The sequence below is a fragment of the Mauremys mutica genome, chromosome 5 (assembly GCF_020497125.1).
Source record: "Mauremys mutica isolate MM-2020 ecotype Southern chromosome 5, ASM2049712v1, whole genome shotgun sequence".
Taxonomy (NCBI): Eukaryota; Metazoa; Chordata; order Testudines; family Geoemydidae; genus Mauremys; species Mauremys mutica.
The window spans coordinates 78,610,804-78,682,892 of record NC_059076.1 but is presented as its reverse complement, the minus strand read 5'-3'; the positions used below and the strand labels follow the sequence as shown (position 1 = coordinate 78,682,892).

Sequence of the window (72,089 nt, the reverse complement as noted above, 5' to 3'; positions counted from 1 at the left end):
TCTTGTGACAATTTTTATTATTTCTATAGTTTATAGTACTCATTGCTTTTCAGTTAGGTTTCTGTAGTGTTTCATACTCGTAAGAATGAAATCCTTTTCAAAACGGAGACTGAAAGTTAAACTTTGATCTTGTATAAAAATCCTAGATGCATAAATGTTCAGTGTTGGATGTTCAAATCTATAGAATTGCTTAATGGGACAGTGATCATGAACTACTAATAGGAAAGATTAACTTAAAGTTAATGAAAAAGATGGGTGCAAATGGAGTCAGATTCAATCTTGATAAGTTCAGGGATAGCTGTGTGAGGGAAGCATGCAAGGTGACACTTGGAGAGTGTTTCAGGCCTTTAATTTGTGGTGATGAAGAAATATCACGAAAGACCAGAAGGGAAATATTCAAGGAAGTGATGCAAAACATAGTGGAGGAAATTATTGGGAAGCATAAGCAACCAAGGAAAAGCAGGGCAAACCAACACTACAGGAAAAAGTGTAAACAAACTAAGACTGCTGAGATAGCTTAAGAAGTAAAAGCATTATGCTGAAGAAATCACAAAGACTAGATGAGCAAAAGTTTTGGAAAGGAAAGGCTCAACTTTTTTTTTTGTTTTTTTAAAAAGATGTCAGAAAATTATATACCAAAAGATTAAGTTATGTGGAAACAATATCAGGTCAATGATTCAAGTGGTAAAGTATAGAAGGAACATGTTGACAAAGTGTTGAACCTTGTATTTGTCCAAATGCAAGCATTTTAGACATGGTAGATAAATAGGGCAGCTCGCAAGGCAGAATGGGTACATGCACTGAACCACCATCAAAAGAGACTGAAAGAGCAGTGAAGCAGTTTAAAAAATAGGAAAGCTGCAGGAACAGACATTGTAACAGCGGAGCTGCTAAACAACAGTAGACCAACCTCTATCAAAGTATTATAAAATATATATATAAGAAGGTATGGGAGCAAGAGGAGGTACCAGATGACTGGCTCAAGGCAATAGTTGTACCAATCTTGAAGAAAGGAAATCCCGCTGATCTAAATAATTATAGAGGCATAAGCTTTTTGTCAGTACTGGGAAAAATCATGATGAAGGTAATTAACAGATTAAGGCCAGTTTTAAAGGAAGTCGTAGGCAAGGAACAGTGCAGCTTTAGAGCAAGCTGAAGTTGCATTGGTCAGATATTTACACTCTGATGGTTGATTTGGGGGTGGGGTAGGGGTCAAGAGAAAACAAGAATGGAGAGTAAAGATGTTGGCTGTTTCCATAATGCTTCCCTCCAAACTGAATCAAATTCATGAAGCCAATGAAAAGTAGCAAAATCATATGGCGCTCCAGATAAGATAACTGCAATTACAAAAGCTATGTAGACTCCTGCAGTGCTTGTAAGAAGTGGTGGAAAATTAAGCAACTGTTTCAAGTCTAAGTTAACACAGAAAGAAACTATTTGAATGCTCATCCCTGGGTAGATGGAGTACCAGAGCAGAGGGCTACTCTTTCCATGGGGAAGAGGCTCGCAGGTACACAGGCCCAGATTCTCAAAGGTAAATTTAGCTTACTAAATTCCATTAAAATAAATGGAACTTGGGAGCCTAAGTACCTTTTTGAGAATCTGGGCTACAGTCTATTTTAGGCGACGGGTCCAGCCCATAATGGTGGTGGCATTTCAGTTGAGGTGTAACTACTACACATCTCAAAGAGCTAGTGTAGTTAGTGGACCTATATTGTGTCTGATCCAGAATTCACCAATGCTGTCTACTCTTAGCCAGAATCACTGGTTTTTGAAGTATTGTAGGTGAAAAGGAAATACAAGTTGCTGTCAAATCAGACCTCTCTAAACTACAGTAAAGACAATATTTGCTGAGGGTCAGAGACTGTGTCTGCTGTGGGCTGGAGGAAAGTGGTGAGGGGCTAGAGAGAGAGGGAGATTTGTAGCTGTCATGATGTATTTTTTTTTCCTTAGCGGAGGTAGATTCACTAACCTCGACTATAAGGAACAAATGTCTTTTAAATGTGTTTATCTATTTACTTCCTCTCTTGTAATCTTTGAATGAATACTTTCTTTGCATTGTTAATGTGATTTAAATATGGTGAGCTAAGAACACCACAAATCTTTCACTAGTACTGGGGGACGCTATCAATAAAATGTATTAAGTAAAAAAGCCTTTCACATCTCCAATTCAGGAAGAAGGTAACAGAGGAAAAATAGCTTGACTTAATTGCGCCTTTGTCAGAGCAGGGCTTTAGGACCAGCTGGTAGTTCTTCTGCTCCCTTCTCTGCTTCACCCTCTTTCCACCCCCCCCCCACCCCGGAAATTGTCCTGGAACAAGGTTGGCAAATATTGGGTCTATAAAAGGCCACAAGCAGGTTCATCCTTTCAACTGAGCTGTATTGTCTCTCCCTTTAATCTCCTCTACGTAAACTATATATTTCATACGCAAAGGAGAAAGAAATATTTCCCTTAAGAATGGTATGTTTTACATGCATATAATTCTCATGTTTCCTGCAGGGTTGGGGAAGGAGAATAAGCCTGCTGTCTAGAACTGGATTTTCCACTAATTGTGAGAGACCAAACCCATGCTAATAAGTTTTAATGTGACTTTATATCACAGGCACCAGCTTCCTTCTTTCTCCGGGGGTGCTCAACCCCAGCTCTACCCCACCTCTTCCCACCCAGATCCATCCTGTATCTGGAGTGCACCCCAACCCAGCTTCTCTCACTCCCCCCAACACCTGCAACACACCATGGTACAGCTGATCGTGGTGGACGGGAGGTGCTGGGGGGAGGGGAAGGAGCTGGCTGCCGGTGGGTGCTAAGCACCCCCTAAGTTGTTTTTCCATGAGTGCTCCAGTATCTAGGCTACTTTCAAAAACGGGGCAAGGACACTAGGTATACCTGGAGATTTTTAGGTGTTGCGGCTGTGGCCAAGGGTTTATGCACCAAATGGATTTTCAAAAGAGGTGAGGCTAAACCTACCATTTAGGCACCTGAACATTGAGTATGGTCAGGTTCTGCCTAACTCCTTAAATACTCATTAAATACAAGTGTGGTCACAATCAGTTTCCATTGGTTGCTAAGGCTATAGTACACTACAAAACAGGCAGCAGGGGGGAAGGAACCCTGAGGACAGTGAGCTATTTGAGGCCTTGGCATTACCATTCCCAGTGAAGAATTTCACCTTTAGCTGCAAGTTCCTCATCAAAAATTCTTCAGTCAGTTGGTTTACGCTGTCAGTAAACAGAGATTATACTCACTCACCTAAACTGTCATTCAAAGATTTTTCTCTATCAAAGCCTGCTTGATGGTGGTCACTGAAACATTGTCATGAACCCTGTGATTATTATTTTGATCAAAGCAACTTAGTTGTGCTTGATTAATAGAACCCTCACAGGAACTGATCTCTGATGATAAGAAATCTCTATCAGAAAAGCTGTCAATGCTGCATTCTCCATTCTTGTTAAGAGAGTTTCCCTGAAGGTAGTTACGGCAAAAATGGATGTATGTAAAATATGCCTTTTAATAGATTTAATGTGGTATGTGTAAAAATACCAAATGATATAAAAATAAGTGAAGAATCTCATGAAAGCAATTAAAAATAAGGTAATCTACCACATGCAATGCACCACAGGATTTACAGTGGATTAATATGTATATAAAGGTCAAAAGACCTTCAGTGGAGAATTTGAAAAGAAAAGAAAATTGCATGTCTTTTAGAGCTGTACTACTGCAAAGGAATGACAGTCTTCTAAAGTCAGGGTACACTGACTTAAGCAGAACAATGAAAATACAAACATGTCATGTCTAATTTTAAAAATTCAAAGTTCTTCCTATGTGCTTATCTGAACCACCAACACCTATCTGAGCACCTTTCTGAGCAGTATCTGAGCACCTCATAACCTTCTAGGTTTTACATTCTTAGTTTCTTTTTGACTTATGGTAATTGTGTTTAAAATATCACACATGGATAAACTTTTAAAAATGAATTTTTTCTGAAAGCTGAATGAGCCTATGTTTCCAACTACTGTTTATCCACAAGACATAGAAGTAAACAATTTGGGGGAGGGGGATTTAGGAACTTTTACCTTCCTGCATGATTCTTTTCACAAGAAAATTAAGTTGTGGTAGCACATGACCATGAGATGTCATGTTAACTGCACATGACTTATTCCTGTCTATTCTGATGGCAAAGTCATATTAAGTAACAATATTAAAAAAAACCAAACTCCTCGAGGTTATGTTCTACCCCAACCTAATTTTCTAGTGAAGACAAGCCTATTCATACAAAAGTGCAGTGCTTGATACAAGTGCTCCTATGGTGAAGAGCTGCACTGTCTTGACTAAGTGATTTTGAAAAAGAGAAGAGGGAAATTTAGGCAGGTGGAGAATAGAAGGGAAAAGATACTGTTTACACATGAATATGCTGTAATGAACGATGATGAGAAAAATACAAGATGTGCATTATATTTTTCTAGATCCTTTAAAGTTTGCCTAAGTGTGGCTGTGTTCCATCCTATTTCCAGTAGGCTTCAGTTCTCTCTCTGAACTCTATACTTTCTTTTGAAGTATTTCAAGTAACATGAACATGACTTAAAAACAGCCTTGCAATAACACAACCCATATGAGTGTGGATGTCAAACTTCTGTTCATGGAGATATTTAAAATAGTTCAATAAACAATTGGTTTCTCATTCAGTTCTTTCAGCTTCCTTTCCTATTGAGCATACAGCATTTTAAAATCACTTTTACACTGTTCATAGACTAAGCACAGAACATGCGTAAGGAGTTTTTTATGGTTCTGATCAGAGTAAATTATACCTTTGCATTCAAGACCGTTTCAGCTGGAAGTACTCTAAGAAGTTGAAACCCACCACCTTTACCTTCAAAATTCCACTTGAAATAATAAGTTTTTCAGTGTCTATAGAATGACTAAAGCATAAGGTTAAAGTAATAAGTCACTTAAATTGCAAGGTTGTATTTTACAGCTTACGTTGCTTGAATATTTATTGTAAAGCACAGTGAGCAATCATTTCCATTTGTATGTGTGAGATCATGTAAAAGTAAGTTTTAATATGCAAGAGCAGAAGATTTAGTCCTGTCTTATTCAAAAAACTGTTTGAATTTACATCATAGTTTTCCTAATTCAGTTCTTTTAAAATAACTTAATGACATTATTTGATGGTGGAAAAGTACTCATTATGTACAAGGCACAGTGAACTGAATTACTGTATATGCAAGGTGGTTTTCTTGTTCATCTCTTTTTTCTCCAGTTGTACCTGGCAACTTCCTATGCAGGAAATACAGCACCATCTGTTAGGGAGCAGGAGGCAAATCATAGATGGTGTATAACTTGTAGTTTGCCTCCTTCCTCCCAGTTCTTTACCTTAGGCTCAGTTAAAGCAGACTTTCCATGAGGTATTACAGCCTTGGGTTCTTTTTTCCACACAGCTTCCTTGTATCCTCATCTTACCACTGAGCATAGCACTCCCTCCATTTCATCGTCTAGACAACAAAAGCTCTTCATCTTCAGTGCTCTGGCCAACTCTTGAAGATGAAGACAACGTAGCTGTAGTCTCCTTACCCACCGAAGCCTTGCTTTGCCAGGTAGTGACTTCAAATATTTGCCTAGGGAGATGGAGTCTTCTAAAAGACCTTCTCAAACTCAACCTCCCTTATCTCCCATCTACCCACCGTCTAAAAAAACCTCAACAGACCTTCAGGTAAGTTACTTCCTTTGCACATGCATTCTGGATGTGAATGTTAAGGAGTGGGCCCAGGTCGATTGCAGATCTCATGACTCTAGGAGCTTTGATACAAAAACGCTGGGGAAGAGGTGCCCTCTCCTGAGATTTGAAGTTAGGCACTAAGAGATTGCTTTTCTGCTTTGTACTTGAATCCCAGAATATTGAAGAAAATCACATAGAACAGAGTGGAAATATTCTTACAAACTTTAATCCTTCCTAGTGATTGCCTTAAACACAGCATCTCTGCCAAGAAGTGGGAAGCAAAGATCTGTCGACGATAGGTAGTATATAAATTCATCTATCCTTTCCTTCCCAGTTAGAAAATGTTTAAAACAATTGTAGGTGCCCACTAAGTGACTGTATGCTGCCTTCTTATGACCAAGATAAGATATTTTAAACTAGAATTATAGTGTAGTCTTCTCGAAGTATGGCCACATCTATAACTTGGTAGGCTGAGATATCCATTTCCTATTTCAAAGACAGTTTCCTAGTTTAGCCCTGTCTTTTTACTGCAGATTTAGAGCTCTTTGTCAGTGTTCCATTTTTCAGATTTATACTCAAACCTTCCTGTAGGGTGTTACTTACTAATAATAAACACTGGTGGATTACAACAGAAGAGGGTCATAGTTAAAACAAGGGAATATTATTTACCATGAATTTTGCATCCTCTTCTCCCATTTTCCCATCTCTTTGGTTTCCCTGCTTAAGAAGTGCCACTAGCCTTACCTATCACTTTCCTTCTACAGTTCTGTTTCTTGCTCTGAAATTGTTCTAAAATGGGGCAAATTGGGGCTAGTGTTCCACCTGTGACTGACTGATCTTTGCCTCTTGCTTTGAGATAGATGAAGGTGTGTTAAGGTTCACATGAGGAGAATGGGAGAAGAGAAGACTACAATACACAATTACTAGTGAGTAATCACTCTTAGTAAATAAGCATAACAGGATGTCATTGTAGGATATTACACTATACATCAGGTTAAATTGTAAGCCACCAGAGGTTGAGAATATATAACATGTTTTATTATTATGAAATCAAGCTAACCTTTGAATGAATCCTTCACTTATGGAAAAATATGTAATTGTAGAAGGCTAACTAAAAACAGGGAAGAGGAAAACAAACACTATAATCTTACATTCTTAAACACAACTTTTGTCTTGTTTTTAATCTAGTTTAATATTTAGAACTATGTTTGAGTCTAAGTCTTATTGGTTTATCTTTCTGAACCTGTTTTTCTGTCCTATGTACCAAGCATTGAGTTGTGCATGTCTGTCACTAGCTTCTTTGGAAACTGCTTTTAACTTTGGTTTTCAATTAAAATGATTACATTGGAAGTTTAGTTACTACTTTTTCAATTTAAAATTAAATGAAAGCACACTTAACATCAATGTTTTTGCCGGGGTTCACTATGGTAAGTGACACTACTTTGAGGTATACTTTTTACATAGAGATATCATGGTATGGGAAAATTATTGCAGTGCAGTAAGTGTAAAAGTTAAGCACAACTACCACATGTATTTGCATTTCTCTTCTGAATTTATAATTGAAGGCCAAAATATTATGTAGTTCTTCACTTTGGAAATACCTGTTATGTATATAGAGAACTCCTAGTGGCATGGTGTAACATTTACATCAGCATGAATAGCAGATGGTTGCATTACTCAGTAATTGCAAAGCCATTAATCACTTATGTGGGTTATCTCACATTATGGTAAATAAAATCTGCCACTATACACATTTAAATACTTTGTCAAATGTATGACAGAAATGTCAAATACAAAAATAAGCTAAGTGTATTCCTTCGCTTCTGACCCTCTGTAGTAGCAATGGTCCCAACTGTAAGGAACCAAGGGAGAACAAAATTAACTAAATTTAAATAAAGCCACTAAAAACTTTTCTTTAGCTAAATGTCATGACACTAAAGTCCAATATCTCAGAATTTACAGTATTTGCTTCTAGCCCAGGATGGACCAATGGATGTGGTGCCTGTCTTTAACACTGCAAGTCTGCTAGCTATCAACCATAACTCTGGCACTGGATTAGGACTGACTGTTTCCTGAACCAGTGGATTTCTGGTGGAAGAAATGCTATATTGGTAGGAAAGGAAACATTTTAAATGGCCACTGTCTGAATGATACTGGAATTCTAGAATAGATACCAATGGAGATGGCTTAATGGACAAAGTGCATGTGGGGCAATTAAATGAGCATGATTGTCATGTTCTAAGGCCTGGATTATGTGAGAAAACAGACTCCATCATCATATTTCGCAGTTTAATCTCAGAATAAATGCTCTTTAATACATGGATATCATTTATCAAAAGTGTGCCAAGTAGAGATCTGGTTTCTTGATTAAAATAACTCTCAGATACATGTTTGAATCTGGAGGAGACATCTTGCTACTTCATATTTTTCTTGTCTCCGTCTTTTTTCCCATGAATCTTATCTATCTGGATTCTGTCAGCTTTTGGGTGCATTCTGATTTTCTTCTTCTGAATTCTTCAGAGTGAAGACATTCTCCAAGGTAAAGAGTTCTCTTTGTTTGGTACATATCTCTGCTGTCATTTTTCTTAATATCAGACTTCACGTTTTTTCCAAAGTCCAAAAATCTTGGTCATCCTTAATGTTGAACACTTTTCCACCTCAATCCTATGTAGACGTCTGTTACCATCTCTAGCACATTCCTCGATTCTTCCTCTGCTGCAGTTCTTTTCTATGCCTTAATCATATTCCTTATCAAGTAGTGCAAGTCTCTTACCAATTTGTATTTGTGAAGCAAAGAAGCTTGCAAAATGCTGCAGTCAGATGTCACTCAAAGAGCAGGGCCATATCACTTCCACCGTCGTTGGTTTGTTAACCATATCCAAATATAACTAAGAACAATCCTCTTGTTTTTTAAAACTTTCCCTCACTCTTAGACTTTCATTTTGCACCTCCGATCTTGGCTTTTTGTCTCTTTCCTTGTCTCTCAATAGCTGGGGCCTTACTTTCAATTGTACACCCAGCTATCTGTACCAAGGTGTCATTCATCTTAAGCCTTCCTACTAAAAACAGATACTAAATTTCTGGCTCACACCCACAACCCTAAGAGCTAGAAAATGGCTACGTTATTTGAACCTGCTTTCAAAATTATAAAATCTGGGGTCCAAGGAGTCTTGCACATCATGGAGAAGTGACTAGTGGCTGCCAAGAGACTAGGTCCTCTTGCAGCAAAGTAAAACCAAAGCACCAGTTACATTTAGATATCTATACATTTCCAAGTTCCACCAACTCATAACTTTGCAGAGGTAGAACTGAACACGGAGCTTGTTTGCCCATGGAATTTTAAATTATGTTTTTTCTTTAAGTGTGAGGATCTATTCTTACCCATTTATTTCCTTGAATGTCTGCTCTTATCACCTTCTGTTACAAGTACAGTATAAGAAAAACTCATCCATCTCCTTCTGCCTTTGATTGGATTTTTATACATTTTGTTATGCTGCCTGCTACAAAAAATTGGTTATACTGTATTTCTACAATGGTCTGACTGGATTTTTAGATTATATCCTGAATGTTGAAGTGAAAAAAATGGAAATAAGCTTTGAGGTATTAGAGGAATGAAAGGGAAGGCAGGTACAATATGCTGAACATTGATTGCTGGCATCAAGAGCACAGGCCAAATGTCGGTTTAAATGCATAAAAGTGTAGGTGAGTACAGGTGAGATCCAGAATGGAAGGCAAAATGGTGATGACTATAACCCACCTAGAAGCCTATTAGCTACCATTATACAGTAATTCTTGTTTGGGATAGTGTTTTGGAGGTTATAGGAGAGGTCATAAGCAAAAATATGGCAGCAGTCAATTGCTTTTGGGTTTTTTTTAGAGCAAAGTAAATATATTTCCAGCAGCGGAAAATATTAAAATTGCTTTTGATTTAGTGTTGTTGGGTTTATGGTTTTTAATCTCTTGCTTCCTACAGAACAAGTTACACACAGGTTTTATTTAAAACACCTCTAATTGTAAGGCAAGTGACTGACATAAAATCTACGAAATCAAAATCCTTACCCCAGGCAGAGTTTTCATCTGAAAAAAGGGAGATGGGTCAGAGACTCCATGAAGTGAAACAAGGACTTAGCTCTCACTTTTGATTTTAATTGAAAGGTGCTTGGATGCTATGAGGATGGACAGCTAACAGATAGATAGATTAAAAGCATGCCCTCTTTCAAGGGTCTTAAGCCTGGTCTTGAAACTGCACCTACAATTTTTCTCATACTAGGGTTTACATGGTGAGTTTTCATGTACATTTTTTATAGCTCCAGGAAAACATTATGAGCAACTTGCATTTTGCATGCAAAGGCATTTTTTAAAAAATATATAGCTCAAACTTGAATCTCTCTGCAGTAGAATGGGAAAAAATCTTGTCACAATTATGCCTTAATAGTTTCTTAAATTTTGAATATATACTGTGGGTATCTTATGAATTGCCTCTTTCCTCTAGTGAATTATGAACTTAAAGGCCACTGACTAACCTTGATCCAGCTGTGGAATGCCTATTAACATCAAATGGGAGTTATGTGTATGGACTGAGAACAGTACTTGGCCCTTAGAAAATAAATGGTAATAAAATCAATCCAAATAAGAGGATAAAGGTCTGAGACTAAAGTATAAAATGTGTCGACTATAACCAGTATGTCATACACTGGAAAACAAGTATTCCTTTCAAAGCCAAAGATTTACTCCCTTGTAAATTCAACATGAAATAATAGAGAACGTGCTAACATAAAATGAATTGGGTATGACATTAGTATTTTCTGGATTTAAATATTCTACTTCTCATTTCCAATATGACCTTGCTCTTATCCTCAAACAATTTTACCCAACATCTTAGCAAAGTTCACAGTGCTTTACAAGGAAATCTGTGTGGTTATTAAAATGTGAAATAGTACTATTTCCTGAACAAGGCTGAATGGCTGGCCTTTAAGAGTAACACTGCTAGTCAGATGATTTGAAAAATTAGTTACACTTCTGTTTACAGTATTACTGCACTAAACGATCACATCCATTGAAAAGAAAATGTTTATTTAAAGAGGGGCTTGTATAATGGGTTAGTAGTTATAACAACTTGATATACCAGTTTTAGCATACTCCATTTTTCCTATCTGTGTACAGATACAGGTTGAAACAGAGTCTGCAGGGACTCCTAGTAAAGATGGCTACCCCTTCTCATTGTTTTCAGTGGGACTTAAGTCACAAGCTACCCTGGGAAAGATGACTCCCCTTTCACTCAAGGCTTTGCTATCATAGTCGGCTACCTTCAAACCAGCATGTAACATAAGCCATCAGAATTTCTGACAAAGTACTGAAATCTAAAAAAAACCTGTTTTGTTTCATGTTTTGCCATGACTGACACAGTAATAGGTTTCATAGTGAAAACCTGTTTAAGAATTACAATAAACCAGGTTACAAACCAGAAACACACTAATGCAAACGTAAGAATCCCCCAAACGAGCTGTCAACAGGGTATGAACCCTACAAGACCTTACTTTAGTGGTTTCAGAGAGCATTGCCAAGCATGTAGACCAGAGATCAGCAACCTTTGGCACGTGGCCTGTCATCTGCTGGCGGGCCAGGATGGTTTGTTTACCTGCAGCATTCACAGGTTCGGCTGATTGCAGCTCCCACTGGCCACGGTTTGCCATTCCAGGCCAATGGGGGCTGCGGGAAGCGGCGGCCAGCACATCCCTCGGCCCATGCTGCTTCCTGCAGCCCCCATTGGCCTGGAATGGCGTACCGTGGCCAGTGGGAGCTGCGATCAGCCAAACCTGCAGATGCTGCAGGTAAGCAAACCATCCCTGCCCGCCAGCGGATTTCCGTGATGGACCGCATGCTAAAGGTTGCCGAGCGCTGATGTAGACAAATGCTTTTTAAGAGGATGATATTGGGGTGTACTATATTATGCACCTACATTTAATTCCTAGCTCTGCAATCTACTAGATACCCTGTTTGTTAAAAAGTGGTGCATCATACTTGACTGCCTCCTGAGGTGGGGCCTTTAAGTATTGTTGAGTAATAAGGGTGTGAAACACACGAGTATGAACAGCACTGGTAAAAGAGTAGGTGGGATTAGAACTCATGGCCTTGTACTAGTTGCCCCTTCCTCACACTACAACCATCTTCAATCCCTCTGCTTGCCATAATACATACTTAGGAGGGTGTTGGGGGTGGAGAACACCGTACCTGCCCCATTACCCCATCAAACCTTCCTGTGCTTGCCATTTTAAAAACCCAGGAAATTCCATGAACCAAAACTTTGTTTAAAAAGGGATTCAGATTATTTATCCCAAGATACACCTTGCCCCCACCACACACCCTAAAGGCAAGGAAATAACTGCCCAAATCCCAAAAAAGCTTATTTCCACCAAAAAGCACAGCTCTGGAAAATTTAGTTATGAACCTCAACTATTCACTTAAAGTGTAAACAGCTTAAGTGTGTGGTATTTTTATGGGGCAAGCATGAGGTTGTAATTAAGGACTGGGGTTAAACTCGCAGAGATTAATGTGTTGTGTGTAAAATTTCCTTATCAATGAGGGGAACAGTAGGAAGTTCCTTGGGATGATAGAGAATTGTCAGTAGGAACATGCTGTGTGAACATTAGAATAAGGTCAAGAGGTGTCTCATACCTTATTTAATTGCTTTCAAGGGTTTATGGAGGCAGTGGGGAAGTCATTCCTAAGTGAAGCTTCTGTATATGGAATTAATGAAAAATAGGTATCTCAGTAGCATCCTTTTTACTGAATCCATTTAGTTTGCATCTCTAATAACCTATTTTCTTCAGTTGCTCCCTATTCCTGAGAGCTTTGGCTATTTGCTCTTCAAAATACCTATAATACATTTTACCAGTCCATTTTTTTCTTTTTGATTGGCTTTATTTGAACTAAATTTCCATTTTCTTCAGATAACTGTTTAGCTCAAACAACAGTGTTGTATCAGAAATCACTTTCATTCATAAAACTTTTAAAATTTCTTGCTAACTTGCTTGGAATTACCTGTTTTACTGAGCCTTTTCTAGTAAAATCAAATGTTATATAAAATCTCCCTTTTATGTGAAGTCATCTTTTTCCTTTATGCCACTTTTCCTGGTGAGGTTCACAGGGGCAGCATGGAAAGTAGGGAGTACCAGACCTTCTTTTCCTCCACAACAGGTTCCAGCTTTTCTGGGGGATTCCCCAGTGTTCCCAGGTCAGCTGGGAAATATAATCCCTCCAACATGTCCTGGGTCTGCCTCGGGGCCACCGCCCAGTGGAACATGCCTGGTATAATTCCAGCGGAAGCTTCCCAGGGTGCATCATTATCAGGTGCCCAAACCACCTCAACTGGCTCCTCTTGATCTGGAGGAGTAGCAGCTCTACTCCGAGTATCTCCCAAATACCTCAGCCTCTCACCCTATATCAAAGAGTAAGCCCAGCATCCCACGGCAAAACCTCATTTCCGCCACTTGTACCCAAAGCTCATGACCATAAGTGAGGATATGGATGGAGAGTGACCTGTAAATAGAAAGCTTTGTCTGAGAACTCAGCTCCCACTTCAGTACTATGGATCGATACAGCAGCCGCATCACTGCCACTGCCGCCCCAATCTTATGCTCCCACTTGCCATCACTTGTGAACAAGACCCCTAGATTCTTGAGCTCATCCACTAAGGGCAGCTGCTCCCCCATCAACTGGAGAGAACAGTTCACTTTCTTCTGGGAGAGGACCATGACCTCTGATTTGGAGGTGCTGATTCTCATCTCAGCCGCTTCACACTCAGCAGTGAAACATTTGAGTGCGCATCGGAGATTGCAGTCTGAAAAAGCAAGGACATAATCATCTGCAAACAGCAGAGATGTCACCTCCAAGTCCCCACACCAAATGTTTTCCACAGTTTGTCTGCACCTTGATATCCTGACCATGAAAATCATGAATAGGAGTGGGGACAACACACACCCTTGACGGAGTTCAATGCCTACCTTGAATGAACTTTACGCCAAGAATACGAACACAACTCTCATTCAGAGAATAGAGGGACCGGATAGCATGCAAAAGCAGCACCAGCAACTCATACTCCTGCAGCATTTCCCACAAGACATCTCAGGGAATGCAGTCATGTGTCTTCTCCAGGTCTACAAAACAAAGGTAGACTGGATTAGCAAACTCCCATGACCCCTCAAGTATATGCGAGAGAGCAAAGAGCTAGTCCTTTATTCCACAGCTGGGATGGAATTCACTGTTCCTCCTGAATCTGAGGTTCAACTAATGGGCATAACCTCCTCTCCAGCAACCTGGGGCTGAGTGTGATCCCCCTATAGTTGGAACACATAGTTGGTCTCCTTTCTTAAAGATTGGGACCACCATCCCAGTTTGCCAGTCCAGAGATACTGCACCTGTCTTCCACGCAACATTGAAAAAGTGCGTTAACCATGACACCCCAACATTGTCCAGGGTTTTCAACATCTCCGGGCGAATCTTGTCCACCCCTGCTGCTTGACCATTAGGAAAGCACTTTACTGCTGTATCAACCTCAGCATCAGAAATAGATCCAATTTCACTGGAGGTTTCCGGTGCTGCCTCCTGGAAGAGGAGCATGTCCATCAGGTTGAATTCCTCAAAGTGCTCCTTCCACCTCTCGATGATCTCAGTCAAGATCAGCATTTCACCACCCTTACTGAGTACAGCCTGTGAAATGTCCCACCAACCCCTCCTAAAGTGACAAATGACTTGCTAGAACACCTTTGAGGCCATCTGGTAGTCATTCTCCAGGGTATCTCCAAACGCCTCCCAAGCCTGGGCTTTCGCTTCGACTGCTTCAGCCGCAGCCCTCTTAGTCAGTCGGTACTTCTCAACTGAATCAAGAGTCTGGTTCACGAGCATTGCTCGGAAGGCCTCCTTTGACTTGAGAGCTTTCTTCACCACTTGAGTCCACCAACAGGTTCTAGTGTTGCCACCATGACAGGGACCAATCGCCTTCAGGTCACAGCTATACAATGATTGAGGCCCTGAACATAGTCCACTCAGACTCTATGTCCAAGACCCCACCCGGAATGCAGAAGTTCTTCCGCACAAGGTCTTCCACCAGACATTCCCATGTGCCCCATACTGATCATTTGGGCTTCCCGTGTCTGTCCGCCCAGTGTCCCATGCGTCAAATCCAACTCACCACCAAGTGGTGATCAGTTGCCAGTTCTGCCCCTCTTCACCCGAGTGTCCAGAACATATGGCCTTAGGTCTGACAAGATGACTATGAAGTCGATCCTCAGCCCAAGGTGCTCTGGTACCAAGTACATTTATGAGCAACCTTGTGTTCTAAGATGGTATCCGTTATGGACAATCCATGACTAGCACAGAAGTCCAATAACAACTCACCTCTCGGGTCCAGACCAGGGAGGCCATTCCACCCAGTCACTCCCCTCCAGGTATCTCCATTGTTCCCCACATGAGTGTTGAAGTCCCCCAGTAGAACCACATAGTTGGTTGGTGTGAAGTCTCAGATTTAAAACAAAACTTGAGTTTGTGCAGCTGTTCACAAGCTACTTATCTGCAGTCACTTCTGATTACTTAATAGGCCATCCTAGGACATTCTTTTGATGCTACGTTTGAGTCTATGCATTAGGCTTTAATGTGCTAATATGTTTAATTGTTATACTCACTGCGGGCTACTAATAAGAAAGTCCTGGAAATATGCTTTCAGCAGAGCTTGCTTTTTTATGATAATAAAAAAAATTAACTGCAAGCTTTGATACAAGATGTACCATTTTAAAAGAATGCAGTTTTTTAATGCAGTAACTTATTTCTAATATATTTAAATTATTCAGGCTTTGTGAAAATTCATTATTAAAGAGATGAGCCATAACCATGAAAAATATTTAGTTTAACATATTTCTTACTCCAATTTCTAAATTGCTTTGTGCAATTTATAGCGAGAGACTTTTTTCAAATATTGCCTAAATAGCAGTAACAGTGTATGTGTATTAAATGCCTAATCCAAAACCTACTGAAATAATTAGGAGTCTATTCATTGACTCCACTGGGTGTTGGATCAGATCCTAACAGCAGACATTTTAAAGAGTAGAAGCCCTTTTCTGATCTGCTGATGTTAAGCATGGCGTATATCATGCTCTCAGTTTACGCAGGACTGACCACTTGTTTCAATGGGGAATTCTGATTAAAAAGAAATTTAATATTTGATTGCTTTCTATAGCTCACTGCTCTTTGATCAGATTGTTAGCCTTTCAAGTCTGATATATTTTTCTATATGGATTCCCAAGTTGCTGGAATAGGGCACAAAAAAAAATCTGCAATAAAAGGTACAAACAGCTATTAATCCTTTAACCTAAAAATAGTGAGATGCATTTGTTTCAGTTTGTATAGCATAGCATTTAACATCTTGTTTGGCTTTAACAACTGGCTAAAAAGAATTCAAGAGTTTCCAAATTTTGCCCTGGTAAAAATTCAAGAATTCATCATTTTTTGAAATGTCAAAATTTGAAAAGTTTCATCCATCTCTAGTTTCAAGGCTGATCCTGTTAGCAAGATATACAGTGCCAAAAGTTAGTGGGTTTTTTTTAAGGAGTTTAATATAATCTAGTGTTAAGCTACTATTTTAAAAATATCTGAAAAAATGTTTATTTTGAATTTAGTCATTTCCTTTAAATGTTTACAACTCAAGCATTGCAGAATTATGCCTGTGCAGGAGAACCAAGAAAGTGACAAATTACTTGTTTTCATTTTGCACTTCAGTCAGGTTGCACAAATTAACAACAAAAGTTGAACAAAATTTAAAGGCTTTAGTTTTTACAATCTGAGGTGTTGTAAGAGGTAAGAGAGACTCTGTAAAATGTGTGTTCCATTCTATGCATCTGAAGAAGTGAGCTTTAGCTCACGAAAGCTCATGCTACAATAAATTTGTTAGTCTTTAAGGTGCCACAAGTACTCCTGTTTTTTTTCTGTAAAATGAAGGCATTGTCCCTGGAGTAGTCTGTCACCTATATAAACCTTGTACTCATTGTGTTCTTATTTTCTATATAATTTAATATTTTCATTGTATTATAAAGATGCATTAATGCTTTGTGGAACAAAAGGTCACAGGGTTTTATAACTGAGGCTTTAGTTACATTTTAGTTTGCTTACTACTTTGAGCAGATTATATTTTAGTGAGGAAGTGTAAGGTTTTTTTATTCTTTTTCCCCCCTCCATTTCTTTCTCTATTCCATGATCATGAACAACAGCCACACAAACATGACATATGCGAACATAAATTTCCAGAAGCTGTTAAGAATAAATAGCACTGTTGCTTAACGGATTTACACTGATTGTGAATCACAACAGAATTAGGGTCTTTAGTACTGTTATACAATAGCACACTAGTAACATCCTTTCAGGTGGTCTATTAAGTGGCACTAGAGTCATTAAGACAGATTAAAATATGCATTAGAGAGATTTGTAAAATTATAAAACAAATGTTAGTGTCTTCTATTACAAGGCTAGCCAACAATAGTGAACTCATTAAGTATGATAAGATTTGAGTGTACAAATACATTGAGCCTCATAACAAACCAATAAACATGGATCTGTAGAAATAAATTTTTTTTAAAAAAGTGATTTTTTTCTTAAATTTTATTGAACACCAAATTTTCACCTTCCATTATGTGAGAAGTTATATTAAAATCCAATTATTTAAAATATATTGAGAGGTTACATTTTTCAGAAATCACATAACAATAAATATTTGAACACCTGCAATGCTGAAGAACTAACACAATGCCTACATAAGGAAGACAGACAGACTCCAATCAAAATCAGAAATATTGCACTGACAGAATATTACAATACATCTTAAACTGCAAGTGACAGCTACATCTTAATGACAGATACATTATTCCCCCTTCAGACTAGATCTTCTCCCAGGAAACTAGCATGCTAATGATATGTTACCATTATTTAATTTTCAGAATGCCAGATACATTAACTGCTAATTCTGAAAGATGCTACAATTAGATAAAACAGCTACGACAAGGAATGAACAAAAAATAACATTTTCTCTAACTCCTCCCTCACATTTTTCCTTTCCAAACACAATCTAGGCAATTTTTTTATTGTGAAATGTCACCTGAGAATGAATCTCCTAAAATAATAATCTTTACTATAGTACACATAGTATGAAAAGTCCAATGTCACCATAGATGAAAATCTCAACATCCTGGAATAATCTTCATTCCTGGTCCATTTTCTGCCCACTTGAAGAAATCACACTGTTTATCCTTCCCAAAAGGACACACAAAAAAATTCTTTCCATTATTAGGCCCAATCTTCAACACTGTCCTCATAATGCAGCGTTTCCCATGATTGCAGAATGGAAACTGTAAGTCTGCCCACTGTAAAGAGAAATTATTAATTTACCATGGGTGTTACTGTGTCTAATGGTCAAATTCCTTTTTATGAACCAATGACAAAAATTCAGACCTACAGGATAAGCCCTCCCACTTGATTCAGCCATGCAAGTGGCAATCAAAAAAAAGCTCCCCTTAAAACTGCTTGTTTCATTTCTTAGAGTCAGGTGTTTGACTTCCATAGCTATAACTGAAGTTACAGTAAATAAATTATATACATATAACTTCAACTTGGTATTAAAATGCATCTTTCTTCTGAATGATGAGTGTTGCAAATGAATTATTGTGTTAGAAGTTCTTCTCAGTGGCCTGATAGTCCCATGTGTAGATCAATAGGTCTAAGTTGCAATTTCCTCATTTTACTAAGAATAATGAAGGGAAGCAAGTGCTGTTACTAATTAGACTCATGTGGCATTTGAGGGGGAATCTTTCTTGGTCACATGGTCCTAAAGCCACTGACTTGAATGCACCAGTCCCCCCCCCCCAACCCTCACCCCACATACAAACTGCAGTAGAACAATGGGCCTAAATTCACCACAGTCTGGGAGGTGGTACACACATTTTCTTTACCCAAGTGATAGCCTCAAATAACTGAGCATGTGAACTGGGAGTTATATACCTACCCTGCTAAGGCACTTTTGAAAATCCCTTTAGGTAACTATCTGCACCTCACCTAAATACTTTTGAAATTCTGGCCCTTAGGAGCCTAAGTCACGTTGAAAGTTAGTGGGACTTGAGTACTTTTGAAATTTTATCTAAGATAAAATTTCATTTTCCTATAGTGCTCAGATATAGAAGATTGCAAATATGCATACACAGTCATACTCTGATTCTTCACTACTACTACTACAACAATGGAATTTTTTTAAATATTTCAGTTACTACTGAACTGCGTACAGGCAAGGTTTACACTCCAAGCTAGGGGTGTGATTCCCCTGCTCTCATTGAGCCATCACATGTATAAATAGCAGTGTAGCTGTGATGGTATGGGTGGTGGCTGCGGAGATATGGCTTAACCAGACCGAGCATATACCCTCTGCTGCCACCGCGGCTACACTGCTATTTATACTTGCATTAACTTGATGAGAGCCAGCACGAGTATATGTATGCGAGCAAGAGAAACACACCTAGCAGATAGCATAGATGTAGCCAAAGTGGGATCTCCCTCAAGACATTACTTTTGAATAATAGTAATTTTAAAGCCTACAACAATCCAACCTTCCTCAGGTACAAAACAAAACAAAATAGGCCAGAATCGCATCCATTTTCCATGGTATTTTTTTCCTATTTAATAAATAGGAAATGATATGAACTTGTGAACATTAGATATTAAGCTGACAATTCATACTTTCTAAAACATTAAAAATATTTGAGGAAAGAAAAGGACATAGTTAAAGCAAAAAAGGGGTTTTGACTGATGAATAATAGTTTTATTTGTTTCACTGGAAAGCTTAAAACTAAGGCCTGAGGTCTTGTACTTACTTCAAAATAGTCACACTGAGTCCCTCTGGGTAGAGAACAAGTATAAAATTGTCTGCCCTTGTTTTCTCCCTCCTTTCTCACAACTCTGAGACTGCAGAGGCGGTTGTGTTTACTGCAGCGAGGACTGACCGCATTTAAGGTACAAATACCATCTGTCATGTTAACTCGATGCTCACTGTAATGACAGGTTACAAAATAACTCCTGCATAATATTACAGGGATTAGCACCACCAACCCCCCCCCCCACACACACACACACTTCTGCTTGTAGGACAGGATTATCAATAATGTACCTTTCCTTATATCTAAAATGGATGAATTTCACTGATATTGAATGCTAAATTTAAACTTCTAAAAAAAAAAAAAAGTAGTAAATTCCAGTATACATCTAGAAGCTGTCTTACCTCAGGGCTTTTACATATACCTCTACCCCAATATAATGCGACCCAATATAACACGAGTTTGGATATAACACGGTAAAGCAGTGCTCTGGGGTGGGGAGGGGGCGCGAGGCTGTCCACACCGGTGGATCAAAGCAAGTTCGATATAATGCGGTTTCACCTATAACACGGTAATATTTTTTGGCTCCCAAGGACAGCGTTATATCGAGATAGAGGGGTACATATCAGTTTTCCCACTATGGATCAGATGTTATCTAGTTTAAGACATCCTGAATTTCAGCAGCAAGAGAGGTTACAGTTACAATCTTCTCAGTCTCTCATGCCATGGAAAACCATCACAAATAGCTTAGACAAGGATTTTTACCTACTTGTTCACTTTAGAGAATTTTCCACCCTCTTTGATCAAATCTACTGTAATGATCTCAATCATATTCCAACAAGGAACTGTCTAGATGACTGATAGCTGGTAGGGAAGTTTTGTTCTCCCCTACTGTTATTAAGAATAGTTGGAGATTGTATCTGGATTCAACACAGAAGGACATATTTCTTGGTTACCTACAGTTTAAATTAGATGAGTTTTCTTTAAAAGTATTTTAGAGAAAAAAAGGAATCTGTTTTTAACAGGTATAGGTTACATGTCATGTTTGCGGAGTGGAACGGTCTTCCACTAGTGATGTAAACTGGGGTGAAAATGTAAGAGATTCATTCATCTCTACCTTAAAGAGCAAAAATCTGACCAGGAAATTTTAGGCATTTTATGCACAAGTTATCTGCGTAACCTTGTGTTCCCATTACTGTTACAATGCCTCCCTTCTCTCCCTTGACCACCTCAGTTGCTTCCAACCTGTTGCATTTTGTCCTATCAGGGTCTGTGTTTGTTCACAGCTCAGCCCACCATGTTTATTTTTAAATGGGTACATGTGGGGAATGTCTACAAACATTCACTTTCCAACAGAGGTTCATGTTGGAACCTCTGGTTTGGAAGACTAGTGAAGATCGTTGGTGAGCCTAATGGTCTCTTTGGATACAATCACAGTAGTACAGAAGAACCTCTGACCTAACCCTATTTAAAATATGATTGTTGGCCAATTACTTTGCAATATTAAGGTAATGGGAATATACATATTTAAGCAAAAGGCAGAATTTACCTTTGGTGTTTGGTCTATAACTCATTGTCATTTGCTCAATTTTTTAAACGAGCTCTCAAGAAAAATTTCTTCTCTCCCCCTTTAGGAGGTGATAAGCCCTATGTACTAAGTGCACATGTACTTGCAAATAGGAGAAGTGTGAGGCTAACAAATTCATTAACTTGTTTTCCCATTTTAAAAAAATACTCAAAGATAACCAAGGAAGGAGGAAACACCACCTGGCAAACAAATACGTTAAAAGGCGCTCTATCAACTTGACTTTTCATAATAAATTTTCTGCCTTCTGATGGTGTGTTATAGATCTTTCAGCAAGGTAAAGTGAAAGGCTAGTGCAGAAGATCATGGGACTGATCCTCAGCTGGGGTAAATCAGCATAGCTCCACTGACTCATCCATACTGATTTACCAGAGCTGAGATCAGATAATCATCAGGCTGCAATGAAACTGACCAGATGCTAAAAGCTTGATTATTTTTCCAGTGGGAATCTGGGTTGCTCTGCACCTCTGAAGTCTGGACATAAGTGCTGTCAAATGCACAAAGTAAACAAACTGGAAGAGAAATATTTTTGCCATTCACTCATTTCCATTTTAGTAATCTTAGATATTTCCCTTAACTAGAGTAGGTCACAAATTTTCAAACAAGTGTGATTTTCAAATTGACTGCATCCTTTGAAGCTGTTCTGAAAGGTTTTTATTATATGCTGTCCAGGAAAAATTAAACTAAATATGTATGACAGAACAGGCCAATGTTTAACTTGTGAAATTTGAAGCAGGGTTTATGACCTTGTAGAACCATTTTTTTTGGCAAGTGAATGCAATATAAAATAATATAATATATTTAATATAATAATTTTGTCCATTCCCAAGGTAGCGGCAGCAGCAACAGCAGCCAAAAAATAAAATGAAAAGAAGAGGTCTTCAGAAGTAGTGTTTTTTGTTTTTTTTCCACAGGAATAAGTCACCTCTGGCAGGGATCCAAAGATGGAATAACTCCATGGAAAGAAGAACTATCACTCCAACCTTCTCTTAAATTTGGTAGTGAATTTTAACAAAGGAGCTCAAAAGGCCCCTCCATGCCCATCACTGGATGGATTTCTCTAACTAGTTAGAACTCAGAATCTGGCTTTTAAATGTGCAAAATATAATGAAATAACTGCTGTGGCCTGATAATCTTTGCTATAAAATTAGTTCTCGTTTTAAAACAAAACATTTCCTAAAAGATTAAAAAAACCTAAAACGATCAAAGTAATACTGGAACCATTATACTTTTTTAATCATCCAGAATGAATGAAATCCTGCACCCCAAGGCAATTAAAGATATTTTCATTTTAGACAAAAGTCAAGGTCCAAGGCCCAGTGAATGTTTGCACTGAATAATATAATTACAATCCAATTAACCACAGAGACCAGAGATTACCAGGGAAAAATTGCACTGGTGGCTAGTTTTGTGATTGGTTCCAGTGTTTCTAGAGTAGCTCATTTTCAGTTGCTGGTCAGGATATATTACTGCGACTAGTCAAAGGAAAATGAAACAAACCAAACCAAAGGAATTTGAAATTTATACAATTCATTGAGTGAAAGTGCCACTGGGAAGTATGTATTTTATTGGATGAATATGTTCTGACTGTGCCCAATAGAATGCTCATGCTAATCAGAATGAGGCTGCATTGAAGATATGTTCCTTAAACTGACGGTCTAGCAGCACTATGTAGTGTACCTAACCTGAAAATTAGAAAGAATACGATTAAAAAAAAAGTCACAGTGTTTGTAAGCTACATTCATTTTTACCTGTGTGGGTCCTTTTATATAATATCCAAGTGCCAAAAACACCCTTGTGAGATACAGAGATTTCTTCCCAATTTTACTGGGACGAAATATCCCTATTTTACTAGACTATATAGTGATTGCTTGTCTTTCTGGCCCACTTAGTGTTTACTTATTTAATTGTTGTGGAATGGCTCTAATAGAGAGAGAGACCCACATAATAATATCCCATAGTCTGGTCCCCAAAAACATGAAGATATTTCATCCCATCTCTTTCCAGAAATGATAGTGATAGTAATTGAAATGTCAGTGGAACGGAAGCAATACTTAAGTAAATACTGTTCAAAATTCTCTCATTACAGTGTGATCACATACTGGGCTCTTGGATGTGGGAAGCACTGGTTCATCCACCAAGGCACCCCATCACATTGTTCCTGCAATGCTCGCCCACTAATTCCTGTTTCTTTGGAGACAAGGTTGCAGACAGTGAAACATGTTTGTGTCAGGGTTTGACATAAATGTATCAGAATCAGCCAACTCAGTGGTTCCCAGCCTTTAATGGTAATAGATTAGGGTATGATGAAAGTGTGCCAATCTCCTTTTGCTGTCTCCTTTTTGTTTTGTTTTTTAAATCTGTTCTTATTTTCTTCCTTTTCTGTGAATTTTCCCAATTTGGGTTTGTTCTCTCCCTCCCCAATCCCCCGAATCTCACTCAATTCTCTGACTTGCCTCATTTCCACGGAACATATTGTCCCATCTCCAGGCCAATGTCTCCCCCCGGGCTTTCCTCCCTTCTGCCTCTGAGCCTTCTGAAGTTACAGCAAGCACTTTTGACATTATTCAATCACACCAGCACAAGAGAAATAAGTGAACTGGCTTAGGTTCCTAAAGTAAAACATCAAAGGCCAAAACCAAATTTCCCCCCAAACACAGACTTACATTAATTTCCAGTTAGCAAATTTATTTTTATAGAAGACTGATGCACTTTATATGAAAAGCTTGTTTAAGTTTTGGAAAATAACATACCTATTTGACAAACTCATGTTACTTTTGAAATCTGAGAATGAATGATCAATCTTCTGTTTCTTCTGCACTGGATTAGAAGAATAAGCCTGATGGTGGGAGGGTGATGCTGTATTTACCGCAGTGAGTGAGTTTGCTGAATTAAATTCATACTTTTTTCCACTCCTCTGATGGGTGTTATTCTGGCAATAGCTGTAGTTTCTTGGAGAGTCACAGTGAGAATTCCCATCTGGCGTTTGGCTATCACTTCTGTTATTTTTTAAGGGAGTGAATTTACTGCTGAGATCTGTCAAAACTAGAGTTGTCATTCCAAATGTGGTTTTCCTATTGACCTTTATTTCTGTGTTTGGCTTTCCAAAGAAGTTACAAGGGTACTTGACTAAGCTGCTATTAGAGGCTGTAGAATCTTCATCATTCTCTACCTTTGAAACTTGGAGAAAAAATTCTTGGTTATCCATTTGTGTGAAAGTTTGTCTATAGTTCATATACAAACTGCATGTATTAACATCTGCCATACATTGATATAGACTACTTCACAGATTAGATATATACAGGATTCATTTTCCTCCGTCATAGAAGTTCAGCCATTTTTGAAGTCAAACATGGCAGCTGTTTAACAGCAGGTAACAGTACTACACAAGTGTAGAATACTGTTCACAACTTCAGGGGGAAAATTAATTATATAAAATTGAACAAAAAAAAAAAAAGGACCAAGAATCTCAATGTCTATAAAGACAGGTGAATGATAAAGCCCTACATTGGAAAAAAAAAACACTTTACATACTACTTTCTGCAACATGAAGAAAATTTGATTTAAACAGAAAATATGTAGTTAAATTTTGTAGATAAAGATGTTTCACTGAATTAACCAAATCCTCAAGTTACAGACCTCAGTCTTTGATATAAGACTAAGTGCTACATGATTGGAATGGGGAAAGAAGTGGAGGAAAAGAAACAGAATAATCAGGATTTTGTTCTAAAGCCTTAGGCTACAATGCCTTTGTTGTACAGAGACTGCTGTAAGTTTTAGAAAATCAGGTGGGTGTATAAATTTAAAAAAAAAAAAGTTAATTGGCAAATCTGAGTTTGCAGATAGGTTTCAGGTTTCTCACAGTGGGATTCTGGAGGAAAAGAACCAGCAAGCTCAGCCTCTGCTGTCAACAGAAATCTGTGCTAGCTGCAGAGATAAACACTTTTCTTCCTTCTTGGCCTGGGGAAAGACATTTGTGCCAGCTAAACATGGCATAAGAGTCAAAGCATCTCACTCCCAGTACAAAAAGAGACACAGAATGAATAATAGCCTCTGTTTAATTATATATATATATATATATAGTAGAAAGAAACATCAGCACTATGATTAAGATTTTCAAATCGACTAGGGAATTTCAACACATTGTGGGAATTGTGTGTTTAAGTGTCCTAGTTGGTTTTGACAATCTATATGATCTTTTAAACTTCTTGAACATATACATAGGAAGCATAAGCATAGTGTACAGTAACAGATGCAAGTGTTTTTGAGGTAAAAAGGCACATGTGCCTGTGATGTAAGCAGTCTTCCTTAAAAACACATTTGGTCTTATGATGCAGATTCTTAGAATACATGTAGCAACCAAAGGATTTTTGAGATGGGTTCTTAACCTAGGATGTTTTTCAGAGTTCCCTTTGTACACAGATCTCCTTTTCACCTGGAAGAATTGGGAAGGGCTCCTCGCCCCTGCCCCACTTAATGTCTCTATGCAGGCCTATGCAGTAGAGATAGACCTGGGAAAGGATAGAGCCCAGGGATATCTGCTCTCCACCTCACCATTCCCTGCCTGGTACACAGATTTCCAGACAAATCCAGGCAGGAGGTATTACAGTTCAGAGCTCTTTTCCCCATCCACAGTTGCTACTGAGCAGTCTAAGGGAGATCTAGTCAAAAGCAGCATGGCCTAGTAGGAGGCACCCTGACTGCAAGAGGGCGCTAGCAGAGCCGAGAGTCATCCCTATTCTGAACAGAGTGGAGTTAAGCATGCACAGCACTTTGTAAAATTAGGCTATTAGTGAGCAAATATTACAGCAGGGGTTGGCAACCTCTGGCACATGGCTCACCAGGGTAAGCACCCTGGCAGGCTGGGCCAGTTTGTTTACCTGCCGCCTTGGCAGGTTCAGTGGACCGCACTTCCCACTGGCCGTGGTTTGCCATCCCAGGCCAACGGGGGGGGGGGGGGGAGAAGCCGCAGCCAGCACATCCTGTGCCACTTCCTGCAGCCCCCATTGGCCTGGGACGGCAAACCACAGCTAGTGGGAGCCGCAGTCCACCGAACCTGCCGACACGGCAGGTAAACAAACTGGCCCGGCCCGCCACGGTGCTTACCCTGGTAAGCCACGTGCCAGAGGTTGCCGACCCCTGTATTACAGGATTCAAAGGGTCAAATAAGTTACCTCTTGGTGTTCTTGTGCAAAATCTACACCCATGCACACAAGGTAATAATTGGATATGCAGTTACTCATGTAAAAATAACCTATAAGGTTATATTCTGGGTTGAAATTCACTGAAAATCTGTCCTTAAAGTTTGGTTTTAAAATTAAAACTAAGACTGGAGTTTGCAACAAAAAAAACAAACAAAAAACTGATTCTCAATATCATTTTCTACAACATGACAATACTGTAAACAGATTACAAAAGCAGCACACAAAAGCCATCATTACCTTCAGGCCTTGAAGTCAAACAAACTTCACAGATCTTAGCAGAAGGTTTGTTTATTAGAGTGCAGATAGTACATGTCCACTCTTCTTCAGATTTCTTAGCTACATGTTCATTAGAACATGACCCCCTGCCATATGCCCAGCCAATTAGGCTATTTCTAGTTGGCAGTTTGCTGTGAAACAAAACAAAACAAAACAGAGTTAACCTTTTGTGAAGTTTCTTCCACAAATTGCCTTGCATCCAGCATGTATTGGGAGATGCGGGGCTGGAGAACAAGTGATACCCAGGGCTACAGCTGCATATCATAGTTTGGATTAGTTAGACGATTCCTTTACCCAAAGGACAAATCCCCCTCAATGCTGAATAGGCCAATAAAAAAAATAGTTCAAACTAAAATGGCATCTCAGAGGATCTCAAAGTGCTTTAACAGAGGTTAATTATTATATGCTATGTTATATATCATCATGCTATAGCCTCTTGCAACCAGCAGCAATAAGCAATAGAATGTAGGGAGGCAGTATCCAGTAGTCCAATTAGAAGCAGCAAAGAATCCTGTGGCACCTTATAGACTAACAGACGTTTTGCAGCATGAGCTTTCGTGGGTGAATACCCACTTCTTCGGATGCATCCGAAGAAGTGGGTATTCACCCACGAAAGCTCATGCTGCAAAACGTCTGTTAGTCTATAAGGTGCCACAGGATTCTTTGCTGCTTCTACAGAACCAGACTAACACGGCTACCCCTCTGATAGTAGTCCAATTGTTTTCCTTCCCCCCCCCCCCACAGTATTCATCAACAATGAACCAAATGGCACAGAGAAGCTGACTTGAACAAGATCATACAGTGAATCAGTGCTAGCGTAGGGAATACAACCTTGATTTCAAACTGAAATGGGAATCTAACACTTACAAACAATAAGCATAAGCATTTACTTACCTTTCACTGAAAAGGAAACAAAAATATTAAATATATAAATCAGTCTTGTACAATATAAGTTTTATGCATACGGCTGAAATAGGTTTAGTATTGAGGAACCTGTTCAAAATCAGAGCTTTAAACAATCAAATCCACCAGTATTTTTTTGTCATAGCTGTAAATCCAGATACCACATTCCTGACTCCTGATTGACCCACCAAGTTGTACAGAGATCTTAATTCATCTCCAGAAATCTGACATGCAACAGTTTTCATGATACATTACTATACTCTTTTGTTGGTACACTTCAGCACTATAGTGGTGGATGTGAAACAGTAACATGATTTCAAGGATTGGTATCCCTGATGGGATCCCCGGGGTGCAGCCTGGGACTGTGGGCTGTCTCTTACAATGCTTTGCTAGTGGCAAGCAGCAAGCCCCTCTGAGCTCTGCTACCATATTAATCATGCCTAGGATTGTATTTTATAAATTTATCAATTTTGTGAGAGGTAAGAATTATTTACTTTTAAAAAGTTTCACCCTCTCTTTCTTCCCCTGATATTACCTTGTTTGGATTCTGGGAAGCCAGTTCAGCAGCAGATAATGATACAATAGGTACTAATATTTTTTAAAGGTTTTATTAATACTGGTTAAAAAAAGAAATCCATCAAAACTGACCAAAAAACTCAGGTTTTTGCTAAAAGTTTTTTGCAAAAGTGTCTTGCCACAAAAAACGTAGGTTCATCAGAAAACAATATTTAATCTAAAAATATATTTTTTTTAAAATCTGGAAATGCTGCTGAAATGCCCCCTGGAAGTTTTCGTTAGCTGCTTCATGCCCCTTTCCACTGTGTTAGCCCAGCTCCCTGGCCAGACTACATTTTCCATGATGCACCATGGCCAAGGACTTCCCTGATGCATCACCTCTCCTCTTCAAGAGGAGACCATATTGCATCACGGGACATGTAGTCAGACCAAGGAGCCTGGTTCATAGAGGAAAATGAAAGCATGAGGCACCCTAACTATGTATTGTATAGCGGGCCATGAATGCTCATGAAATTGGGGACTGGAGCCAGAAATGAGGAGTTCAGGGTGCGGGAGAGGGCTCTGGGCTGGGGCAGGGAGTTGGGGTTGGGGGCCTCCAACCGGGGTGTACAGGCTCTGGGCTGGGGATGAGGGGTTGGGAGTGCAGAAGGGTGCTCCGGGCTAGGACCAAGGGGTTCGGAGGGAGGGGGTCAGGGGTGCAGCCTCCAGGTGGTGCTTACTTCAAGCAGCTCCCAGAAGCAGCGGCATGTCCCCACTCTGGCTCCAACATGGAGGTGCAGCCAGGTGGCTCGGCGTGCTTCCCCATCCACAGGTGGTTCCCAGCCAATGGGAGCTGTGGGACAGTGTCGCAACCTGATATGCAGTTATGGCTCTGTATGGCCAATTGTCGGTCCACGGCCATCTTGTCCTGTTAAAAGGACAAGGCAGCCTCCATCTTGGACCAGGTTCTTGTTGCATAGGAAAGGGCAGAGACCTGATCCTGCCCAGCAACACTAAAGTGCTGTGTGTACTTTCCTGTTGGGCCATCTAAAGGTCAGGCTAGTGCAGTGTGCAAAGACCTGATTCTGCCCAGCAACTCCGTAGTATGCATTTTCCCGCTCTTTTTGGGCCCGGTCGTCTGGCGGTCAGGCTAGTTCTGCCCAGCAACTCCAGAGTACTGTATATAGAGACCTAATTCTGCCCAGATACCCCAGTGTGCCGTGTGCAAATCCTGCCGGCGTGGGGGGCAACAGCTCGGAGCCTGGAGGGAGGGGGAACCAGGGACCAATCAGATGTTGACACGAGTGAGTGAGACCCTTTCTATAAAACTAGGTTTCCCCCCAAAATCTGTGTGGAGTATCCGCGTGTCAGCTGAAGGACCTGATCAACCTTTCGGCCAGGGTCTCCTTCCGGTATAGCTAGCTCATGTCGTGTCGTCTTCGTTGTCGCCTTGGACCTGTTCCTGGCACCTCATCATGCTTCTGGTGTCTGCTCTGCTGGTCAGCTGCGCCTGGAGTGCGCTTTTGTTTTCTAATTTCTGGCAGTTTGCTTATCTAGCCTCCTATTTTTCCCCTCCCTAACCCAGTACCAAGTGTGTACACAGTGTTAAGGATTAAAGTATTGAGCTCATAATTGCACAATTGCCTAGGTGTATAGTTGTTCTAAGGTTTTAATAAATTGTTTATTGTAAACTGTTTTAAGTGTGTGAGTCACTGCTCTGTCTTTGTCCGGAGTGTTTGTGTCTGGGAGCTGTCTCCATCTGGGGATTAGCTGACCAAGGGGTTCCTGTCCCCGGGGTCTGTGTGAGTGGAATCTGCCCAACTGCAGCTGCACCACACTCTGGGTTTACCCTTAGTGTGAAAGCAAGGGCGGTTGAGGCAGTGGCCTGTGGGTCTCTTTCCTGTGTTGCACCGGGCACTGCCCTGACAAACCCGATTCCCATCTTGTGTGATTGGTGTGTCTGCCTATCCAGTATGGTGCAGTGAGCAGTATAGAATTGTACTGTTAATGATTTTTGGGTTGTTTATATTGCCTAACAACATCCCAGCTAAAAATTGCCTCTCTCCCTTGGCCCAAGTTGTAACTTTCCCCCAAATAAACGCAGCCACTTGGCTTTGCACCTTATTCTGGTCCTGCCTGATTTTTCTCTCCCAATATAAAGCTGATCAAACTGCAATCTATTTCGGACAGACAGCACTTGGGGTGGGGGCAGTGTGTGGAGCCCCCTGGCTGCCCCTACGCATACGAGCCAGAGTGTGGACTGCCGCTGCTTCCAGGAGCCATGCAGAGTGGGGCAAACCCCCAGAGTTTTATGCACCTATGTCTAGGCTGGAGAGAGGTGCCTCTCTCTTCATGGAATTTACAGCCATGAACCTTCCCCTGGAGTTGGGCACCTAATTCCTTTCTCGCAAAAAACAATGGTGCTGGTAGTGGTGGTGGCTTATTTTTTCCACAGAACTGTGTATTTCTTGTGCAATTAGGTAAAAGAGCAATGATTTTAGAATCTTGGGCAAAGTGTGTTATGTGTTACACTACTCATGTGTCCCTTGAAGAGGTAAACTGTGGGCCCAGAACACCCACACAGTTGGAGCTCTGGAAGAAGATGTGTTTAAGCTATAGGGGCAAGCCTGAAGGATCAGCACCCTTCCAAGGGTGGGCAGCTGGCTGTATGATTGTGGCTTTCACAAGCGGGTGCTGGACGTAGGCTCTGCACCCCAAGAGTGTCTCTAAGGACCCCAAGGAAAGAGCAGGGCCTGGACTCTGTTCAGACTACAGAGGCTTAAAACACCCAGGGATTCAGCGGTTGGATCCCCTCACAGCAGTCTGGTGAGTGGCCAAGACGGGTGCTTGACTGGATCTGTGACAGCTCTAGACTGCTTAGTAATCTAAAATGTTTTTATTCTTAGTTCACTGGAATTTTGTCATTTCATTATTTTAAAGAACATTTAATAGAATTCCTTTATGTTACAAAATCCAAGCAAGTCTTCAATCTTTAAGTCTTTAGGATACTTTAATCAGACCGTCACCTGCAACAAGTCACAATGCTCCCTTCTGGTCTTAAAAATCAGAGCATCTTGAAGCAGTAAGTCAGCCTTTTTATAAAATCCTTGACACTGGAAATAAGTGCATTTTCATTTTGAGAAAGGTATTGTCTAATAGAAAACACAAAGCAATGGAATATACTGTGCTTTGACACTTGAACAATAGCGCTGGGAGAAAAGGGAGATTATTTTGGTCTATGTCTACCTTTACCAGATAGCTTTTTCAAATGAGAAATTATATTGTTTCTTTTACTGTTTCCTTAAAAGCACAATATTGCACAGCTTCACTTTTACTGTTGTCTGAATTCTAGCATACCAGTCTGTTCTAGGAGGGGGTGAGAAAAAAGCTGATTTTTTTCTGTATCGTTCTCTGTTTATTTGACACCACAGAACACCACTCTCACCTCAGCCTGCTGCTAGTGACTTCTCATTATAACCTTCTTCCCCCATATTTTCAGAAAGTTATCAGCATGTGAAATATTTATCCTATAAGCTGAAATTCTTTGTTTGATCTGTGCTCAAAGGTTTAAAAAAACCAAAACACACCTTTAGCAAAATCTCTTCAGCTATTTGAGTTATAATTGCCTGAGTAGAAGGTGATGGTGGTGGGGATTTAAATGTTCTCTATTCTTAGCTAAAAATTTTATTTTAATGAAGTCTTGGGTAAAATTTTCAAAAGTTTCTTAGGCACTAAGGAACTGAAGGCTCAATGAAAATGAGGCACTTGAAAGTTGTATCCCTTGCTCCTCTGTGATATCAATGTATTTTCTCTCTTCCCAACTTTCCAAGCAGAAAGACTTAGCACAATTGTCTAAGCCTGAAAATGTCTCACTGGCACACAAAGAGTAAAATCCTCCCAAAACTCATGAGGAGAAAATCAAAGGTATGATTAAAATAAAGAGTCGGAGATTCCCATGATTTGACAAAGACTGCAAAATTTTGTTTCATTAGAATATGTTGCAAATTCAAAGTTTTCATTTAAACTATAATGAATAAAATTATAGAAATTTATAACTATAAAGCCAAAACAAATTACGTAGACATGCTGTTGCCCGGTTCATTCACTTTTATACATCACAGCCAACCAATAGCAACATCAACGATGTGAATTCATTCCCTTTCTATCCTGTTCAACTCAACAGCGTGTAAATCGCAAAGGCTAACTAGGGACATTTAGCTGGTAACAGTAAGAAGATGGACCAGGATTTTCAAAATTGAGGAGTAACTTTGGGTGCCCAACTTGATTCACTTTAAAAAGGGCCCGAATTGCAGAGCGTAGATGCTCAGCATTTCCTAGAAATCCAGCCTCTGTAAAATGTCAAGTTTGGCAAACAAACAAAACAAAGGAAATTTAATGTAAAACCTATGTCATAGTAAGAGAGGGTGCACAGTTTTAATAAAAAGGTATGAAAGTGCAGAAGTTACGATTTCTACCACCACATTGTCTCAGCCACATTACATATCTTGGGTACTTTGTGAAATCTGTGTAAACACTGGGCTCGGCATTGCTCCCCCTTAATATCAATGGGAACAGGATTGGGTTCAAACAATATATTAAGGTAAAGTTAAGTCAGGTCTTGCTCATATAACCAATTGCTCATATAACCAATTATTTTTGTCAGTGAAACATCATCTGAGTAAGGACAGCAAGATTTACTCTTTAAGAAAAACAAAGAGAAAACACTACATATGTACGTTGTGGCAGGGGAGCTTTCTGTAGGCACCTTCTCTAATTTTTTCCATTTCCTCACATAAAATATATTTCAGCTGCGAAACTTGAATCTTACATAAAACACTTTCTTAAATACTTTTACTATCCATTTGTATAGTATGTCAGTTATACTCACATTTTTTAAAATAAAAATTACTATACCCAAATCTTTCAACCATAAGTTATAAAAAAGTCTATTTAAAAAGACAAGAAAAGGTTAATGAGTTTATTTGAATAAAATTATGTATTAATTTAAAATTCCTCAAATGCTGAAGTGTGATTCTGTTCTGAAAAGTACTGTGAGGTTCCAACATTATTGTAGAATTATAGTATTATCTTTCAACAGCTTCTATATCAAATGGCTTAGTTTAGAAATAAAATTATTACCCCCCTAACTGTGACCTCAGTAGATACACCTGGGGTCAGAGTCAAGTAGGGTTCTCTCTTTCATATACATCAGCATCAGTTAAGGATTTTGTAAGTCAAACCGTGAAACCTTACTGACTTCAAAATCTGTTCAGCAACATTTGGGAAGTCCCATTGCCTTCAATGGCTTATTAGTTATTTACGCTGTGGTAGTGTCCACAGGACTCAGTCAGGACCAGGGTCCCAATGTACTAGGCATTGTACAAATATATAGGAAGGTATGGTCTCTGTCCTGAAGAGTTTATGATCTAAAATCCTGATCCTCAAAGACTTACGGAAGTGCTTAGCTTTACACAAGCAACCCCAGGGGATCAACAGGACTGATATGTATAAAGTTAAGCACCTGCTTATGTATTTGCAGGATCTGGATCTAATTTAAGACAAGATGACACAAATGAGTAAATGATGATTGATGGACAATTAGAGCAAGAGTAAGGATAACTTATAAATTCACATAGTTATGTAAATTGACATTATGCAGGCTAACAATTGATGGTTCAAATAATTTTAAAAGGTTTGAATAAGGTATTTCAAGCGCTGCAGTGCTCACAAGGAAAAAAAAAAAACAATAAAAAGCTCCTTTTTGTAGTAAAGGCAGCATACAGAGTTTTGAATACACACAGGGAGCAGTTCTATTCAGCACTTTTCAGAGTAGGCCCACACTTTAAAGGGTTATAAAGCAAATGCCATACCTAACATCAACAAGCTGAGGTTTATCCTTTTGACACTGAGGACAGAAGTACGTCATCCTGTTATTCTCTCCTAAACGACAAACCGTGATCTTTCCACTGCACTGACCACAGTTAGGGCGTTTGTACACCTTGTAATGTTTGTAGAGTGCTGATCCTGTTTTGCGGCACTGAAATAGAACATTTTTATAATGTGATTATAAAGAGATTTGATCCAGCGCAAGACATCTGTATCTTCCAATATAAAGAGAGAGCACACACACAAACTGACAACTTTGCAGCTAAGTAAATTACACAGATAAATAAGAACGGCCATATTCATCTATTGTCTTTGCATCAGATTCAAATAGGAATACCACTTCATTCAAATATTCAGAATTCAATTCTTCTTGGATTTCTGTTCTACATTTAGAATTATGTTCTCATTACCAGCCAGTTCTTTCTGCAATTTGTAACATTTGTTTAAATACTTGCGTTCCTTCCCATCTTAGTTGTTTTTAAGAATACCCAACAATGTTTGTGTACACAAACCAGGACCCAAAATATTTGCATCATGTAAAGTTTAACTGGAATTTGTATGTACCACAGTATTTAACATTTTAGAAACAATGATAAAATATTACTACTCTTACTAATAACACTTCAAAATGGGTTAGCTAAGGAGCTATCTTAGAGAGGATTTAGGGGCTTACTTCATTTTTTAAAAGCTCTTTGAGGTCCTTCAACACAAATGCTGTATAAATGCAGAATATTACATCTATTTTAAAGATTGGAAAACCAAGCCACAGAAAGGGTAAGCTACTTAGCCAATGTCATGCTAAAAATCACTGGCATAGCCAGGAACAGAATCCACATTTCCTAGCTCCCAGTTCTGTGTCTTAACCACAAGACACACACACACACACACTCTCTCTCTCTCTCCCGCCCCCCCAATGGATTCAGGGTTTTAAAGCCCCACCCATCCCTGGTGAATGAGAAGATTGTCTTGGTGAATTTCTACAAAATTTAAGTTCAAAATCTAAAAAGCTAGGTCAAATCTACTCTTTGTATTTAAATAACCCCACACATCTTATATCAAATGTTATGAACAAAGCAGTGAGGATCCAATTACCCTCAAATATCTCTCATTATTTGCTTGCTTTTTCTCAAGCAGTTAATAGTGTCTGAACCAAAAAGTCCTTCCCACTTCCAGCATGTTGACTTATTGCATCTTTTTACTGTTTCCACTAGATGGCTACATACAGCTTACACATTTTGGTGCAAAGTTTCAGTGGATTTTTTCTCTTAGAAGTTATTGCCCTCACCTTATAAAAGAGAAGAGTAAAATCACGGGTCATTTTCACCAAGTGACGTGTCTGTTCATCTGTCAATTGACAAGCCTGTGAAAAAGGCAAAAATGCTTAAAAAAAATAGGTTTATACAACTATAATACACTAGAGCAACTATAGTACACTAGAGCAAAGAGATTTATAATTAAAGTGTCTCTATGGATACCGCCAACAAACATGGTATTACATAGCCACTTGATCTCATATATTCTCATACTTTTTTGCCTCCCCTGCTGTATATTTATACACACCAATATGCTTACTTACTATTCCACAGTGTCTGACTTTGTGCTGCTTCCCCCAAAAGAGCTACAAATTTTCAGTGTTTTATTTCAATGTTGACCTTATGGTCCCCAGTAGGACAGTTGAATGGGTTTTAGTTTCATGTAGTAATCTGCATTAGCTGCCTCTTGGTTTCTTGATGGAGTTTATAGGTTAACACCAATACATCCATGATTTAGAATCTTGTATTAGAGAATTTAATTCTCTTGTGTGTGACATCTCAACCACCTGCTTCAATATGGAAATAAAACCCTTTCCGATCACATACCTCTAGTTATCACTAGGGCTCCGGGTCTTTGACGGAGGTCATGGAAGTCACAGATTCTGTGACTTTTCATGATCTCCATGACTTCTGCAGTGGCCAGTGTGGCTGACCCCAGAGCCGCCCAAGCAGCTGCTCAGGTGGTCCCAGGAACAGCCACATCGGCTGCTGCTGGAGTGGCCCCGCAACGAGCCGCACTGGCCACTGCTCGGGTGGGCAGCAGTCCCTGGAGTGGCTGGAGCAGCCACTGGCCCCAGCCCCCGCAGCAGGAGGTGCCCTGCAGCAGCAGCCCCCCAGGACACTTCTTAATAGCTGCTTGCAATAAATACAGAAGGGAATCCCTGGAAATATTTCACCTACTTTAGCAGCTGGATGGAGACCACTGTCAAAGAGTGCTTCATTTTTTATGATATTTCCCACTCCAGGTAACACTGCCTGATCCAACAATACATCACATAACATGCGACCTTTCTGCTGCTTAATCTCACTTTCTGCTCTTATGAAACTAAATTTTGGAGAGCATACATCTAAGTCTTCCATCATTCTTACTTTCTGCTCACTTTCAGCAGCATTCCTGCAAGACAAGATAGATTATTTTGTACTTTATCTTGCATTGTAACATTGTCGTATTTATGAGTACCATAGTACATTACACACAGATCAAAAAGCTACGCAGATACTCGTGACATGCATAGAAAAACACAGAAGTCTTACCCTTTTTTAAAAATATGGTGGTTTAATGACACATACATAGAATACACTAATGCCAGGCCATGTGCACAGGCAAGCATCCCATCCTTGTTCAGGTCAGCTCTAAGAATAAATTATCAGTCCGTGCCTTGCATTTACAGTATTAAATGCATTTCCTAAGCAGAGACTCTCAATTGTAACTAATTATAGGGGATGATGGTCCAGTGGGTAGGGCACTAACTCGGGACTTGATTTCTATCCCTTTCTACACCACAAACTTCCTGTGTGGCAAAACTCTTTAAGCAAGATTCATAAAGATACTAGGTGCCCCCAGACTTAGACACCTAAATCCCATTTTTAGGCACCACTACAATTCACAAAACTCTTTATCAGTCAAACCTAACCCTCGGGAAGCCTGAACTCGCTCGGCACCTAAGCTTTTGCAGTAAAAAGTTCCTTAGGTGCCTAAGCTTTTGCCTCTGAGCATATATACTGCTGTCTCTAGGCACCTATTACACCTATCTGCTGTCTGCTGTCACCTATTGCCCGCCTGACCCCCAAATGATTCACAAACCAGGGGAAGACAGGTTGTTTATCTACCTAACCAACGTGTGATCCAGTAGCAGCGTCTGCTCCAGGCACCAAGGCTCCAAGTGCGTACCTGGAGCGGCAAGCCACCGGGGGGCGCCCTGCCAGTCCCTGCAAGGGCAGCAGTCAGGCAGCCTTTGGTGGCTTGCCTGCAGGAGGTCCACCAGTCCTGCCGATTCGGCAGCAATTCGGCGGCGGGTACACCAACGCCGCGGGACCAGCGGACCTCCCGCTGCCAAATCCACGGGACAGGGAACCTCCCGCAGGCACGCCACCGCAGGCAGCCTGCCTGCCGTGCTTGGGGCAGCACAAAAGCTAGAGTTGCCCCTGTCCAGTAGGCATGTTCAGAGGCCACCTAACTCTTCACAAAACATGGAGGGAGGAGAGACGGGGAAGAGAGGTGGTGCTCTCTCATAACTTTTAGCCCAGTGATTAGAGTGCTCACCTAACTGACTCAACACTGGGATGTGGGAGACACCAGTTCAAGTCCCACTCTGCCTGAAGAGGATTTGAACAGAGATCTGCCACCTTTCAGGGGCATTGCACGATGGGATATTCTAGATAGGGCTCCCTCAGTCTTTCCCAGTGAAGCTATTTTGCTGTGGATAAATCATAAAAGAAAGTCACTGGAGCAAGAGGACTAGACCCTGGCTCTTTCACGTCCTAGGTGAGTGTCCTAAGCAACAGGCAACAGAGTCATTCTCACTTGCTCTCTGGCCCAATTAATATTTATTTATCCATAAGTGGAACAGCACCTCCAGGCAAGACTGAGGGGGAGACACATCAGAATATTCCATAGCCAGGTGTTTAGGACACTCCTCTGAGAGGTGGCAGATCCCTGTTCAAATCCCTTCTCCTCATTAGGCAGAGGGGAGACTTGAACCGAGGATCTCCCACATCCCAGGCGAATACCTTAACCTCTGATTATGAGGGAGCTGCTCCTCCTCCCCCAGCTTCTTGCAAGAAATGTCATAGGCACCTAACTCTAGGAGAGACTTCATAACTGAGAATCACAAGCAGAGATAGGCACCTAAATACAACCGGCAGAAGAGCAATGTCTCTGTGAGGAGGGTGAGACTTAGGACACACCCATGCCACTGGCATCACCCATTCACTAGCTTAGGCAGGAAGTCACTTAGAGTACTGTTGTTGTTTTTTTGTCAATGGCAGTCTAAGCTGCCTCTCTCCCCCCGTTCATTTTATAGAGAGCCCAAGCACTTAACTCAGGCTTTGTGAATGGCAGTGTTATTCCTGTGATTTGCTAGGCACCTAAAAGTTAGGCACTGCAACACTCAGCATCAGAATGCTCAACTCCCTTTGTGAATCTAGCCCTTATTTTCTGGGTGTCTCAGAACAGGGATACTAGTTCTGCCCCACATCACAGGGTGTTGTGAGGATCAATCAATTAAAGACTGAGTTGCTATGCTCAGATACTATGGTGACAGGAGAGAAATATGAATGATAGATTAGATATCTGCATTAGGGAAATTTGCCCCAAATCTCTCATGGAAACATGCAGCTCCAGCACAAAACACAGTTTGCAGAAGTGCAATTTATTTCATTAGCAGGTCCTCAAAAACAGTTTGGGGATATAGAGGAACCATCAGATTCATTTCATTCATGACCTAAATCAGATTTGAATGCCCACCATTCTTATGCATAAACATATCTGCATGGCATCATTTAAAAACTGTGTGTCATTCCAAATGCAAATATTCCTGATGTTCTGAGACAGGATTTTTGTTTTTCATTCTAGCCAAAGTGTAAAATAAATAACAATACCTTTTTAAAATTTAACTTACAAAGAGGGCAGCTGATACTGAATGGAATTAATAAATAAAACAAATAAAAAAATTCAGTGTCCAGAACTGAAAGCTATTGGATTAAGATATCAACACCACGTTGCACTGTGAATGCTCAGAAGGAGACCAGCACCTTATTGTGATAAATATTTACATGTTCAAATAAAGTTTAGCTATAAATTAAAAGAAACCCCCCCACAAAAAGTAGTAACAGACGCAAGAAAGCCCAGATTTACATTTCATGCCTATTCTGGAATAGAAAATACATATATTAAAGTCACCTTGAATTTATACAGTCCCTTTCATCTGAAGGCTTCACAGTGCTTTACAGAAAAACTTTACAAAGATGCTATTCCTCTACAGCTTCCATACAGGTGAGAAGAACAGTGCCAATGGCTGGGAATATGCCCGAAAAATGTGTCACAAGCACTGCTAAAAAATACGTGCCTACATTTTTTTGGGACAGATTCTGAAATATTGAAGCACAAGATAGAAGTACATGGTATGTTTTAAGTATAGGAAACATACAGTAACCATTAAAGGCCTAGACCCGCACCCTGCAATCAGATCCACGCAGAAGCAGAAGTCCGTCTGCCTAGATTTGACTGCAGAAGCGGGAGTGTAAAGGGCAAAATACAGATGGCACATTCAGTTGTTAGAGCAGGAAGCAGACTCAGGAGTCATGGGTTTGAATCCCAATCTATCGTTGACTCTCTAGGTGCTTTAAGCAAGTCACTTTCTGTACCTAAGTTATGTATACACAAAGTAATTAAAATTACTTACATACCCAGTAAGGATGTTGGGAGGTTTAATGAGTTATACTTATCTACCCTAAATCTGGGAGGCATATTTAATTAATTTTTATGAAGTGCTTTGAAATTCTCAGATGAAAACCACTATATTAATGCAAAATAATATTTCCTCAACTGTATGGTGAAAACCTTATTTTTTATAAAAAAAAACAAAAAACCACAGATTGAACACTGAAGAAAAGCTTTAATTTTTACTTTACCTAAGCTCTACTGTTGCATCAAAGAAACAAACCATATCATCAGTAAGGTGTATTTCCAGAATTGGTGGTGCTCCATTTCGGTCTTCGCTTGCAGTTGGATTAATACACATGGAACCGTTCATGCCAAAGTGAACCCTAGGCGAGAAACACATTTCTGAAAAAAAAAAAATCTGCATCTTAACAACACTCCCAGGCATGTTAGTAGTCTATTTTCTAGCTTGGCAATTAAATTCACTAAGTATATATAATAATTCTTATCATTAGCAGCAACAGGGTGACATAAAGTGCTTGTTTACGTGGTCTCTCTTTCCTCCCACAAAGGACTGTGTTTAGTAGCAACTAAGAAGCACTCAAGTATATAGTGACTTTATTAGATCTTTATATAACCAATCATTCAGTTAATGATTTAAATTTGAAACATGTTTGTGCAGCCATAATACAATGCAGCATCCTGGGAGTTTCTTCACCTGTACTGCTGCCCCCCTAGAGCCCCTGCCAGGCTCCTCCAGGGAAGTTCAAGTCAGTCCAGGGACAATGGCAAAAAATACACTTGTTTTCTTTCTTGCTGACTCATTTTAAAATTAAGACTCACTAAAACAAGAACAGTGTTCTTCTCAAAGAATATTCTACCATCAGCTCTTCTTCTGCCAAGTGGAAATGACCCAATATAGAAGACAAAATTGCCAGCTGTTTCACTACAACTTTCACCATGGTATCAAGCATCTTCCAGTTGTCCTCAAAACAATATGACTAGCATCTGCCGTATGGTAGCTGGTTCTTTCTTTTTCCTACCTCTATTCAGGGCAAAGATTGTGTAGGTTTTTAAAATTCTTAAAATTTATTATTATTTAAATATAAGTGCTGGTGTTTATTAGTTAAGGTGAGGTTGAAAACTAAAGGCACAAAAAATATAAAGTAATGACGTTTGAGGTGGTTGTTAGACACTGCAGAAATTCCAGTCTTAAGCCAGCCCATAGAAAGATCTGCCTCCTTCACTGATGAGCTTTACTCTTGAGGCAACATGCGAAAGGAGTGGAGTTGTCCAGAGCTTGATATATATCTTTTAGGTACCCCAAGTGCAGCTCTTTCAATGCTTTTAAGTTGAATACAGTGATCTTGAATTTGATTCTACCTGGTATCAGTGTAGTGAGCAAAGGACAAATAAATCTGATTTGCAGCCCTGATTAAAGTATTCCTTCACAAGTTAATCCAAACATACCTTATATACCCCACTTCCTCAAAGGGAAGTCTTATTTCTGAGCTTCTCCTTTAAAAATATTTTATATCAGAGGAAGGTTAATTATTTTGTGGTTTAGGAGATGAACAACAAAAAGGCCTGGCACATGACAGAACACAAAGACAGCATCTCAAACATCTATTTGTTTTTAATCCGTCCCCTGTAATGCCATACATCTGTTTACTCTTATTTATCCGTAAGTACTGGAAGGATGGCTTTTAAAAAATATTTACAGTTAACTTCAAGGCTACAGTGTATCACTTAATAAATAAACTACTACATTGTTAGTAATTGATTACAAATCCAAAAGAAGAGAAGTATTGTAAACTGATTCTCAAGTAGTATATTGTGCATTTCAGAAGATTTTTCTTATCGTTCAGTTGAGATAAGTTAATAAATGTAACTATTCTGACAGCAGTTGTTACTGCTATATGCTTCCAATTCTCAAGTGCAATATAGCATTGCAAAAGATTAAGCAGTTTGGGTTGTTTTGGTTTTTTTTTTAAAAGGTAGGCTTTAAACTCTGTGTCGTGTTATCAATCATAAATGCATTTAACATTTCCCAAAAGTTCTTGATAAGAAAAAAAATAATCATGTGCATATTTGTAATTAATGGTCTCAGTTATGGAGGTCCAGTGCCCTGTTTAAAGGTGCACTACTGTCACAACTACTTCTCAGTTCATGGCTACAGTAATAGAATATTTCACAATCACTTCTATGCATAAACTCCTTTTATATTAAAAGCCTTAAGAACTTTACAAATTCCACTCCAGTGTGCCTCATTATCCCTGATGTGCTGAAACAATGAAAAATAGCATTCTTGTCATTGTAATTAAGGAGAAAGTAGGATGGAAGCTACTTTAATTGAAATCTTGGTTCTGCTGTCTGATGACAGCTTGTGTTAAAAAGCTCAATTTTTTTAACAGAAAAAAACTGAGCTGTTGTAACTGTTCAGTTGTATACATGACTTAAGTTCTCGAGGATTGTGTTTGTTTTTTAATTGCAAAGTTCTCATTAATTCCTAGAAAATAGTTGCTCAGTAACAGCACAAACTATGTTATAGGGACAAGATAAAAAGTTGGTAACAGAATTTTATTAGAAGGGTGCATTAAAGTCCTGGATCTAACTCTCAATGAAATCAATGGGAATCTTTCCACTACTTTTAATAGCATTTTATTTGGGCTCTTCAAATCAGAATCCTTTCCACATGGAATGTGCCTAAGTTTTGCCTTTTTAAAAGAAAATAAAAATATATGTATTGTTATAGGTTCTTGAAGATTTCCAGATGGAATTATTCAGCTGAGATCCAAGAGTACATTTATAGTTATTCTGAAGAAAACAGATTATCTGAACATCTTCTATATAGTATCTCTCACAACCCTAACTGTCATTTCCTTCAGTCTAGAGCAAATTATTCTCTAGTCACTGATAAAATGCATCTACAAACTGTGCTAATTTACAAGAATCCCCACCACTCACCTCTGCAGGTTTTAACTGATTCATTTTTTTATTAGTTTTAAAAGAGACTACCATAAACACAAAGATATCTGGTGGTAATCCTCAAAAATCAACTAAGAGGAAATACAAAAATCAAGGAAAACATAGGAGATAAGTTCAAATTCTCCATGCTGCTGCTTACACTGTGGCCTTTGGTGAATTCACTGCACCTGTTCTATTACTACTACTATTAGATGCTTGTTCTCAGATGAAAGAAATTCCTCAAAAGAATTATTCCCTGATATTATTGTTCATTAAGCAGAAAGTGGATTTATGTCCCATATATCAGTGATAGGTGGATCACAAATTCAGCAAAAAATGGATTTCCCTTATGTGCTAATTGTTATCCATGATGAACCTTGTTCATCTATAACTCATTCAATCAGCATAGATGGCCAAATCTTCCTTTTCCCTGAAGTGATGCTAGCCAGGGGGACAGAAATCTACAGTGTTTGGCTCTTGGCCAAAGATCAAGTGTTTTCTTGGGCCCTTTCCCAGCTCCTCCCTTGCACACTCACTTGTGTTAGAGCTCTACACAGTCCAGCTTTCAGAGAACAATTTAAAGTCGTTTTCCCATGGTAATAAGGAATTTCTGCCTGCTAGCTTCAAGATTAATTTCATAGGTGCAATTTATAAAGGCATTCCAGAGCAGTTAGTGATGTGATTGATTGGACCAACATTTAAAAAAAACAAACAAACAAACGAGGGAGATCAGTTTTGACTGTTAGACGTCCTTTAATTTTCAGATCAGGATTCAAAAGTAACAGATGGGCTTAAATGAAGCATCTACATAATTTTAATTATCAGAGGGGTAGCCGTGTTAGTCTGGTTCTGTAGAAGCAGCAAAGAATCCTGTGGCACCTTATAGACTAACAGACGTTTTGCAGCATGAGCTTTCGTGGGTGAATACCCACTTCTTCGGATGCATCCGAAGAAGTGGGTATTCACCCACGAAAGCTCATGCTGCAAAACGTCTGTTAGTCTATAAGGTGCCACAGGATTCTTTGATAATTTTAATTGTTGTTATACTTAAAGCTTTGATCACATACTTTCAATAACTAATTTTAAAAGGTAGTTTAAAAATGAAGATTACTTAAAATCCTGCAGTACCATATGATTGTAGTCTAATACTACAATGAGGGCACGTACCCTCTCTTTTTTAATAGACATACAATGAAAATAACTTTTGCAAAATGGTACTGTTGGCAAAGAAAATTCTAGTTAATGTATGTTTCATATTCATGTAAAATATCTGAGAACTCTACTTGTTTATATTACACTACAGACCATATAAACTAGGTTTTCTGTTTGTTTTTCAAATGAGTCACCCCAAACGTTTTAGTTTAGGTTTGACACATTTTACTTGCATTGCAGTAGACATTTGCAATGCACATACCGCATGCTACATTGGAAAAAGGGGGAACTATAATTAGATCCTTACACAGTATGAGTCCAAGTTTCAGAGGTGCTGAGTAGCCACTATTTGAATGGAAATCATTGGGAGTTATCTACATAAGGTATTTTTAGACTCTTCAGTATATTGATTATGAACAAACCATGTAAGTTTAGAAAATTACAACAAATTTCATGTAAGTATTAGCAATTTTAGAAGTCTGACTTTTGTGCTGTGAAGTCTGTAGAAGACTTTTTTAAAAAAAGTTGGGTGGGCTCATTTTGGTTACCATCCCATGGGACTACTAGAATATATTTGGTTATTACACAAAAAAGGAATGTTAAAAATGCAAAGCCAAACACTCATTTAAGAAGTACCAGAATTAACATTGACTTTGCAAGCTTGATTTGACCTCCTTGTGCATGTGTAATATCATCCAGTCTTGCCTAATGTCAGATAGAAAGTCTGAAGCAAAGCAAGAAATAGAACCCAGCTCTGCCAACTCTCAGACTTTGCCACAAGAAAATATTCTCTCTCTTCTTACAACCCTCTGCCTCAATTCTGTCATTTATTTCCTAACTTTTGAGTGCTTTACTCTACCACCTGAGTATTCTTTTAATGTTTTTGTATGTGATTTTTCTGGTTTTGTTTTGTTTTAAGCAAACAGAAATTCTATCAGTGATCGGTATGGGTGGAACCCAAGACTTTTAGATCCACAGCACAGAACTCAACGACTTGAGCTAAAAGAGAACTGGGTGCAACAGTATGCTGTTGCCTTGTATGTGGACCAGCTGCTAGAAGGGAATCTGAAATGCTTTGCCAAGGACTAGAAGTGTTGGATAGCTAATGTGATGCCAAGTTTTAAAAAGGGCTCCAGGGGTGATCCCAGCAATTACAGGTCGGTAAGCCTGACTTCAGCTCCAGGTAAACTAGTTGAAACTATAGTAAAGAACAAAATTGTCAGACACAGATGAATATAAATTTGTTGGGGAAGAGTCAACATGATTTTTGTAAAGGGAAATCATGCCTCACCAATCTACTATAATTCTTTGAGGGAGTCAACAAGCATGTGGACAAGGTCAAGTGGATATAGAATACTTAGATTTTCAGAAAGCCTTTGACAAGGTCCCTCACTAAAGGTTCTTAAGCAAAGTAAGCTGTCATGGGATAAAAGTGAAGGATTGGTAACTGGTTAAAAACATAGGGTCATGAGGTTATGACGGGGGGGGGGGGGTTATGAGCTGTCAGCCTCCACTCCAAAACCTCGCTTCACCTCCAGTATTTATAATAGTGTTAAATATTTAAAGAGTGTTTTTAATTTATAAGGGGGGCAGTGTCGCACTCAGAGGCTTACTGTGTGAAAGGGTCACCACTATAAAAGTTTGAGAACCACTGGTCTAGTATATACAGCACCTAGATGCAAACTGCACAGAGAAACTTCTCTACAATACTAATTAACTTTCACATAATTGAAAATGATAGTACTAAGAAAAAAAACTGAAAATGGATAAAGAATACATACAGAGGGAATACTTCTTCAAATTTCTCTTACCTCAACGCTTTCTGTCCAAAATACATAAAAAGCTCCTTCCCCAAAGTTTCTACACCAGTGTACACACATCCTTTCAGCAATCTCAGGAAATCCTGACAGGAGGTTTTATTCCCAGTCACAGCATTCTGAAGATAAATTGACACACACACAACACATGTTTAGGAAAGAAACAGTCCTAAAGCCAGTATCAAAATTTCACAGTCATCAGTTAATACTCAACTATACAGACAAAATCTGACACCCTTAATCATATTGAGTACAACCTTATTCCTCCAACCATCCCACTGAAATCAATGGGACTACTTGAAAAGTAAGCTGCTATTCAGTGTAACCAAAGCCATCAGACACTAGCCCATTTTACTCTGCCCTGTTGGTGTCCAGAAAATATTATCCTAGAAAAAAAGATAAGTAATTCATCATTTATGTAAAAACATAATTTTACAGATGTCACCTTAAATCTCTAACAGACACTTACAGAGCATCCTGCCAGATCACCAACTCCATTCAGGAGTTCTGAGAAGGGTATTTTGTTGAAGAAAATGTGAGATACCATTTTTTGTTATTTTAAAAGCAAAAACCTTTTCAAAATGCCTCTGTTTGGAGCCACTGACAGTGCTGATATATGTTCTGTGTACTAGACAAGACTTCTTGTGTCCAGCAAAAATCTGCATACAGCCCCACAGGAGTACCATTCCTTTCAAAGATCAGATTTTCAACAGCAAGACACAAAGGTGTTGGGGAGGGATACTGGTGAGGGAATGAAGGGAATGGATCATTTTAAAGATCTGAGTCAAAATTCACTACTCACATAGTAAGTGTTACTCCATTTATTCAAATAGAGACACAAGTACTTACACTAATGATTAATTTGGCCCAGGGAACTACTTTTTAGTGACAGCATTTCAGAGCTTATGTTTTGGTGTATGAATCAAGCATTAGCACAATCAGACTAGTTTCAAAACCACATTTGTAATTCACAAAGTATCTAGGACTTCTATCATCATTGTTGCAAAATCTCTAAAGCCAGTGCTACTATGAGAAAAATAACATTTTTCCATTCGTAACAGGCAGAAGCCCAAGTGAACAGTTATGACACAGGTCTGAAGCAAAACTTCAAGTCTGTATAAAGAATACACAATTAGACCTACATTTTGTGCCTTAGATGACTAGCTGTTTTGTCAGTATGGTACAATTGCTCCTTATTAACAAAAAAAATATTCTGTTAAAACCATGTTGACATTTTTAGTCAATTCATTTGCCATACTATTTTAAAATCCTCTCTCTATTTTTGAGATATGTACAGAAGTGTCAAAATTATGAGTAATTAACAGGACCAAGACTGTTATTTCTCACTATCTTTTATTTTTAAATAGCTTTGTGAAATAACTAAGTTATATATAGATTATCCTGTAATTCAGTATTCCTAACTATAATTATAAAATACCTATTCAATCAAAATAAGTTGGAAGGCCCATTGTTTATTATATTCAATATCACTTTGCCTGTTGACAAAGGGAAAAGAAAATGCAAGAGCTTTTGCCTATATAAGACTGTTGAACCAGTCTCAAGGTGTGATTTTTGAAACAATATATTTAAATCTGTGCAAATCCCTGTACAGATGCTTATTTTGGGATAAGCAAAGTTTATTATAGTTTATCTTAAGCCAATCAGTTTAACCAGAACAAGAGTTTCCACACTAAAAAAGGTTCAATTAAATGGGTTTCTTAAAGGATTTAAATTAAACCATTTCAACTTCTGTGCTTAGATAAGATCTTCCATTCTCCCCAAAGCAGAGGCCGTTTATGCCCCACTTAAGTCCTTACATGGGCCATGAAGCAGAGGACCATTACAAGGACAAAGTGGAGCACAGTCCTTGTGATGGTCCTCTGTCCAGAGAGAAAATTCATCCTGGGATGAATTTCACCAGCTGAGAATATGATTGTTACTATCTTTTCCTCTTTGCTAAATTCATCAGAGCATAATTTATTCAAAAAATAAAAATACTATTTAAGTCCTGAAACCAGAAAGTTATGAGAATTAATTGATGACACAATCTCTTGCACTACATTCTTTTTAAAGTTGTGGGCAAGAGCACTGCTGTGGAACCTTAATACAGAGTTATGGCAAAACATTAATCTGTGTCTAGGCTTACATATCAAACATAAGAAAAAATCCTTCTGTGGCTTTCCCGTTGCTTAGAACATAAGGGATTCACCAAGTTTCCCACACTTGTGCAGAAACTGACCAAAAAAACAACTCCTCAACAATCAGGAATGGAGTACTGAATCTTCACAGCTCTTAACCAGACCTGCTCATGTATATTTTAACTTTTTCTACAAAAAGGTCCCACAAGCACGCAAAGTTGTATGCTGTTGAATAGTCTTATATTGGCAACAAAAATGGGTAAAAATTAGCCAAGACATTACATACTGAGTACATGGAAAGCAGATACCCCTTTCTTTATTTGGTTAAATAATTTGTCTGGTTAATGTATTTCTGTAAGTAAAAATTCCTTTTCTGTGGGCTAATGTGTATCATTCTCCCTCTAGGCTTTGTATTGTACACTTCCAAACCCTATATAATTAAAAAGCAACTAATGCCAGCAACAAATTCTATGATTTTCCTTGTAGGGTTCCTGAACTCAAATGTTATTTAAAAAAAATACCATCTTTTTGATTAGACAAAAGAGTGACTTGAAAAGATTTCCTTCATTATTTCCTAAATGGGTTCATGTTTCTCCAGCTCTATCTCTTCAAATTAATCAGATTTGCTATGGCTGATTTATTATGTTGATGACAAGAATATATTATGGTACACTGATTTTAAAAAAAAAAGTGAAAAATCTCAAACTGACAATAACCTCTGCTGTAGTTAACTCTACAATGATTTTTGCAGAAACAAATTATGTCACTCACATTAATGATCTTGTTTGAAGTTCAAATCAGTCAGGCACATTTTTATCATCCCCAAAACTACAAGAGAATTTTTACAAATCTAGTAAAGCTTTCTTGCATTCTTTCAAAGCTTAAAAGGAATGTCAACTGCATCACTTGTATTTGTGTAAAACGTTTATATCAGATACAGCACAGTAGTACAACAAATGCCTTCTCAACATTTATTTAAAATTAAGTCCACTTAGTCTGGTTTAATAGCATTAAACAGAGAAGGTAAAGGTTTCAAAAGTACTAAGTGGCTTAAAAGCCTGAATGTCATTTTTTAAATATTTAGGCACTTAGGGCAAGATTTTAAAAAAGTATTTAGGTACCTAAAGATGCAGATAGGAACTTAGTGGGATTTTCAAAAGTCACCTAGGAATGTAATTCCCAATGAAATAATTTTGATGGGCCATCATGGGTCTAGGCACTTTTTAAAACCCCACTAGATGCCTCTCTGCATCTCTAGGTGTCAGAATTCTTTTAAGAATCTGGCTCTCTAAATGCCTAAATCTCTTTTGAAAATGAACATATACTTTTGAAATTTCTACTCTGAATGTAATTAGTGGGGAAGCAGCGAAACAATTGGTCCTTGTATCGGCCTACTTGAAAGATTACAGTGCAATCCTTTTTCTTCTTTGTGCCCAAAGACAGATGGGGGGCGCTATCAAAACAATGCCTGTTTTGAGGAGAGAGAGAATATTTACACTTGGGGGATGAAGTCAGGCTTTCTTGCATAAGCACCAAAGGAGACTGAGCACATCCTGCCAGACTTTCCTCAACTGCTAGGGAGCAGCACATCCTGACACCTTGCAACAGGGCTCAGCGGCTTATGACAGAATTCAGAAACGTGTGTAACACTTTCTATTGTAAGTGTCCTAAAATGCCCAACGCTTGAAAGAGTCAAAGGAAATGAATGAGGACACGGAAAAGGCACGAGTGCAGCAAGGGACAGGCTCTCCCCTGTACTTTATTTACAGGGGGGGGGCGCGGAGGGATTGGCAGGAGCTCCCCCTACCCCGCGTGTGTCTATAAGCATCGCGTCGTTCCCCTTTCAGCTGCTCCCACGCTACGGGGCTCAGCCGGGGGTCGCCCCCACCAGCCCCCTTTGCAACCTGGGGATACCAGCAGCGTGTCGCTGCCGCCCCCCGTAGCCCTGCAGGGGCCCGAGCAGCTGTCCTGTCCTGTCCCGCCCGCCCTGGGGCGGCTGTTACCGTCCGGCGCACGCCGCCCGAGCTGCTCCCGCCGCAGTCGCTGCTCACCCCGGTGCAGGCGGCGGGCCCCGGAGCCCCAGGTCGGGCTGGCAGCAGCGCGCTGCCCCGCACACTCCGCACTGCCTGGCCCCGGCGCACCCGGGCCCGGAGCCTCTCCCCGTGCAGGGCGCAGCCGGGACCTTCCACCATCCCGGAGCCGCTCAAATCTCCCGCTCGGTGGCTGCCCCGCCCCCGTCTCCGCAGCGCCCTGCAGGAGGAGGAGGCCCGTAGCTTACGACTGGGGTGGGGCAAACTGGAGGCTCGCCCGCCCTCTCTGTCCAGGAGCTAGATGGGACCTCCCATCCCTGTTAGGGAACTTGCCAACTTTCTACTGGCCGAAAACCAAACACCCTTGCCCCGCCCCTCCTCCGAGGCCCCGCCCCCTGCTCACTCCATTCCCCCCATTGCTCAGGCAGGGTGTTAGGGTGCGAGCGGGGAAAGGCTCCGGCTGGGGGTGCGGGATCGGGGGTGCCACTGGGGATGAGGGGATTGGGATGCAGGGGCTGAGGCTGAGCCGCATGGAGCCACCGCAGGCAGGGTGCCTGCTTTAGCTCTGCTGCGCCACTGACCGGACTTTTAATGGCCCAGTCAGCGGTGCTGACCACAGCCGCCAGGATCCCTTTTCAACCAGGCATTCCAGTCCAAAACTGGACACCTGGCAACTCTAATCTTTTTGCAATGGTCAAAGGTGGCTTCCTGCCCTGGATCTGTGCAAACGGACCAAATGGGATCCCTATCCCTGCATCCCTATCACCCATGAAGTGGCCTAATGGGCTTCAACCCCAAACCTGAGCCTAGCCCATTCTGCACACCCTCAGCCCCAGCTGGAATCTAGGCCAGCATTCAAATGTCATAAATGGACCCTGTCTCTGTAAAGGAACAAAATGCAGGATCTGAATTTCCCACCACCAGAACTTCATGTCAGCCAGCATCCAGATCTTGAGTCTTTGTCCCATCAGCATGAGAAAAGGTGGAAACTGTGGTGGGACATGGTAAGGAAGGCACATCCATCCAGGCATTTTGTTGATCTGTCACAATGAAAGGTTCCAAAAAAAAAAAAAAAAAAGGACTGAGCTGCTGACCTAACACATCATTTCTTTTTTTTTTGTTTTCTCCCAGGTCCTGTGGCTCTATCATGAATTCTTTCCTATTTTCATTGTAATGCTGTATCCTAGGTAATGATTCCTGGATATTATCATATGAATCCCTGAATGGTGACATAAGAACTGCTATTGCACGTGTTTATCCACACAATCTCAGGGCCCTCTGAAAAGAAGAGGAGACACCTGCGTGGAATTGCAAATTTCATAGCCAAATCAAGAGTGTCGACAGGCAAACTTTAAATGTGTATTTAAAAAAAAAATCCCTGGCAATCTCAGGAGCATCCCCACATATGTTTTAATAATCACTAGGGGAAAATATACTTTAGAAATTATTAACATGATTTGGACTGTATGTGACCTGGCACAAGAACTGGGAACAGAACCAAAGAATTCTGACTTCTAGTCCTCTATGCTAAACACAGGGCAACACTGCTCACGCATTTGTGCATATTTTAGGAGACTTGTTGACCCTCTCTGCACCCCTGCTGCATATACCTATACTTTTCAAGGATATGTGAATAAATTGCTAAATACAGTACTTTCCAAAAGAAGCAGGTCAGAAAAGATAGCATATGGATAACTTTGCTTATGCTGTTTTCTTTTACTTCAAGGTTTTGTAGCCATTGTAGGCAACATTATATCATAGTCAGATATTATACAAAGCCCAACTGAAGATTCCCTATAAATAAATCATATGACATGTTGCCCAGAAAATTAAAAAGTGTATGATGTGGTGTACGTCACTATGAATATAGCTGGTTGTTTAATAAGCATGCTGATTCAGAAGCTATTGAGATTAATTAGTAATTGAAAAAACAAGGTTTGACAAATTGACAATTATTGGCCAGAGAATTAAACTCCCTAGCCAGAGGAAGCAACCGCCAATGTTCAGGGGCAAGGTGTGAATCTCAGCCCTCTCTCTCTGCTTTCCCTGCACCCTACTTTGGTGCTCCAGCCAAGATTTACAAAAAAATGGGTCCTAATGTTAGGTTCATAAATTCATATTTAGGCATCTTAAAAAGTAGTGAGACCAGCATCTCCCATTTACTTGCTAATCAAAATGTGTTTCCTCTCCCCCGAAAAAATTGTTTATAATTGAACATTTTATAAATGTCCATAACTATCCTGTTATGACATGTTACAACAGATCAGGTTTTAACTGTCATATCCAGTTACAGGGGAAGGAGGTGTATCCGTGGCTTCAATAAGAACCATTTAATAAGGATATGTTTACTTTCTTACTCTTCTCACATAGACTAATTAATTTTATTTTAACAAGGTGATCTGTAGTGACCCTCTCTTCACATACACTTTCATTCCCTTTCTGATTGAACTCTAGTTGTATCCAAACCATTATTAGTGAGCATTATATTTTATTTGGTGATACTTTGTAAACAGTCTGGAGTTTGTTCTCATTAAGAGAAACATTTAAGGATACAAATACCTTAAAGGAAAAGGATGCAATGAAAAGCACTGCAACAGACACTGGGTTGACACTTTTATACTTTAAAACAAATGCCAAATATTGAACTTTGTAAATCTCTGTGTTTTTGTTCCATGGTGAAAAGTACAAGTACATCAATGACAGCAGTTTTATAAACAACAGCAGCTGAGTGAAAATAGTGGTCATACAGTTTTCTAATTACATTGGAGGTATAGTGAAGATCAAACATGTAAAACTGTTTGTATTTTACAGGGTGATAAGTAGAATCATCCTAGCTGCTGTGATAACGGAAATACTTTTGAATGTTAGGAAATTCAAAATTGTGGTCCTCAAGTTTTAACCATGTACTTGGCATTTACTTGGGCTACGAGGTGAGGGTGGGGTATTTTTTTCCAAATAGTTAGTATTAACAGAACACAGTTGAACAACACACAAATAAAACATCTTTGACAACTTTTTCTGTGGTCCATTGTTAAAATGTAGAATATTGTTGTGAAAAGAGATAGGGCACTGTATTTTGGCTCTGCAAAATCCAGTGGCAAAGAGAAACAGCCCTTCCCAAGGGTAAGTCTATTTGCAGAATTTAAAGAACAAGTTTAATTGTTTGGTCATTTCACATAATGCTATCCTTCCTTTCTGTTGTTACATCAGCAGCACCACATCATGCAGAGGTACTGTGACAACAGATGTGGAAACTGGTGGCAAACCTAAATGTTTACTATTTCACTAAACATTTAGGACCTACTTTTTTAAATCTGCAAGTGAGGAATTCCACAAATGTGCTTACAGTTCCACACAATTATTGTAACTGTGTGTGAAAATTGTGCAACTGTGCAAATACTCATTTATGTATCTAACTGGAAATTGGATGCAGTTACCTAATTTGTGTAGGCATTTGTAATAATTGCATGCAGAAATTAGGCATACACTGCACAAACATTTTTGTACACACAATTGCATGCATATGGTTTTTGAAAACAAACCTTGAATATGTTATCCCACATATGAGCTCACTGGGAAAAAAACACAATAGAATGACATTTTTCCTTTTTGAAAATCATGTTTCCCAGGGTTATATAGAAAATGTATGTATCCCTTTTTGTTGTCTGTTTCCCAAGATTTGTATATGAGGCCTGATTCTCCACTCTATTGTACAAGTTTTATGTTGGTGTAGCATGGGCATAAAACTTGTGTAACATAGTGGAGAATAAAGCCAGCTAATTCCTCTAACCTAGAAGTCATTTCCACTGCCTTACTTTGATTTTCTATAGTTCATCAATGTCCTAAGAACAAAACAATTAAAAATCCATAAAAAGTACAATTTATCAAAAGTTTAAAAAGAAGTAGTGAGAAGCAAAGAGATGTGTTGAAACAGAGAAATCTAAATTAATATAATTTAAAAATAAATTTATAATCTCTTCTATTTCTCTGAAAACAACACACACAGAACCGACTTTTCCAAACCTAATAGTCATAAAGGCAATTTTAACAGTGAGATCCGTCATATGGCCATAACCTTTTTTTCTTCTGGGATGGTGAAAGTATACAGTGAAAGCAGACATTCATGTGGGTGAAAACAATCTTAGATAAGAAAGCATAAGCAAGGCTGACATGATCCATTACATGGTTGCCTAGGAAGCTTATGAGAGGGGTGAAACACACACAAAATTGCATACCATGTAATCATAATGAAATCCTTTCTAAACCTTGTAAAAACATCCCCAAATCCTTCTAAATGAAGTCTGTTAATGCAATTAATCCAAAATTGTGGTGTTAAAGCAGCTTACCCTGTTCATGGAGCCATGAACCTGCTCGTCTTGGCTGAAGGTTATGTACAGTCCACAGAGATGCAAAGTTAAATCACTCTTTGGTTATTAGCCCATAATATAAATTACATCATGTATGGTATGAACCCCTGTTTGTGGAAAGCCAATTTAATTCTATTACACAAACTATACTATTCTGATTTACTCTGTTGTTGAAGGATAATACAGTAGTTATAGGAAAGTAAATTTAAAAAAAAAGTGGAGATAGGAGGTTCTGAGTAAACCACAGTAAAATCTCTATGGCTGAAATAGAGAGTTTAACTGTTGTGATTTTCAAGTTGAGTGTGGGCTAGTTTGTATTTTTTAAATGTTGCAGTCAAGATAAAATGTAACCGTAACTGATATGATATCATCAATATGACTTTACACTGATAGTAATAAAACTCATTTGCATCAATGGTTTATAAACAACAGTGATAATTTAAAGTCACTGGAGTTATCACAATTTACACCTGCTGAAGATCTGGCCCCAGATTAACATAATTTTAGGATTCTAACTGATATATTAAAGACAAGAGCTTTCTCATTTAATTGTAAAAGTTATGGTTTGTATATCCACCTTGATCAAGGGCCCACAGGGAAACCCATACAATATAAATATGCATTCACTTATGTAATACAAAGTTAGTCCTATTTTGAGGTTCTCATAACCACCTCCTTGAGCTAAGGGCTCATGATTAACAATATAACACTTGAGATGCAGTGCAGAACTAATCTCTGCTGACAGTGATTCCCTGTGTGGCCTTGATCAAGTCACTTATTGCTCTTTAGGTAAAATCTTTTCCCATTTATTTACCTTCCTTAAAGAGTATTAATTAGTTTATGTTTGTACAGTGTTTTAAAGAAGTAAAGCAGTATATGTAAGGGGTTTAGATTATTACTAAATATCTAGGGTGAAATCCTGGCTCCATTGAAGTCTACAGGAGTTTTGTTATTGAATTCAATGAAGCCAGGATTTCACCCAAAGAGTTTTAACAAAACCTACTTTTGGTCCTGCTATAGCTGATAGGATACCTCATTTGCACAGTGCCTAGCACAATATTCAAAAGATGTGGACACTGGTTTAGCAACACCATGCTCTGGGCCCTTCAGCAAGCTCTGGGGAAGGCATCAGGACATCAAAGCTTACTACAAAGCTAGATTACAGTTATACTAGCTCTATTGTATGGCAGTGAAATGTGGACACTGAAGAAGGCTAAAAAGCACTGGATTGACCTTTTCAATTCTTGTCATCTTCACCAGCTGCTTCATATTAAGTACCAGGATAATATCAACAACGAGGATATTTGTAGCTGAACCCACCAGGTGACTAAAAATTACCCTGATTATGGAACCACTCATTAATGGCTCCATAGTTCATATTGCGGCTGCAGTTTTATGGTAGACTCTGTCTTCATACCCTTGACAGGTGCACTGAAAAAATGTTTTTAACTAAACTATTTTCTGAATAAATTTATTAGAGTACAGAAGAATTTTTAGCTTTTTGAATCCTCCAGGCAAATTTTATTCAAATTATTTGATGCTTAAAAATGAAAGTTTAAAAAAAATTCTCAATAACTATATTTTTCCATCTTTTAAAAAAGCTTGATTGCAACATATCAAACTTTAAATGTTAAATAATACCAAAATCCAATCTGTCCACTAAAACACTTTGAAAAGATGTATTTATAAAAATTGTGTGTATTGTCTTTTATGGTGCTATATACTATTTTAGGAAAAATGAAGGAGAAGAAGAGATGTGAATGAGTAGGGCCCTACCAATTTCAGGCTCCATTTTGGTCAATTTCATGGTCATAGGATTTAAAAAATAATAAATTCCATGATTTCAGCTATTTAAATTTGAAATTTCACGATGTTGTAATTGTAGGCATCCTGACCCAAAAAGGAATTTTTTGGGGGGGTTACATGGTTATTTTAGGGGGGGTTGTGGTACTGCTACCCTTACTTCTGCACTGTTGCTGGTGATGGTGCTACCGTCAGAGCAGGGCAGCTGGAGAGTGGTGACTGCTGGGCAGGAAGGCAGAGTCACTGCCAGCAGCAGCGCAGAAATAAGGATGGCATGGTATGGTATTGTCAGTCTTACTTCTGTGCTGCTGCCTGCAGTGCTGGGCCCTCACTCAGCAACCGCCGCTCTCCAGCCACCCAATTCTGAAGGTAGCAGTGCAAAAGTAAGGGTGGCAATACCAAGACCCCCCCTAAAGTAACCTTGCAACTCTCCCTCCCACCCATCCCCCACCGCCCACAACTCCCATTTGGGTCAGGATCCCCAATTTGAGAAACTCTGGTCTCACCCATGAAATCGGTATAGTATAGGGTAAAAGCACACAAAAGATCAGATTTCATGGGGGGAGACCAGATTTCACAGTCCGTGATGTGTTTTTCCTGGATGTGAATTTGGTAGGCCCCTATGGATGAGTCAATTATGAGAACCAGGAACTTTTTTTTTTAAAATGTGGTCTTAAATTTTGCGAAAAATTTGCAGGGCTAGAGATACTGCACTTGGAAGGAAAAATCTTCTTATTCACCAGTAGTGAGGACATCGTTCAAACCCCTAAATATTGACATGTCAGTAATAGAATGTTAATTTATTATATTAAGTAAAGGGTTAATCATATTTATAGCTATAAGTCATGTCTCTACCTCAGCTTCTGTCTTTTCTTTACTAAATCAATAATCATCCCTGGCAATCCTTATCAATGCTTGTTTCACAAGTTAGTCCTCAGTATGGTAACCTTAGCATATAAAACTGGCATAGTAAATTAGCAGTGAATTATCTTTCAAACACTGAGAATCATATTTATTTCCTAAAGGACCTCTGTGCTCTGTAAAGCTCCTTTTGTCCCCTTGCTGAACTAGGATATTTGAACCGATGTTCATTAAGTCTGGCACACTTTGGTTATGTGTGAACCCTAAGAGACTGAGTGCTTTTCAGATATTAGATATGAAACCTGGCTTGATTGTGTCCTTACCATTTTATATTTCATTAGGAAAACACCCAGAATATCTGTATCCATCTTGTTTTAAACTGATAATTGACAAGACTTGTTCATTCAGAAATAAACTTAAAACTTGCTTGTGTATAAGTTAGGGCCTCATAAACCACCTTTCATTAATATGATCAAATCTTATGTCAACTTAGTTTTATTTGAATCAGGATATTGACACTTCCCTATTTAAACCACACTAGAAGAGTCTCTGTGTACCAGGGCTGCAATTCTCAATATAGCTCTTTCAGTAACTAAATGGTCTGGCGCCAGGGCCCTCCAGGAGTTTTATTGGAATAGGTCAGTTGACCTGGTTAATCCCACTTTTATCCAGACTACATAATATGCTATTTCTCTAGTGTAAACAAAATAAGTGTTCCTATATTACCTGGGAAATTCTAAAAATAAACATTGTACAGCACTACCACTTGTTGCTGGAGGTATTTGGGTATTAATTTTCTTTCAACACGGTTGTAATCCTGAGATCAAAAGAAAGTATTCCCAACCTACCCTCCCAGCCTTTTCTGGTTGTTTTAGTTGCTTTTGTGGTAACTTTTGTCTTTTTTAAATCATATTTTACACTTTTATTAAAGAGTAGTCTTAAACTGTTTTATTTTCTGATTAGAAAGTGCAGCATGCAAGTTAATCTGGGAGAATTGTCAGGTAAGAACAACAAATACTGTTTCTGGACAAAACTTTAAGAGATATATAAATATTCCTAATTCTTAATGTTTGACTGGATGGATCCCAGCATCTCAGGTCATTATAATTTGAATCATGACCTTTGTTACTCTAAAGGTAGTTTTCCTAGGATTAGAAAGCAGAGCTGGAGAAAAGGGAATATCTCAACACATGAATTCCCTGAGAAATGTCTGAAAATGTTCAAAGACCTTCTTAAATTGCATAGACATATTAGGCAAGATCATGTGTGCTTCCAAATTTATTCTTGTAAATGTGTTAGGCCCCAAAGGACGGTTTCTTTTGTTCTAATATTATAAATGAAGTATTAGAGATGGGTGGTCATGAGCTGAATTAGATTTAGAAATAAAATAAATCAAAACTCAGAACAAACACATAATATAAAAAAAAAAACCTAGTGACAAAGGCCCCCATGTTCTACTCCCAAATAAATTCCCAATCCTGCATTTAGATACTTGGATCCTGTAGTAGGCTATACCTCTCTAACACACCTTTGGGGAGAGGGTGGGCACTGCTCCAGTCTCAGAGGGCACAGACCTCCAGCTGTGATGGTCAGGGCATCCGTCCCCTTACACCTGGCCCACGAAAAAGCAGAGTCCTAGGATTTCAGGCACTAAAGGCAGGGGGAGGGGAGTACAAGCGCTTCTCCTTTCTGAGAGGAGCAAGGCCTTCCAGCCATTTCTCTAATCTAGAGGCTTATCTTCTAGAGGCCAGGAAGCTCTGAGTTACAGTCCTGCTCAGTTAGTGTATCACGCGCAATTGAGCAGGGACCTCCCTTTTAAGGACCTGGCCTCCTCCAGGCTTGACAGGCCTCACAGGTGCCAGGGGGTTGGTGCTCACTGTGCCCAGAGGATCTCATTAATTCCTTTCTGACTGGGATGGGGATCTGACTCACCACAGACCCATTAGCACAGATCCCTCCACCTGTTCACAGTACCATAGTCTAATTCAGGGTCACAATGTAAATTCATTTGGAGAAGGAAAGCTGACAATGATGAGCAACTGCCTCGGGGTGCAATCAGCAGAATTATTGAAACTGAGGATCCACAGGATACAAATGGACAAACCATACAGAATAACTTTGTGAGCAGCATCCTGACTTTCTGCTGCATCCTGAGGCCCAATCCAGTGCTGTATGCCAACAAATTAGGGATGCAGCCAGTAGCACCACCCAAATTAACTAAGAGTTATACCCTGTGTTTGGAAAAAAAGCCCATCACCTAAAATCAACACAGGTATAATTTAATTCAGAGGATAAAATAGTAAGCCATTTAAGAAACAAGCAGCTCCTCCAGGCTATCTGCATGCTGAAAGAGACAGTATATAGAAAAATGAGTCTTTGCTAACTGGAGAGCTGCAGAAACAGGGAGCAACCACTCTATGCAGTATACTTGCATAGTATTCAAACCATTCCAGGTGAATGATAGTGCTGTTCTGAGCTGGGTTCACTTATCTTGAATGTTCTATGTCAGAGGGTTAACATCCTCTAGAGAAAATACACAGCAATGGGAGGAGGAGAACTTTGGATGAAGAATCTGCTGTTTCTACTTGGTTGGGCTTTTAGACTCACCGGGAAAAGCATATATTGAAAGTAACAGCACAAATATATCATAAGAGCCAACAAACTTTAATAACAGAGCTTTATTACAGTTCAACTGGAGGAGAAGAGGCAGAGCCACCATGGCCCAGGCATCTCCCCAGGCCTATTATACCCACTGCCCATAAGGTCCATAGCAATTTCTGGGTTAGCATATACACCTTCTTTTTGCAACTCTGTTATACGAATACTCTGCTTGTCGGTCCTCACTACAAGCCTTTATCAGCTGCCTGCATGTGTGCAGCACTCCATTTTAATTAGCCTCGAGATTCAAGGCTTAGATGGAATAGCAGGGGTCCATAATTATCTTCACGAACTAGTGATCTGCCCAGAAAATGAGGAATGAATAAAGTAATAGGCAGTCAGAGGGCACTGTTCAATCACAGAGAGGAGCTAGGAGAATGGAAGATAAGCAAGCAGGTTTTTCACTGACTTTTTGGATCTCAAATTACTAAAAACAAAAACCCCAAACAAACAAACAAAAAGACCCCCCTAAAACAACCACCACTCATTTTTATTAACAAATTGCACCAATTTTAGACATAAACATATTTCTTGTCAGAGGATTTGGAATAGATGGTTTAGGTTAAAATTGCCTGGTGCCTATGGAGTGTTTTTTTTTAAATTATTTTTACTGTATTTATTTAGGCATCCATAGTATTTTTTGAGGTCTCCTATACAAGAAATATGCCTCCTAGCCATTATTTATAATTATGCTCTCCATATGGGAGGGGGGCCTACTTTTTTCCATTTCAAGAGATTTAAGACACTAGGATTTAAATAATTGCTATTCACAAGATGCCCTTGACAAAAGGGCCCAGGATTATCTCTTTAGCAACTTCAGAATCAAAGCTGCATTATTGATATGAAGCTAAAAGGGCTTTGCAGTTCTTTATGTAATTAAAAGCAACTGTTATTATGGAAATTTCTCAGTGCAGCTGTTGTATCAGAAGAAAGGTTGCACTCTTTTCTGTCAGTAATCCCTTTAAATCTCTGACATGATTCATAGCTCCTTATACACTGTCTGTAAATTAAACAGAACTGGCTGCCTTCCATAGGTAAATGTTATTTATTTATTACCTTCACTTTCACCTCCATAAGCAAGTTTTATAAGAGCATGGTAGCAGAACTTGAATTCAGTAGATGAAACCATGATAGAATTTCCTTTAATCAGTTTAATTTTGGTTTTCTTTTTTTCAGATCCCTCATTATTTCATGTGCCCAGAAATGTGATGGACACTCAAAGAAGCCATAGGAAGACAAACCCTGTCCCTAACAGCTTACAAATTTTGTACTTGACACAGCAATCAAGGATGACAGATATGAGGGACAGGATACAGTGCTGCTGAGTTTGGCCAAGGTTGGAACCAGACTCATAATGACACTGGAAGTTTCAACCCTGCCTGGGGGAAAAGATCCTTCTGATTGGCTGCCTGCCATACCTGTTCACCACCTGGGGCATAGCAGCCAATCAGGGCTGCTGCAGGAGGTAGGCTGAGCTTTCCCCATCCCCTCAGGAGCCAAAAGAAGTTTGGGGTTGGGGAAGGGAGAAGCCCACACCATTCTCATTGTGATGGTTAGGAGGAAGCAGAAAGAATCTAACAGCTCTGAGTGGCTCTGTTCCCTCCACTGCACTTCCCTCATGTGAACAGTGCATCATTCTGCTCTTTGTTCCTCTCCATTCCCCTCTACAAGCTCCTTTGCTTCTCCCCTCCCTCTCCCGGTCTGTCCTGGCAACAACCAGCATGGAGAGGAGAAGAGGGGAGTGAAGAACCCCAAGAGTTGCTGCCCCCCTCTGGAGCAGGGACCAGAGGTGAGGCTGGGGGCAGTGCAGATATAGGGGCTGAGGGGGTGCATAATAAATGTGGGAACTGGAGGATGAATAATTAATTAGAGGGCTGAGGGGAATAAATAATTAATTAGAATTGGGGGTCTGTGGAGAAGCTTGGAGCTCCTTACCATCTGGCTGGCTCAGGCAGGGAGGGAGAGCTCCTGCAGATTTGGGGACCAAAATCACCTTGCTCCATACATTTGGGAGAGTGGGTGGCACTAAATGTCACATCTGTTGGGGATGGGTAGAGGGGGAGTTCAAAAATCAAATGTCAGCTGCCAAAACACCATGTGATGTCTTTTTTAAAATAAATAAATAAATAAATAAAAATCTCATGGTTTTGGGGCCAATCTCATGATTTTTTAATGTTTGGGATTGTCAGCCCTGGAGATGGGATGAGGGTTACAGCAATAGGATCACATGATTACTGAGGTTAGGCATTCATGTTTTGTACGTTTTTTGTTTTGGTTTTGTTTATTTTGTTTTCCTTGAGAGTATTTTTACAGTTTGAACAGTTTGCTGTGCTTGTACCTTTAACTTTGTCTCTTTTGGACTCTATGTATTGTGCCCCATCCCCCCCTTGTGTGCTTTGTAAAATCTTTACATTTTGTACTAGTACATATTGTGGATTGTCACAGGCTGAGCATGTTTTTCTAATGGTCCTAGGCCCAGCCCTGACCCATCTCCCTCCCCTCTTGGATTGTATGACTGAGAGAGCAAGTGACTGAGAGGCAGGCTGCTGTTAGTAGGAAGGAGAGCTGGCACAAGGACTGGCACTGTGTTTGGAGGCTTTCCAGAAACTGGAACAGGACCAATGGTGGTTTCCTCTGAGAAGGAGCTAGTGAAGGAGCCCAGGAAGGGTTTTTTGTAAGAAGCCAGAAAAGACCAGAGAGGAGGCCTAAGGCTGTGCCTCAGAAAGATATTAGGGGATGTAATAGGGTGGCCTGCCCCTTTAAGGGCCAGAGGCCTTGGGCGGGTCAGCACCAGTCTACCAGTGCAGAGTTGGCCATAAGAGGAAGGAAGTCCAGAAATAGAGTGCTGGCTGGAGAGGGAAGCAGAAGGCAGTGAGGAGCTAGTGGCTCATAGAACATTCCAGGCTTGAGAAGGAGCAGGGAGCAACCCAGGAGCCAGGGAAGGGCTGAGGGGAGAGAGGAAGAGGAGCCTGGGAAGGTTGAAAGTGGAGCCCAGAGACTGGGCAGAAGAGCATGTGAATTGGAGAAGGGAAGACAGAGCCCTTGGTAAGAGGGGGCTGGGCCCAGTTTGAGAATGGGGCAAAGACTCTGTGTCTTGTGCTTGTTTTGGACTTGTAAGGACTGGAAGGGATGGACTTCTTGTTAATGGAATGTCTGAAGGGTTAAATGTAGGAGGGGAAACTGAGGCAGAACTGCTGCAGAGTCCACCCCTGGCCATGAGGGGGCACAGTGGAAGTGGCAACCCTGTAACAGGGAGAGATTTCTATACTGGGAAGTCAGGGGGAAAGGTCTGACATATGGACAGGCATTGTAGGAAGTGGCACTGAGAAACAGGGAAATAGGGTAGCCTTGGGTTTAACATAAACTCCTGCCTCCAGTTTAGTGTTGAAGTCTGGTGTAGTAGGAGGCCTCCATGCATGGCCCTACAGAAGTGGTATGGGAAATTGCTACACAAAGAGGCTAAGGAGTGCTGAGTCTGGGGAGGGCCAAATAAAAATCTGTTTTGTTTTTGTTTGATTTCCAAAAGGGAGGACCCTTGCTTTGACCAGAAATCCAGTGCAACCAAGACCATATCAAACTATCCTACAGCAAGGAAAACAGAAGCACGAGATTATGACACAGGGAAATCGTGAACTGGAAGTGTTACAGAGCAATGATGGGGAAATAAAGGCAGTGATGCCATATAGGTAAGAAGCCCTTTGTATGGACCATTATCTGAAAAACCTTGAGTTATGAAACTCTGTAGATCTCTGAACTAAATTTCTGATAATTACTCTCTTTCACTTGCAATATCTATAGATGACTCAATCCAAGCTAACTTGAATATGAGTCAACTGAAGGTAAATAGACTTTGCCCTCAAAATAGAAGAAAATAATTTATACTTTTTTCTAAGGTGTTCTTGATACTTACGGAGGATGTAATTGTTCTTTAGACTTTTGTGATGGCTATTACATTATTTTATTAACCAATGTCAGCAATGATCTCAGACACACAGAATAAACCATATAAAAACAGTCAGCCCCTCTTCCCTCCTAACAGAAAGCCATGAGAATAGATAGGTTTGAAACTACACCCATGAAATTAACATATTTTGGTTTTGACCAATGAGAAATGTAAGTTCCACATTTGTTGCTCTCCACTACGAACCACCTACCTTCATCTTTCAGAAGTTCAGGTCTATGGGCCAGATTGCCAGCTGGTGTAAATCTGTGGCTCTCCAAGGAAGAGAGTGGAAGGATGCGGATTTACACCAGCTGAGAATCTGGCTCTATGGATTGCTAGCAAGAGTATCTGTGCCGATTTTTAACTGTTGAAGCAGTTGCAGTCTCTCAGGTGGCCAGGCCAACTTTATAGATCAATGTCAACAACACTCAGAATTGCTGCCAGAAGCAAATAAAAAGGCAGTGAAGTTTTTAAATAATTGGTGTAATATGCTCCCTGTGGTTAACACAGCCAAGCAGGTGGGCAGCCCCATTTTGCATCAGCTGTATCTTCTAAGCAATCCACAAACAAAGGGTTGTGATAAATTGAGTTGGGAGGGAGGTGTCTGAGATACCATGGGGACTAGTGTTACAATTGGTCTTATTTAACATCTTCATTAATGATCTGGAAGAGGGATTAAGCAGCACATTAATTAAATTGGCAGATGTTACACAGAAGTAATTCCAAGGGTCCTCAATAGATTATGAATGTGAACAGATATTAACAAAACACAATTCAGTTTGGGGAAAATGTAATCTCATTGCCTGCAGCTATCTGAGTCACTTTGCTATTTGGATCTGTTTTCCTGTGGGTTTGCCACCCTTTCTAATTTGTATATCCAGTATGTTTGAACACTGTTGAATTTATAACCAACATTAATGAGAAAAGAGCAGCAGCCGCCATACAGGATACAAGAAAAGTGCTTGTTTTGGGTATAGAGGGATAATGGGGTAAGAAGGTTTCTTGCTTTTGAGAAGGAATTTTGTTCAAAAACATCTCTGGAAACCCTAAAAGTGATCTGACCTAGGCTACAACTATCAGGAAAAATCACTGCAGATGTTTCACTACTGTGACAAAGCAGTTCCACAGACCAACTGGAAACATTTTGGACATATGTCCACCGATGATCCATGAGAGCAGGCGACTGGACTTGATGACCTCTCGATGAGGTCCCTTCCAGCCCTACAATCTATGATTCACAGATGCAGAATTACTGCTGTCGATACTTTCTCATCCTATCTGTGTCACCTCACTATCACCTGAATCTAGCTTGAGCCAGATCAACTTCAAGGTCCCTAATGGCAGTGGGAAAATAAAAAATCTGTACTTTCAAAGATTGATTACATTTAATCCTATATTCCTTTATGTCCCTGTGATGGGATGGACACCCCACACTAGCACTGCAAGAGCTGAATTAAGCCAGGTGGGCCCAATCAGCTAATTAGGCTGCAAACCTAGGCTGGAGACAGCTAAATAAAGATAGGCTCACCCGTGTATGAACAGACAGGGCCTGTATTAATCAAGGTAGCTGGCAGTAAAGAGGGGCTGCTGCTGGGAAAGACTGCAGGAAAGTAGGCTGTAGTCACTCCTTCAGTGGAGGAGACTTGGAGGCTGGCAAACACAGAGCGGAGGGAAGCCTAGGGAAACAGCTGCAAGAGGTAGGACTGTATAGGGACTGCAGCTGCTTGTTATAAGGTCCCTGGGTTAGAACCCACTATAGAGGGCAGGCCTGGGTTCCCCTACCAGCCAGTGGGAAGTGGCAAGGGTGTTGGAGGCACCAGTCAGAGGAGCAGGCCTGGAAAGACTGAATTCCCTGAAAGGGGAGGACTTTGGTGACCTGGCTGGTGGGCTAAGCCACAGAGAGGAAGCTGCAGACCCAGGAGTGAGTAAGGCAGTAGAGCAAGATGAGACTGGAGAAGACTATACTGGAGGGAGAGCTCAAGCTGGCAGAGCTAATCCCCAGGACAGCCAGTAGGAGGTGCTGTTTGTGGTGAGTAGACCCCATGACATCCCCCTATTACCATAATATTTGAGTATTTCACAATGTTTAATGAGCTTGAAATGAAAGTGTCTTAAGGCTTTCTCTTATCCTCAAAATGGATCAACCCACAGCCCAAGAAATCTCACTTTGTCTTGTAGCTGGCTAATCGGGTCAGGTGCTGTGGCACAAAAGAAAAGAACAGAAACACTGACGAGCTCATCCACCCTAGATGAAGTCTACGGGAGTCTCAACAACCCCTTGTTGCCAACAGTATGATGGATGGTGCTAGATCTAAAAGTAGAAGCATTGACAACTGACCTCTGTTGTCCTCCCCATCATTAACTAACAAAACAATGTAGTCTCCATGATTTACCCACATTGAACACCTGATTGAAAGTGATTAAGAAAATCTGAGATCTCTAAATGGAGCCAAAGTTGCTCCTCTACAATCTTTTCAGTAATCTGGTTTTGTATTTTCAGCCCAGATGGGAAAGAGAGCCTCCATCAACTGCATAACTTCTAGTTAAGTTAAAGCACATCTTTTTAGGAAGACTATCAAAGTTTATTTAAGGACTTCAAGTGATGGTGAATACATCACTTTTTTCTTTGGTAAGTTGTTCCAGTGGTTAATTATCCTTGGTTTCAGTTTGATTTTTGTCTCTCTTCAACTTCCAGGCAATGGCTCTTGTTAGGTCTTTGCTAAATTAAAGAGCTCTCTACCGTCATCTTCTCCCTTGCAACTATTCTTAAATCATGATCTTGTCACATCTTAATCTTTCCTTTGAGAAGCTGAATAGAGTGAGCTTCTTAAGTATCTCACCATTAATCAGGTTTTTTTCAGACCCCAGATCATTTGTGTGGCTCTCTTGAAAGACTGGAAAGAGTTCAGAACATCCTCTTTGAAGTAAGGACACCAGAACTGGACACAATATTCCCGTGAGGTTCTCACCAATGCCATATATGGAGGTAGTTTCACTTCTGTACTTCTACTCAATATTCTCATGTTTATATCTCCAAAGGTCACATTAGCCATCTTAGCCACAGCATTACACTGGCAACTAATGTTGAGTTGATTGTCCTACATGTCTAGCAACTCTTCAAAATCACTGCTTTTCTGAATATGTATGTAAATATGAACTAAATTAATTGTTCTGAGATGTACAACCTTGCAGTTGGCTGTATTAAAATGCATGGTGTCACTGAGACCAGCTTACCAAGTGATTCAGATCATGCTATATAACTGACCTGTCACTGTCACTGTTTGGCACTCTATCAATTTTTGTATCATCTGAAAACTTTACCTGCGATGATCTGATATTTTTTTCAGCTTGTTGCTCAAGACATTGAATAGCAGTGGACCAAGAACAGATCCCTATGGAAAACCACTAGAAACATCCCAATTTGATAATGATTTGCCTTTGACAATTACTATTTGAAATCACTCCACTACCAGGTTTAAAAAAACAATATAGTACATATTAAATTATTAGAAAGTATACACTAAGACTTTAACCAAAATGTCATGTGGTTTAAGTATATTATGTCAACATAGTTAACAACCAAATATATAACTTCATAAAAAAACAAACAAGACCATTTTTATAAAATGTTTATTAGCATTAATTATGCTAAATTTAGTAACTGAATAAGTCCTGTATCACTGGTTCAATGATTTTGCTCAGGATCAATATCAAGCTACCTGGAATAAAATTACCCAGGTCATCCCATTTACCCTTTTAAAATATGGACACAACATTAGTTTATTTTTTTTAAAAGTGCTTGTTAAATGTCTACTCAACAGTTTTTTTTTTTTCATTTTGTACAATGTTGACTATTCCATGAAGAGCAAAGGGATTTTTTAGTGGCGCAGAGCGTGTGTGGGTCCCACTTACTTCAAATTGAGGTATGTCTGCTTCGCAGCTCTGAAAATCAAGCCCATGGTTTCAAAAATCACAGAATACAAAGCTTCCTGACTCCTCAAAAGTCACAAATACATGAAATGTGTGACTGCTATGTAAAGATTGACAGTGTGAAGGGCTTAATACAAATCAAATGAGTTCTCTGCAAAAATCAGGTAGGCACGGAATGTGTATATCCCAGTTATAGTGTGCACTGTTGGCATTTCACTCAGAAACTAGATGTCTTTGTGAATCAAAGATAACTCACCCCAGAGTGTGTTGATTTTAACAGTAAAGAATGTATCTGTAGCACACAATTTTCTGTTTTTGTGGTGCTCGAAAATATACAGTGGCTCTACTCATGAATATAGAAAACAGGCTCATGATACAGCAGCGCGCTCAGGAGGAAGTTGGAATTATAGCAGAGTCTGAGCAAGCTTAATGCAGAGATTTCTGCAAGTGCAGCTGTCAAACAGAAGAAAGCTGGAGAAAACAAGAAGGTGACAGGCTGGGAAGAAAGAGAAATAGCATAATATAAAGTGAGTTAATGATGCTAGCAATTTTTAGCCATTCAGAAGGCAAGGACTGCAAGACAAGCTGGCACATTGTGATTTATGGGTATGAAGTAGGCAATGTGACTGTCTGTGTCTGTGTGTGTATTAAACTTGCAGGATAAGCTCAAATGTTCAGGTTCTCTGCTGAGCATCAATACAATAGTTATAAAGAATGTTACTGGAGTTTTCTAGTTAAGAGTTGCTACTTGTCTAATGTTGTGAATACACGCTAAAGGGGATAACTTACTATTGTCAACACAGTAAAATAAAAAACAAAGTATGTTTCCCATCTCATGCCAGTTCCAGACAGGTGCTGCTCCATTACCTTCAGCAAGGTTGCTCCTGATTTATCCTAGTTTGGACCAGATTCTCCTACGCTATCTATTGCTGCTAATTTTTTTAACCTACTTTGGAGGGATTCCTAGCAATGATTTGAGCCAGGCTTGGGATGGGGTCATTTCTTTGTAAGATTCTGGTCCACACAACTTTGCTACTGCTCCTCTCACCTGCCTCACAACCTCCTAGTTATTTCAGTATTGAGCTTCTTCAAGGAAAAATTGCCATTCATGACACAGCATGTAGAGGTCTAAATGTCATTAAATCTGACCACTAAACACATGAGGATTTGGACTCTGCTCATTAGAGCTGAAAAGTCCGCATACTCATACTCGAAAGTCCACTCTATCATATATCCCCATAAGTATGAAAAACCTTAAACAGAATAATTGAATCATTATTTCTATGCTACTTATCGTTCATAATGATTTCCTTTTAGTGTTTCTTAAAGTTTTACTGGATTTCCTTCACAGTATCCAGTAATATACAAATAATTCTGATTTTTAAAGGGTTCCTTTCAGATGATGTTGAAGTCTAGTTAGCAAATTTTTTTTAACGTTACAGAAAAGCTGGAAATGATGATGTAACAGAAAAATCAGCCCAGAACTGATTTTCCCCCACCCCCCCTTAGAAGTTTAGTGATTCCTTTGTATCTCAGTACTATCTGTGACCGAACTGGGAAGCAAGGGCTGGCTTGAACTGAACTGTGGAAAAGAGGAATGATTATTTCATAATCAAAGTAAACTAAAGTTAGGTGGGGATAAGGACATAGGTGCTCTTGCTGTTCCTATTTATTTAGATTGTTGTAGGTGGTACTCTAAACAAGTGAAGCTCTTTCAAAATATTGAGGAAAACACAGTCCCTGCAGGACTGGAGCCTCAGTAAGTTATTTTAGTAGTTCAGAGTGATTTAAATGAAAAGAAGGTAAGTGGTGGCTTTTTTTTTAAATATGGATTGGCTCTGGAAGGGAGTCCCTTGCATAAGGGGTAGTATGAAAGAACTTATTTGTGCTTGAACATTAAGGAACAAATTGTGACTGCCTGTATGAGTAAACCAGGAAGAAAGCCCCTGCTCACCTAGTACAATTAAGCAGATAGCAGATATAACCTGGCTGCCCTCATCAAGGTGCTCAAAGGTATGTGTATGCTGGCTAGTATCAGCTGGAGCACTTGAAATTGAAAAGAGGTCAAATATAGGTAATGCAAGCCTGAGTCCGAAGTCCTGTCTCCTGCTCTCCACTTAAGACAGCACTAGCAGGGAATTGCTGGGAGAATGCCCATTTTCAAAGTGCACTCCAGTCCCCCAGTGCCCAGAAGAGGCACCGTCTTTCTTTACATATGCTTCAGGCAGTGCACCTCCATTTCCCCACTCTTTTCTAGCCTCCATTTCCCTCCTCCTTTCTAGCCTTGTACAAAGAGACATAATCTAACTCTAAAGATCCCATGATTCTCCAAAATTAATGGCCAAAGCTTTCCCTCCTCAGTGTTTGTGCAGTATGCTGGCTACAGCCATCCATATGAGAAGTGGCTGCACTTCATTGGTACTACATGTACACTGTATGATTTGTGAATGCTTTTAGTGGTGTTGGGATCAAAGGTGTGTTATGAACATTACCTACAATTGGCACAGTCCTAGATTTCAAGAATCCTGAACTAATTTGACAGAAAAAATTGTGGGTATTATGTTTAAAAAAAATCTATCCAATCTTGAAACTATGCCCTGTTTCAAGTTTTAGTTCCCATCTTCTTAAACTACTTTCTCTCTACTATCCTGGGGCCAACATAGCTCTGGTGTAAATAGCTGTAGCTCTCATTGCTCCAGGGATGAATTTAGTACCTGCTACCTACTCCTTTAAAAAAATGCCTCAGTGATGCTTTTAACATTGAAACAAGAATCTGAAGGAGTAAATTATCTAACAGGAATGATGTTTGATGCTTAGCCTGTCAAAGGAAACTTGTCTCAGTACTTTGTTAAATAATGCTAAATCAGCATAGGCACAGCAGTTGACATTTTCAATGAGAAGTAAATGCATGGTCAGGTCATCTTATAGTGGTCACTGCAATGATGGTAGCTTTCAAAGTGACAGGAAAAAATGACTCTTTCATCAGTTTGACTGAAGACAACTTTAATTTTGTCATTAGCATAGGGATGCTGTAATATAACTTCACCATAAAGGAGTCAAGGCCATAAATTTGTTATGTTAGCTGCTGTTTGTAAAAGAAAACTCAGAATTTACCTGTTTCAAGAACTTTGTTTTTTATGTGAGTATTGAAATGCTGAATCAATTCATTAATTCTCAAGATCATCATAATCAGAGTAGGCAAAGTATATATTTGCTCAGGGAAACATCTGTTAACAAATCTCTCCTGAGTCTCATCAGTAGTTGAAAAACTTTACTGCTTTAGCAATGTTTTCATTACTGCTGTGTCTATAGACTAGTGCAAAATGTTCTGCACTATTGCCCTTTTATCATTTAATTTGCACTGAGAGTAGATAAACATTTTAACTGCCTCTTTGTGGAATGTTGGAAGCAAAATCTAAAGTAAAATAACTATATTTTAGCTTCATGTTTGTATACTGAAAATGTTATATGCCATGCAAATACAAACCACTCTAGTGAATATAATCTGGGCTGTGAATCTGGCTCTGTTTAAGATTGATGTAGTTACTCTGGAAATATTGTAGTAGCTGTGCCATTACTGAAATTCTCAAAATAGGCACATTGTCATTTTTTCCCCATGAAGGCTCATTGGGGAATCATTTATTCAATTGCCACAGACTGGATGTTTTGTTGGAGGAGGAGGAAGTGTAAGAGGTTAGGGTGATAATCATTCCCTTAGCTGCAGTAATCTTAGGGTTTGTCTACATGCTGTGTAGATCAAAGCACACTAGGGAATTTGTAGTGCGTGGGGCCCACATGGACACCTAAGGTATATTCAAACATACTAAAGGTGTAAATCTAGCTTGCACTAGCCAGCTGTGCACTAAGGGTATGTCTACACTTGGAGCTGGTGATGTACCGCTCATGTAGATATACTTTTTGCTAGCTGTTGGGAAGTCAGTATGCTAAACATAATGGTGCAGCTGGGGTAGCAAGAGCAATGGCATGGGCTAGCCAAGCTGAATACGTGCCCATGGGGTTGAGGGAGGTTTCTACTCAGCACAGCTAGCCCATGCCACAGGTTGCTGCTGCCCATGCTACCCTGGCTATGCTTCTATTTTTTAGCACACTAGCCCCGTGAGTATATCTATGGGAGCTGTGAACCACCAGTTCATCACCAGACATAGCCTTAGTACACAGCAGGCTCCTGTGAGGTAAATTTACATCCTGGTTGCTGCAAACTCAGAGTTCATCTACATTGGCCCTTGGATAATAAAGTGGTGTGGGAATTGTCATGCCAAATCCAACAAGTGGTCCATGTAGACCTGTATTTTGTCTCTAAGAGTGGCCTTTAATAGAAGTAGAGAGGGAGTTACAGTGAACTGACTGTGAACCATTATGGAACAACTTGACTGTAAGGAAAATCATGAGGGTTTGTATACCTTTTTATTTAAATGTGCATAGTATGGAGATAGAGACTCTGTAGTTGGGATTGCATTCTAAAATGGGACACGCATTCCTGTTTTTCTCTAAATAGGTTAATTTTTCTGTCCTTTGAATTTTTTAGGAATTTTTGTTTTTTGTTTCCTAGGGATAACTTTTTTTAATAGGAAATGTCTAAATCTGGGCTATGGCTGAAATTCATCCTTGTCAGTTCTACTTGTCATTGTTAACTGATATCTCTTAAATAAAGTTGTCTTTCTACTAGGGCTGTCAATTAATTGCCATTAACTCACATGACTAACTCAAATATTAATTGCAATACAAAAAATTAATCACACTGTTA

At 39.6% G+C, this 72,089-nt stretch overlaps 1 protein-coding gene and 1 long non-coding RNA gene across 5 annotated transcripts; one reads left to right on the top strand and one right to left on the bottom strand.

Annotated features, from left to right (window-relative positions):
• Positions 1-17,891: 17,891 nt before the first annotated feature.
• On the bottom strand, positions 17,892-63,626 carry NEIL3 (nei like DNA glycosylase 3). Of its 4 annotated transcripts, none has more exons than XM_045019468.1 (10): positions 63,606-63,626; positions 45,589-45,713; positions 39,910-40,044; positions 36,178-36,391; positions 35,250-35,324; positions 33,949-34,115; positions 26,642-26,811; positions 23,954-24,380; positions 19,616-19,817; positions 17,892-18,118 (listed from the first exon to the last, which is right to left on the bottom strand). In XM_045019468.1, the coding sequence occupies exons 1-10, from the start codon at positions 63,609-63,611 to the stop codon at positions 17,936-17,938; spliced, it is 1,704 nt and encodes a 567-aa protein (XP_044875403.1). In that variant the 5' UTR covers positions 63,612-63,626; the 3' UTR covers positions 17,892-17,935. The 4 variants fall into 4 exon arrangements, with proteins under 4 accessions (XP_044875403.1, XP_044875400.1, XP_044875402.1 ...); XM_045019465.1 differs by lacking the exon at positions 63,606-63,626 and adding an exon at positions 49,736-49,986; XM_045019467.1 differs by lacking the exon at positions 63,606-63,626 and adding an exon at positions 49,784-49,986.
• Positions 62,312-66,857, top strand: LOC123371683. Its single transcript, XR_006579903.1, has 5 exons — positions 62,312-62,496; positions 62,978-63,137; positions 65,895-66,023; positions 66,256-66,380; positions 66,742-66,857. It is a non-coding gene; the product is annotated as an uncharacterized LOC123371683 (long non-coding RNA).
• Positions 66,858-72,089: the final 5,232 nt, after the last annotated feature.

What these genes read in the sequence shown, in the direction of transcription:
- NEIL3 (XM_045019465.1), bottom strand. Translation starts at nt 49,924, where the DNA reads ATGGTGGAAGGTCCCGGCTGCGCCCTGCACGGGGAGAGGCTCCGGGCC. An exon ending in TTTGACTTCAAGGCCTGAAG is followed by an intron (nt 24,381 to 26,641) that starts GTAATGATGGCT and finishes TTTTTCTCCAAG; the next exon opens with TTTCAAAGGTAGAGAATGAT. An exon ending in CTCAGTGTGACTATTTTGAA is followed by an intron (nt 18,119 to 19,615) that starts GTAAGTACAAGA and finishes TTCTCTTTACAG; the next exon opens with TGGGCAGACTTACAGTTTCC.